Source organism: Quercus suber, unplaced genomic scaffold (assembly GCF_002906115.3).
Source record: "Quercus suber isolate HL8 unplaced genomic scaffold, Cork oak 2.0 scaffold_81, whole genome shotgun sequence".
Lineage (NCBI taxonomy): Eukaryota > Viridiplantae > Streptophyta > Magnoliopsida > Fagales > Fagaceae > Quercus > Quercus suber.
Genome location: NW_027069546.1, coordinates 78,390 through 150,478, shown reverse-complemented (window position 1 = coordinate 150,478; position 72,089 = coordinate 78,390). Strand labels below are relative to the sequence as shown.

Below are 72,089 nucleotides of genomic sequence, written 5' to 3'. Positions count from 1 at the left end.
ATGGTGCAAGCCCTGCAGTGCAGAAGCAGCAATCGCATGGATATTGATATGTAAGTGACTTTTAAACCAGTAAATTTGTCACTACAATTCTAGTAACTGATCTGATTCCACAAAAGTGAACTATAGGACGATCTGGATTGATCCTTAAATTTATCATAGTACAATCCTACAATCTGGAATATGATTAGTTCGAGACCCAGCTTTAAGTAATGGAGCATTAGAATCTTTTCAACTAAAAGGGGAAAACATTTGAAGATACCAAAGCATTGGTAAATCGTTTGTTGTACTGAGGATCCCTAAGCAAAGAATACCCACTGCACCAGCACCATAACCTTTAAAAAAAGGCAGGAAACTCACAAATAAATTTTTTATTTGTTTTTTGAAGGTTAATAACGATTCCTGTAGCATAAGATCAATAGGATGCAAAAGAAAAAAAGAAGTGTAATAATCATGTGATCACAAAAACAAACCCCTCATTTTAAGTATTCAGTAACTTTCAGGTTCTAGAAAGCCAAGAAACTACACTACAAATCATATTAAAAACAAAACGAAAACTCTCCCTTTTACATCAAATCNTGGGTAATTTGTTAATTTTTAAACCACAGGTAGGCAAAATGTTTTTGGAGCAAATCAGAGATGGGCAAAGTGTAAATTCGCCTTAAAATTTTTGAGATCACGGTGGGCCCTTGTTTGAGCTGGCCATGTAATTTCAGAAAGTTATGAAATTATTGTAGTTTTTTGTTATGTCCATATCAATAATAAAAACGAAAAGACATTTGAACTTCTTTCCAAACTATGATAATTTAATTAGATTAGATATAATTAGACATTTATGGGATGAAATTAGGTGTAATTATTATTGTAATTTTTGATTTCTTTCCTTATTGTATTGCATTTAATTATAGGAAGCAAATTACACAAATAAATTCTGAAAGCTATTTTTATGATAAACAACTCAAAATCTATGAGGACAGCGTCATATAATTTTCTTGCTATATATGTATAATTTTAAAATCGTGCAGATAATTTTTTAAATTTATCTATTTAAAAACAAAAGACTTTTTGGGCTTTTTTTCAAATTGTTTTGAGTAATGCTAAGGACACAACAAAAAGAATGTCATAGCATTGCTCAACAATTATAATATATTTAATTAGATTAAGTAATAAATGTCTTTAAAAAAAGATTAGATGTAATAAATTAGATAAGATTAAACAGATAAAATATATTCTTTTCCTTATCCCAAATGAATTATGATTTTTTGTTTTCCTATTTCTTGTAGAACTAAGTCTTTGTTATGTCTTTTTGGGAAAGGAGTAGGTGAAAATCTCTTTAGGAGGAGATGACGATCATTAAGTTTTTATCAAGTTAGTTTCTATTAAGAGGTTTTGTCATATTCTTTTGCCTACTAGTCTATAGTTCTTGTAGAATTTAGCTTTTGTGGAATAGTTATAGTTATTGTGTGTTACATATTTTGCTTCTACACTCCTACGCTACATCAAATGGCCAAGCTTTCCTTTTTTTTCATTTATTCCTATATGTTTTCCTTGTTTTTACTGGTAAAGGTTAAAAAAGAAAAAAAAAGAAAAAAAAAGAGGAAACAGAACATCATGAACTTTATTAACACTAGTCGTACACCCGTGTGTCGCGTATGATAATTTTTTAGAGTTATCTCATAAATAAATATATACATACACACACACACACACATATATATATATATATATATATGTATTTATTATTGTTGTTTTTGTTGTTGTTGTTGTTTTGCTTTTGTCTATATAACTTATGTAAAATTCTTATATGGTAAAATTATCCAAATCATGCTATGTAATAGAATAATATTATATATTTTAATAATGCAATAGGATAACATTTAACAATTAGAGAGAACAACAAAGAAAAAAAACTTAAAACACAAAACTAAATTGCATCAACTCAAAGTAGAGTTCTTAAAAATAGAAAAAATTAATAACCTAAAGCAGATATGCAAGAAAAATAAAAAATCCAACAAAAAATTTAGAAAGAGAAATAATCTTTTTTGTGAGGGAAAATTATGCATAGAAATATAGAATAGAAAAGATAATGAAAATTTTATAATAAGAGGATAAGAATAAGAAGAAACAAAATAAATAAAGATAAAGGGAAAGATGGAGAGTGATATTAATGTAGACGGTAGTAGGGAGATGAAAATGTGAAAGGAATGAGAAATGTTGAAGTAAGTGTAAATGTTAAAAAAAAAAATGAGTACAATTTTATAAGGAAATTTTTATTTATTTGTATTTAATTAAAACATTATATGTTTCATTTTTTAAAAATTTAAAAAATGAGAAAATATTAATAATTTCATGATATGGAGGATATGACTAAATTTAAATGGTCAATTGTAGTAGTGCTATTGATGTTAGCTTGAATTTATTTATTTTTTTGCAACATGAAAAATGATAAACCCTATCCATATAACTAAATTTAAGTTATTTTATGATGTTGAGTTAACAAAACAAATTGGTGGTTACCAGAAAGCTAAGCATTTTTTTAAAGAATAGACTTAAAAGCTGAACATGAATTGTCTTGTTTTATTACTTGTCATTTGGGTGAAATTGAAGCCTCGCATAAATTAATGAAGCCTCATTAGACCTCAACCATTATAGCTATAAAGAATATCAATAACAAAAACTTAGCATAAATCAGTACTTACCCTTTGCAAGTCAAGAGGCTACACATACAATCTAACGTACATCATTATCCAACAATGTTTCAACTCACCACACAACAAAGTAATCATGAAAATGAATTTTGAAATATCCATTTGGTGTTACGATCGATGATATGTAGCTTTCAAGAAAAAATATGTAGTAGTGGTAAATTAAACAACAATACTATTCAACTACTCAAATTTATCATGATATGAGGAGAACACGAATGCATTATGACCCCTTTGTTCCTTATGTTATAATTGATTTTTAATTCAAATGATTTAAATGGCCTAATTAGTAGGGTTTATGCTCCACAAACTTTCAAAAGATTAGAAACATTAGTTACATAGACATACCAAAAATTAGTTTTCTCACACTACTTTTAAGGAACAATGTATAACTTAGAGGAGTCAATCCCTGTAAAGCAAATTATTGCAGAATTTATTTTACTTTTATTTTATTTTTCATATTAATTGCACAATAGAATCCATGGCCCATAAAAAATTTAAACAATTGGAATTAAGAAGAAATAGATTTCTAAATATATAAATAGAATATTTTTGGCTAGAAGTCAATCACTGCACATGAGGAGAGAAAAAAAAAATCAATTGAAAAGATAACGTAGCAAGTCTAAAAGGAATTTCATAGAACAAATTTCATGTTGTACAAAAATAACATATATAGAACAACTAAATATGTGAATTCGAAGCAACCCAAACTAAGAATTTAAAGAAAAACACATGTAATAAAATTAACAATTAAAGAGAGAAAAAAAACTTAAATCACAAAACAAAATCGCATCAGCTCAATATAAAGTTCTAAAGAACACAACAATTTATCAACCTAAAGCAAAGATGCAAGAAAAATAAAAAATTCACCAAAAAATTGAGAGAGAGAGAGAGAGAGAGAGAACTTTTTTTGTGAGGGAAAAGTATGTAAAGAATGGAAAAGAGAATGACAAATTTATAGTAAGAGTGTGAATAAGAAAGGACAAAAAAAGGAAGATGAAAGGAATGATGAAAAGTGATATTAAGGTAGAAGGTAGTGGGGAGCTGAAATGGTAAAGGATAGAGAAAGGTTAGAAAAAATGTAAATATTTTTTTTTAAAATGAATAAATGTTAAAAAATATTATAGGAAAATTGGAAATAAAAATGATAATAACATGTACGCTGATGTGGCTCTATTGGAGCATAGCAACAATAAATGCTACGCTTTAGCTTTTAGATATAATATATATAGATGTTGGTATATGAGAAGTTACAATATTATTTATGCTTAGAGGAACAAACTCTATTTAGATGAAGAGTATATAAGAAAATCTTGTTCTTTGACAAAATGACAAGTAGCATCATTGCATACATCATCTATTGGATTATTTTTGATAAAAATATTAAATTTTATTAAATGTTATTTTAAAATAATTGTTCCATTGATGAATATAAATATTAGTGATTAAATGGAAGTTTAGTGGCTGAATGTATATGGCAATTGGGGGGGGGGTCTTTGGAATGGGGAAAGAGAAAGCCTCCTCAGCCATGGTCCGAGGAGGCTCCCCCAGTTGTAAATTGTTCTAAGTATTTTTTCAAAGAAAGAAAGGGGGTTCATGTTTCGTGAACGCCGGCCAGCGCCTAAACCTTCGATCCACTCTCTACAAATTCATTATTCTGGGTTCGTTGGGCCTTTAACCCATATCCTTTGGGATTGGGCAACAAAAACTGACCCTACATGTATAATTTTAAAATAGTGCCGATAATTTTTTAAAATTTATTTATTTAAAAACAAAAGACTTTTGGGCTTTTTTTTCAAATTGTTTTGAGTAATGCTAAGGACACAACAAAAAGAATCTCATAGCATTACTCAACAATTGTAATACATTTAATTAGATTAGATATAATATATTTCTCTAAAAAAAGATTAGATGTAATAAATTATATAAGATTAAATAGTTAAAATATATTCTTTTCCTTATCCTACATGAATTATGATTTTTTGTTTTCCTATTTCTTGTAGAACTAAGACTTTGTTATGCCTTTTTAGTAAAGGAGTAGGTGAAAATCTCTTTTTATAAATACTCTTTAGGAAGAGGTGGTGATCATTAAGTTTTTATCAAGTTAGTTTCTATTGAGAGGTTTTGTCATATTCTTTTGCCTACTAGTCTACCGTTCTTGTAGAATTTAGCTTTTGTGAAACATTTATAGTTATTGCGTTTTACATATTTTGCTTCTACACTTTTACGCTGCATTAGATGGCCAAGCTTTCCTTTTTCCATTTATTCCTATTTGTTTTCCTTGTTTTAACTAGTGAAAATTAGAAATAGAATATCATGAACTTCGTTAACATGTTGGTAAATGAGAAGTTACAATATTATTTATGCTTAGAGGAACAAACTCTATTTAGACAGAGTGTATAGGAAAAAACTCTAACAAAATGAGGGAAGGGAAATCTTTACAAAAGAGCTAGCAAAAGAAGACTATATAAGTATTTATTTTATATATTTACTAATTGTTAACAAGTGGAAGAGTCTAGTTTTTATATAGAGATATATATGAATACAAATTTAAATTAATAATGACTTCATATAAAATAATATATTTAATTTAATTAAATATATTTAGAGAATATGATTTTTTTTTTTTTGAGGAAATACAGAATATGAAGCTTAATTTAATTAGAATATGAAAATATGGGCTTTTAAAAGCATGTGTGACAAAATAATAAGAAGTCAATAAATAGTCCAAGCTCGTACTTTATCTTATACTAGTGTTAAACCCGCGCAATACGCGGGATCGTTTTACATATTAATGAATTTTGCATCTAACATAAACTTATTATACTTCTACTACATATATTCAATCTTTAATAAGGTAGTATATTTAAGCACAGTGTCTAACACCTAAAACTATATACATTAAGCTGTTATGAATATGAGGACATACAAGTATAGGTATGTGGGTCAATGGTGACAAAGGAGCAGCCCTATGCTATGTTAATACCATTTGAGTACTTCCTCATGGGATATGACTTGTACAGGCCATCTCAATTAAGTGTCAGCCCAAGGAGTCCCTTAAGTCCATCTTGCATTGCCCGAAACTTCTCACACCCGAAAGTATCGGCCTAGAGTTGGTACATCAAAGGGGGAAAAGGAAAGATGCAAGGAAAAAAAAATTAGAAAAAGAAGTATATATTGTCATTCTTTAATTTTTGTAACCATCTATGTAGGTTAGTTGAGGTTGGCTAAACTGTCTGTAAATCCTCAAATAATTATTCATCAGTGACAAACAAATTGTGATAATAAGAAGAATAATTGATGGTGACTTTGCTTTTTTCAAGTTTTAAAAAATGTCTTTTTCTTGGCACATTATTTAATTGCCCTAGGATCATTCACATCAATTAGTTGGATAATATGAAGTTATCATCAAAGAATAGCTGCAAGGCTGTCATAGCAATAGAAATTTCACAAACTTTAAACAAAAAATTAACCAAAAGATATTAAGATGATACCACTAAAAACCTGTCAACTTAATAGCAATCACATTCATTGTTTTATTATTGAAAATTCACCCACCAGCAACCATAAAATTACAACAACAAAATACATTTTCTACAATTGTCTACCATTAAAATAAAAGTTTAAAGTAGCTAACCCAGGTAATTATGCAGATAGGGTGAAATATTGACTAAAATCTATGAAATAATCAACTTTGTATAAAGAACATTACACTTTCAGATTTCAAAGTTCCACAATTTCAATCCCTCTTTAAAAATAGTAGAATAGGTAGGAGGGAAAATAAAAACTGAAAATTAAATTGAATTCTGTAGTTGCTATTTTTCCTTCTTCAATTTTTCTTCTTCTTTGATGCATTTTGTTTAGTAGCATTGTTTCATCTGCGAAGCATTTGAATAAGCATGCTATCATCTTCTCATTTTCCATCTTCAGCAGGTTTATAAGCTGCAAATAGAGAATTGCTGTGAGGATCAACATGATATTTTCTTTGATAGTAGTTAATTTTCTCAAAAGCTAAACAAACAAATTTTTTTTTTTTTTTAAATCAAGCTAAATTATATTATTTTCAAGCTTGCACAGCCCCAAATCTTGCTAACAGAAAATGGTAATTCTATGTCTTTCTAACATTTTTTTCAGCATTCAAGAAGCCCCAAAGGAAATTGGGAAAAAAAGAAAAATAAATCTGTTAACCAATTGAAAATGTAAAGACTCACAGATTGAAAAGCTTAAAAATCAATACTTGCAAAGAAAATGAAACATGCCCATCAAACCAATATGCTCAAATTCCATATCCAATTTTGAAAGGCTTCCATGTGGAACATTCTCCCCTCCCAAATCAATGATTAACTTATGACTGAATAGAAGTTTAGCAATTATATATTACAAATCAAAACCAAATCTTACACGAATACCCACAGCAAAACTGCTTCTAACCTAAATACGTACCTTGATTACAAAAAAATTCAGATTATTTAAAATAAATAAATCTAACCCAAATACCTAAAACAAAACCAATCCAATCAAAATACCCATGATATTTATCACCTAAGAGATTAGTAGTTTATAAAAGAGATGAGATGATTGCATACGGTATTACAGTTTTACCACGTACTAAACACCCAACACATATCTCCATTTATAAATCTAATTACATACACCATAGGCAGATACCAAAAACCAATTTAATCCAGATCTAATTCAAATACTCAAAACAAAATTTATTTTAAACCCAATACCATAATTAAAACCAAATCTAACTCAAATATCTAATCTAAAACAATCCAACCAAGTGCATTTGAAGATGCTGATTCAGCATTAGCTAACTTTTTTTTTTTCCTTTTGAATTCCAATGTGCCTCTAACATTTATATACTGCACAAAGTAAATGTATCTTGGAAGCTTGATAAGGAACTTAAAAAAAAAAAATCATAAATGCATATAAACCACAAAGTTTGATCATAATCTATGTTTTGTTTAAGCTACCTCAGGACATAAATTTTCTCAACCTCATTAATTTTACACACATTCTCCTAAGTCTATCCATTCAATAGATGGTTAATTCAATTTCACAACTCCTACTAAACCATACTAACTAACAAAATAAAAAAAAATTCATATTGAAGTCTAAACTTACATGCATTTTATAATGCATAACATACATGCCAACCAAAAAACTTGACTGACATTTAAATCATAATTGATCCAAATATATTGCATATAGTATTACAAACCTTTTTAATCCCTTTGAACATTTCTGTAAGCTTTCTATATGTCTACACTAAGCCAGGAAGTCTCAAATGTCTTCAATCACAGCTGCTATTTGCCAAGGCAGAGCCCCTTTCTTAGAAATATCTCCCCACCAATCTTTGTTTTTTTGGCAGAACAGATTGTATATCGTAGAGATAAACTATATGGTTGTTATTTCTACGTTACCTACCATAGAAATACAAAGAGTAGTACAACCTCAACAACCATTATGATTTTAATTAACAATATTGTGCACTAACACATCAGGCATAAACTGTCAATATGATTGGTTTGTAATAGGAAAAGAAGAAAACCTAAGAGCTCATAAATTTAGCATACATACATACATCATGATTAAAGCTTTGCATGAGATTCTGTGTGTTTTTTGAAGAACAAAATTGTTTTTGAAGGTTGGTTTATTTCACTTAATGTAATAGTAAAATATGGAAGGGGGTGGATGGTTAATTGTTCAGATAATGATGCTAATAAAGTGCAAGTGTTTTGCTAAAAGAAATATCATTGACTGGCATTGTTTTCGAGTGCAAGGACAGATTGGGGATAATGTATGTAAGAGGAAAAGCTACGAAAATAGAATTGATATTTCTAATTGAAATTACCTCTGCTTATATCTTTGCAAGTTCTTTTACAGTCTTAGATACAAATTTCTCAGTCGCTTTGTCAAACGAAATGAATGTTGTTGAATCGGTTTTACTTTCTACTTGGACATGTATCCTATACCTGTTTCAGTTGCAAAGTTGTTAGTATAATGTATATTTATATTGTGTGCGCATTTGTAAATTTACAAATAGTTTTTCTCGTTTACCTTTGATACCTTTGTCTCTAAGGGTCACATTTATATAAAAAAATCCTCTAATTTCCTTTTAAGTTGTAAACTCATAGTTATTTCTTTCTGCAGATTATGGATGTGTGATACTAACAAAAATTGGGGGTTTAGAGATTAATCCAGAGAGATCCTAAACCTTCCTACTTTTTGAAAGGTATTAGAAATAATGCATTGAAATACTGAAGAAATAAAAGGGCACAGTATTATAGTGAGTAAATAGACATTCCTCACGATGGTTAAAAAGGCATCACATGGTCCAAAATAACACTGTGGCACCCTAGCCAACAATTTTCCTTCACATTAAAGTTTTGACTATTTGCAATCCACACAACATAACCCCAAAAAAAAAAAACACACACACACACACACACACAGTTAAATAGTAATAATCAAGCTTTATCTCTCTTCAATAACTACCTAAAATCTAAAAGATAGAACAGCAAGGAAACATCTTAAAGAAACAAACTTACCTTCTTTTTTCCAAACAGTTGCATAATTTTTTAGTGGTGCATTGGTCAGATCCAAGGCAAACTTCACATATGCCACAAAATCTCTTTCTCGTGATTTGGCTTAGTTGCCCTCAATTCCTACACATAAATCAAGTGCACTCAATTTGCATAGAGTAAGAATATGTAAATATTAAGTATTCTAAATGGAACAATGGATTCTACATAGCCACTTTCCCTAATCATATCAAAATATGCCCAAAGGATCCAAAAGCCAAGACAAAGTGTTCAAATTAAAAACTTTCACCCATAACCATAACACTATTTGCCTTATAAACAACTTTTGCATGGCAATTCCCAATTATTAAGACTACAAATTTTGGAGCAAAGCAAATGAGGATGGCTATTTTTCAATTAACAATATATGTCTTAAGACAACTGTGGGTATTGTTTTATCAAATTTTATTGTTTCTCTTTCTCCTAATTTCCCATTAAGTTATGCATTAAAATATGAACTTTGATAGTTTTAGTGACATGTAATGCAGCGTCAAAATTGATTAAGAAATTTAATTGATTTTAAAAAATTCCGTGTCCTGTTTTATTCAGGTCCAATTTCTTTGTCATATTTGTTCCCTTTAAGAACAAAGAATGGTTTTGGGAAATGTTTATAGATTTTATTTATCAAAACCTATATTTGTTCTACGTATTCACTGAAAAATTTAAACAAACAGAGAAAAAACACAAAGATAACCAAGACAAAAGTTATTTAAAAACAGTGCAGAAAGTTATTCAAAACAGAACAGATTTAATGAAATAGTGCAGTGCAGTGCAGATTTTTATGAATCAGTGCAGTGTAGATTTTGTGAAACAGTAAGAAATTTAAACAAACAAATAGAGAACAAACACAAAGATAACCAAAACAAAGATAACCAAAACAGAACCTTCAAACTCACATTGCTCATTTTATAAAACTTGGCATATGAAACAAAAATCCAAAGCCAAAGCTTATTAGTAAAATCACATACCAAATAAAATGGAGGTTATAATGTGGTTTTGGAGAAGAAGATGGGTAGAGAAAAGGGAGGATAGACTAACAGAACACAACGTATTCAAGGTCTAGTGATACCCATTGAGAAGCTTCAAACAGGGCAAAAAAAATCCTTTAAAAAACCTTTCTTTTAAAGGTATAGATAATAGGTTATACAATATCAATTGATTTTTTTATATTCTAAATAAAATTTGAGTAGTTGTAAATTATGATAAAATAAGCTTCAAGACTCCTTTATTTATAAACCACTTAAGTCAGAACATAAATTCCCAAAGTCATAATCTATTCATTCTAAAGATAAACCACACACAAAGACATTTAACGTTCGTTCAAACATTACCCTAACAAAAACATGTGTGTGTGTGTGTTTGTGTGTGAGAGAGAGAGAGAGAGAGAGAGAGGGTAATTATAGAGAGACAAAGTAAGAAAACTGGTGAATCTATTGGACAAAATTCTGTTTTGATTAGTATATTAAAGCAATGAATGTTTAAGAAACCAAAGAATGTTGAAGGCTGATAACAAAGGGGTTTTGAAGAGACCATTGTTGATTTATTTAAGTTTTAATTTTGTTTAAGAATACCTTACAAATTGTCTCCTTGACTAACTCTTCTCCCTTGCTTGGTTAAGTAACTGTTCTTGCTGAAAGAAACTGATACAAAGGGAAAAATACAGAGGCGTTTACAATTTAAAGAAAACAGGTTAAACAGCCAAAATTGATGATATAAACTTTCCAACATTTTCTAATAGTGCAAAGCAATAAAAATAAAGAACCAAGCCAATTAAAACTTAGGCAAAAGAAATTTTATTTTCAAAAAAATAAACCAAAGAAAACTTAATTTTGCAAAGAACTATCCCAAATACATCAATTGGCAAAATGTAATCCAATGATACTGATATTGAGATAGAAAAGAGAAGAAGTCAATTGGAGAAACAATGGAATCAACCTAATGGAAGTCATAGGATAGAGAATGAGAAAAATGATAGTTAGAACGTCCTAACCTGCCAATTTTATCCAGCAATGTTTCTTGAAAACACCAGGTGAACGTCATAAATCTGTCTAAACAGAGGTAATTCAAACAACAAATACATAATGGATAGAATCTATTACAAAGTATATGATAAACGAAAGAGAAATTAGTCTTTCATAAACAATGCTGACCCAATCTCCAAGTATGTTTAATCATATCTAAAACAAAATAATAAAGTACCAATATACCTCATTGTCATAGTCAATCTTTCTTTAAAAGACTGATTTTCAATTGGTAATCTTATCACTTCTATGATACCATTTCTATTAAATGCTCTTCAATTGGCATATCTCATCCATATATGTTAAGAAATCACACTGGGTTAATTTGCATATTTTAGCAAGTAACAAATATTGATTTTGGAGTTTAATCAAACACATTGGAATCAAAGAGAGACTATATATCAATTAGGAATAGCTACCACATTGAAATCCCATTGATTAAATAGTACAAAAAAAATTAATATTTTTTGGTCAAAGTAATTTCTCTTTCGTGAACAGCTTTTGTTATATTTTTTTGGAACATAGCTTAGCTTTTTATTTATAACGAAAACATATAAACATTGTAAATACCAAGACAAAGAAGAATGTACAATAGAGGGAAAATGTGAAGTCACAGGCTATAGATTAAATAAGACAGATATTACAATTTTACATGTCAATTCAATCCAAATACTTGAGGAAAAAAAAAAAGAAAATATGGAAAATAATTATACAACAAAAAAGGGCATGAGTAACAATAAAGAAAACCCAATTGGATAGCAAAGCAATCTATCTCTCTCTATATCTGTTTCTCTATTTCTGTCTCTCCATTTCTCTATATCTGCCGCTCTCTATTACCGGTGCCAGTTAAGAGAAACCTAGAAAATTTGCAGCAACCACTGGTTCAATATTTCAGGATAGTTAACAAACTTTAACAATGAAAATTATTCAATAATCCTAACCAGGTAAATATCATAAAATTAGTATTTTAAAAAATTATCTCATTGGACCCATTATAATAGCTTGACATATCAATGGCCAAAAATATCATTCAGATGTAATTACTAACATATCAAACAAACATAAACACAAATAATAATAATAATAAAAAACAAACAAACAAAAACAAAATTTCTTCTTTTTTTTTTAATTTTCCAAATAGTTTTAGCCAAGAAACTAAATCATGGTTTGAGCGCTATTACAATATTTAATAAATTTATTAAAAAAAACTCTTAAAAACTGCCAATCTAAGAACCAAACACAGAGGCAATAGTTTGACAGAGCCATCCGTAAATGGGTTAGGGGAAACGATGGGGAGACTAAGAAAATAGGAGAAAGAACTGTGTGAAGAAGAAGAAGGTCATGGGAGTGCATTAGAAAGAGAGAGAGTTTGCTCGGATGGTTCTGTTATCCAAAAGTAAAACCAAATCTAACACAGATATCTGATATTAAAAACCATTCTATCCCAAATTCCTTACTCAAAACTGAATCTAAGCGAAAACCTAAATGCAATCCAATCCAATACAATCAAAATACCCAATCCTAAATCATATTTAAACCCAAATTTAAAGAACCAAAAAACAGAGACTAACCGATGGAGGATACGGATCTGATGGTCTGTCTCTCTATTTCTCTGTATCTGCCTCTCCGTATCTCATACCTCTTGGACATTTCATCGTATTTAATTTTGACCGGTGGTAGTTCTCTCTATCTCCGTATCTCCTTTTCACCAAACCGTTTCAACAAACCGCCTACCTTTATGGTCTGGGTTTTGGACGATGAAGAAGGGGTTTGGCCGTGGAGTGTGTTTTGGAATGGAGAAGTGGAACAGGAAAGGAGAAGGGGAACGGGAGAAATAGAAAATCAGAATTTAGTTTGTTGTATTCTAGGGTTTTATATGTATTATCGGGTTAGAGAAAAAAAAAATCGAAATTTCTGTTCTCTATTTCTCCGCACAGGGGCAAGCCTTTTGGAACGTATGTTCTAATTTTTAAAGAACAAACCTGGAGCCTAGATTGAAGGGATTGAATATTCTTGAAGAAAAAGATTTGGGTTCGTGAGAAGAGAGAGAGTTTTGGGTTTTGGGTTTCAGAAGAAAGAGACTGTACGACTCTTCTTCATCTTGATCTATGTCTGATGTTTTGGGTTTCAGTTTTTAATCTCTCGATCTCTCTCTCCTCCTCCGTTCTCAGTATCGCAAGTGAGTATTGTAACCGGTCAGTTTTCCTTTTATAACCAGAGGCTTTTAAACGGTACTATAGCGTTGCTAAACGATATAATGTGTCGCCTTTTAAAGTGACGTCACTTAATTGTAGGCACTGACTTTCTCTCAGCTTCGACTATTATATATATATAGATATAAATATAGATATACCATATTAATACTAATCTCCTCACTTATGCAAAACACATGTTATTGCGTGGGTGGCTTTAGTTTTTTATTTTTTGACTCGTTTGACCCTATGCGCATTTAGTGCCAGCGGGGTATGTCCTCTCCAGCAGCAGTGAGTGTTCCGCAATAATTGCTCATACTACAGTCCTCCATTTTCCTGTGTTTCTTTCACACAGCACAGGAGTAAAATAAGCAAATCCATCCAAATAAGCCTGTGCCTCCTCAACAAGAACTCAATGGCCCTAGATAACAACAGTGACAGGATCAGCAATTTACCAGACTCTCTCCTCTGTACGTCCTTTCGTTTCTCCCTACCAAAGACTCTGTGGCCTCGAGCATTTTGTCCACCAGATGGAACCCTCTCTGGACTCTCGTTCCAAATATTTACTTTGACTATGATAATTTTAAGAGGATTTCGTCATCAGATTAGTTAAATAATCAGTACCATTTTAACTTTGGGCATATTTTGTTCAGGTTCTGGGCCCTTCGCACTGAGAATTGTATTACAAAACAGAGATGAAGAAAGCCAAGAACTTATGAATGTAAGAGAGAATGTTTGAGAGAGAAGATTAGAAACTTTCTCTTAATCTTGTAATAATGAATCTATACATGATTTAGGGATATATACACCTCTATATCTAAAACCCCAAAACAGAATGTAACAAACTAATCAGAGGATAAGGAAATCAGTTATAACACGTGGGAAGGTTAGTTACAGCACGTGAGATACAATTTGAATAAAATTAATAGCTAAACTACATGCCGTTTATCAACTAATCTAAATTACACTTGCAGCTCGTTTGTGTCGTTTAGTTCTTCTTATTCTGTGTTGCTTAGTTCTTCTTTTCTTCCTTCTTGTTCTGTGATCCTTTCTTCTTCACTCCTTTCTGCTTCATTGCTAACTGATAAATTGAGTGCAAAAGTTTAAGCTCAGCCTTAGGTGGCTGTATCGTTCTCCTTGGGACCCAATCCATGTTGATTCATGCCTGTGTGCAGCGATTGCGCATGGCGTCGAACAGCTCTCTCTCGAAATTATACTTGAGCAACGTTTGGTATTGCCCCGTAGCCTCTTCAATTGTACAACACTTATGGTTCTAATACTAGGACTTGATATTCTTATTGATCCGCCTCCTGCTTCTTCTGCCATTGCGTTGCTCAGTCTCAAGACCCTGCATCTTGAACATGTCAAATATGCAAACAAGGAAGCTTTCGGGAGGCTCCTCAGTGGCTGCTCGGTCCTCCAAAATTTTTTCTTAACAGCATTTGGCTTGAAGACCACATACGAATTTAAAATCATTGTTCTGACACTGAAAGAATTACATTTGTGGATTAATTATGATGGTTTCCTACTTAAGATAAACGCCCCAGCTCTTCAGTATCTTCATTTCAGAGGTACGCTGTACTCGGATATCTTGTTGGAAAACTCAAATCAACTTAGTTGAAACGGTCATTGATATTGATGGTTATGGGGAGTGGGCATGGGACTTCATCAGAAAACTCTATAATGTTAAATCCCTGCATTTTTCCACTGGAACTGTAAACATAAGACATTTTATCTTTGGTCAATTTTTTAAATTGCTATACCCTTTCTCTTTGACAAGCAGTAATATTATTGTGATTATTATGTTGTCTTGCGGTGCCTCTTCCCTTCTTCTAATTATGATTCCATGAAGTTTTTGAAAGGTTTTGCAGAAGCAATATAGAACAAAAAAATTTATATTTTGATTTTAAGGATCATTGTACCACGCAACCATGGATTCTAAATAGAACAAAATTGCATATCTCTCTTAGCAACCCAAGTGTGTTGCCTCCCAAGGTATTCACGTCTCTCTCTCTATTTCTTTTAAGTTTTCAAAAGACTGTAGTATCACTCAATAGTTCTGATGGCCAACCACTAAATATGATATTATAAAATCTTATTTTATAGTAGACTTCTAAAACCCTAGAGAGAGATTGGACGTGGGATCCTTAAGGATCCTAATCTTCAGCCGTAGGATTTTATCAATAACTTTTTTGAACGTTATTGACTTTTCTTGAAACTCCTTCCAAAAATATTCCTTAATTTTCTCAATCATATCAAGAAAATATTTGAACTTCTACAAATTGCAATAATGTCCATCAACACATTGCAATTGACTCCTGAAGATTAGAGAATTACAAATGAGGTCCCATTACTTACAATTTTATATCTATGTCCTTCCACCATACTATATTCCCACAAGCCACTAGGACTAGATTAATATCACCGTCATGTCCCTAGCTTATGTAACCCTTAATTTCTTGATTTCGTAATTTCTATTGGACTCCAAAATATCTTTAGAAACTCTTTAAATGTATATATACAATATTATATGTATGAAAAACATTTTTGAAAAAATGTCACCTGCCGGTTTTGTTTTGAGTCCAACTTCAATATGAAAATCAACTGAATATACTATCTTCTTTAGAGACTGGTGGATTCATTGTTGAGCATTTATATATTTTACTCATTACACACATAACCCAACGTGTCTGTATATAGCCTTTAAAAATCGGCATTACCAGTTGACATTGTCAAAGTTATGTGCATAATAAATAAATATACACAAACCCCTCATGTTTAAGGACAATAGAAAAATTGTGATAGGACAACCTTTTAATTAACAGTGATCGCTCCATAAGGTGTCCTTGATTGGATCCAATTCAATGTATGTACTTGTTACATTACACCCACTTGTCTGCTTAAAGTCACTACCTCTGTGATGGAGTAAATCATCCTATCATATAGCAGCACAACAAGTGTAGGCTTTAGTGATAATATTCAATCAATATCCACAGCCTAGAACAATTTAATAATTTATGAAAAATCATTACTCCCTGTCTTTGGTTCCTTAACCATTAACATGATTTTTCTACAGATGTGACATCACATGCCACATTTAAACAGTGAAATATACCTATAAAATAATGAATGTGAAAATAAATTTTTATTATCAAATAAAAAATGCATGATATTGTTTTTGAGGGCAAATAATTCTAACAGTTTCATAATTTGGCTTTGATGAACTTGACTGTTAGTTCTTGTAATAAGCATGATATAATAGGACTGCTTGAATGCGCTCCTAATCTAGAAGAGCTTGTCCTTGCACAGCCTTGTCCACCTTAATTTTCTAATGAACAAAGAAACGTTAGATGGCTACTGGATGTTCCTAAATGTCTGTCATCATGCCTTATAACGTTTCATTTTGAAGGATTTCAATGGTCCAAGGATGAGCTGGAACTTAAAAGATATTTACTAAAGAGTTCAAGATTCTTGAAGCAAATGACAATCACTTCTAAACTTCAGATTCAGAGGAAAAGTTTAATCTTCTTAAGGAGTTGTTGATGTTTCCCAGACACTCAAGAACTTGTAAAATTGCTTTTGTATATGATTAAGAGATTAGTAGCAGGATGGGTTAATATATCATTGAAAGGTCATTTCTTGTGTTTGTGCGAATCTATGTACCAACCATTTAGATGTGTTGATTATCATATCAATTCAACTTTTGCAGTTCGAATTATGCTCATTTGGATGTTGTATTGCTTCTGGGACAAACGACTGCCACAAATGTTGCTTCTGTTTATAATTCCTGTATTCCCAATTCTGCCATAAACTTTTGTTATGGTTTCAAATCTATACTTGTGTTTTACCTTTTCTGATTTTCACATGAACCATCCCAACTCATTGACTTGTACTAATATGGGGGTGTTGTGAAGTTGTTGATCTTGTTATTCCAATACCCTATGCGCATTTAGTGCCAGCGGGGTCTGTCCTCTCCAGCAGCAGTGAGTGTACCGTAATAATTGCTCATACTACGGTCCTCCCTTTTCTGGTGTTTCTTTCACACAGCACAGCAGTATAATAAGCAAATCCATCCAAATAAGCTTGTGCCTCCTCAACAAGAACTCAATGGCCCCATATAACAACAGAGACAGGATCAGCAATTTACCAGACTCCTCTGTCATGTCCTTTCGTTTCTCCCTACCAAAGACTCTGTGGCCTCAACAAGAACTCAATGGCCCCAAATAACAACAGAGACAGGATCAGCAATTTACCAGACTCCTCTGTCATGTCCTTTCGTTTCTCCCTACCAAAGACTCTGTGGCCTCAAGCATTTTGTCCACCAGATGGAAGCCTCTCTAGACTCTCGTTCCAAATATTTACTTTGACTATGATAATTTTAAGAGGATTTCATCATCAGATCAGTTAAATAATCAGTACCATTTTAACTTTGGGCGTATTTTGTTCAGGTTCTGGGCCCTTTGCACTGAGAATCGAGTGCAAAAGTTTAAGCTCAGCCTCAGGTGGCTGTATCGTTCCTCATTGGGACCCAATCCATGTAGATTCATGCCTGTGTCAGTGTGTGCAGCGATTGCGCGTGGCGTCGAACAGCTCTCTCTTGAAATTAGACTTGAGCAACGTTTGGTATTGCCCCGTAGCCTCTTCAGCTGTACAACACTTGTGGTTCTAATACTAGGACTTGATATTCTTATTGATCCACCTCCTGCTTCTTCTGCCATTGCGTTGCTCAGTCTCAAGACCCTGCATCTTGAACATGTCAAATATGCAAACGAGGAAGCTTTTGGGTGGCTCCTCAGTGGCTGCCCGGTCCTCCAAAATTTTTTCTTAACAGCATTTGGCTTGAAGAGCACATACAAATTTAAAATCATTGTTCCGACACTGAAAGAATTACATTTGTGGATTAATTATGATGGTTTCCTACTTAAGATAAACGCCCCAGCTCTTGAGTATCTTCATTTCAGAGGTACGCTGTACTTGGATATCTTGTTGGAAAACCCATTCAACTTAGTTGAAACGGTCATTGATATTGATGGTTATGGAAAGTGGGCATGGGACTTCATCAGAAAACTCTATAATGTTAAATCCCTGCATTTTCCCACTGAACTGTAAACATAAGACATTTTTTCTTTGGTCAATTTTTTAAATTGCTATACCCTTTCTCTTTGACAAGCAGTAATATTATTGTGATTATTATGTTGTCCTGCAGTGCTTCTTCCCTATTTCTAATTATGATTCTATGAAGTTTCATAATTTGGCTTTGATGAACTTGAGTGTTAGTTCTTGTAATAAGCATGATATACTAGGACTACTTGAATGCGCTCCTAATCTCGAAGAGCTTGTCCTTGCACAGCCTTGTCCACCTTAATTTTCTAATGAACAAAGAAACGTTAGATGGCTACTGGATGTTCCTAAATGTCTGTCATCATGCCTTACAACGTTTCATTTTGAAGGATTTCAATGGTCCAAGGATGAGTTGGAACTTAAAAGATATTTACTAAAGAGTTCAAGATTCTTGAAGCAAATGACAATCACTTCTAAACTTCAGATTCAGAGGAAAAGTTTAATCTTCTTAAGGAGTTGTTGATGTTTCCCAGACACTCAAGAACTTGTAAAATTGCTTTTGTATATAATTAAGAGATTAGTAGCAGGATGGGTTAATATATCATTGAAAGGTCATTTCTTGTGTTTGTGCGAATCTATGTACCAACCATTTAGATGTGTTGATTATCATATCAATTCAACTTTTGCAGTTCGAATTATGCTCATTTGGATGTTGTATTGCTTCTGGGACAAACGACTGCCACAAATGTTGCTTCTGTTTATAATTCCTGTATTCCCAATTCTGCCATAAACTTTTGTTATGGTTTCAAATCTATACTTGTGTTTTACCTTTTCTGATTTTCACATGAACCATCCCAACTCATTGACTTGTACTAATATTTCTGATGTAAAATGGTTTGACTGACAAATTCTTCCATTGCTGTCAAAAATTGGGTTTGCCAATGATCATTACATCAAATGTTGTTTTCTAATCCCACATATAATGGGAGGTGGGTGCGATCCTTCAATCTTGTTCAGAAATAAATAATGAAAATGAAACTCGAAAATACATCTGAACAATCTTACTTGCTTTTGTCACTTATTTTCATTTGCTTCCCAACATTCTCCTTACTTGTTCATGAATTCCTCCTCTTGTAACTGATGCTAACTTTTTGAGCCAGATTACCACGAAGTTTAAGTAATGTTGAGTTCTATATCGCATGTATTTTGGACTTGTTTCTCCCTGTTATCAGTATTTTTCTTTCCTCCTGTTTCTCAGAAACCAGAGGGTAAGACAATGAAGACTTTTTGTGATATTCTTGGATCTTTTCTTAGCAACCAAATGAACCATCATGTTCCATCAGAAAAGAAAACAGAAAAAAGGAATTTAAAGCAAAATCCTCAATCATTTAGGCCAAATTTATTATGTTCAATTATTTTTTTCATCTTTATGGCATGATCTCAAACAATATTGAGAACCACTGTTATTTTATAAAGGGTTCAAACCAATCATAATTAAAAAGCTTTATAAAGCTTTCACTGTGTTTCGATTTAAACCAATTAAATTATGTAGGTCTAAATCTCAATTGGTTTCAACTGCAGAAGTTGAATTGAAAAGGGCAGGTAACTTAACTAAGAGGAGAGGGGGAAAGAAGAAAGTTTTTAAAATTGTCAGGCATTATTTATTTTTATTTTTGATTGGTAAGTAATACAAGGTTTATAAATTAGGAAACACCCCATTGTGCTTCATTTCCTCATACAGCTCAAACCCATCCTTCTTTAGCCCTTTCTTGAAAAACCCATTGATCAACACCGTTTAAGTGTATTGATTAGCAACCAAACCAAGCTCTCCCATTTTACAAAACAACTCCTTGGCCCGCTCAATATCTCCATTCTTACAACACCCATCAATCAAAGTAGTGTATATGACAACATTTGAAGACCAACCCATCTCCTCCAAAAAAAAAAAAAAAGTGTTGCGAAAGTTTCAAAATTGTGAAGTGGAGGGTGTGTGTTGTGGTTCAAATTAAGCGGAATGGGAATGGCTGAATCAACCTCAAAACAGCAGGAACCCTCTGAACCAGAACAGACAACAGTTTTCGAAGACAGGATTAGCAATCTCCCGGTGCCTCTCCTCTGTTATATCCTTTCGTTTCTCACAACCAAAGAGGCCTTGGCGACAAGCATTTTGTCGAGCCGGTGGAAGACTCTCTGGACTCTCGTCCCAATTCTCGACTTGGACGACGGTGAATTGACATTGCCATATTCTTCGATTGGGTCTTGGATTTTACGCTCAGAAAATCATCATCAAAATGGGTACCGTTTTAGCTTTGCCGATATCGTGTCCAAGGTGTGGGTTCTTCGCAATGCGAATCCCTTTCCCCTACAAAAGTTTCGCCTCCGCTGGCATTGTCATTGCAACTCAATCGATGTGGATTCATGGGTTCACACTGCAATTTCAGGTGGCTTCTTGCAAGAGCTCGATCTCGAAGTTTTTATTCACCAACCATTCAACTTAACCTCTACCCTATTCAATTATGCTAAACCACTAGTGGTTCTGAAATTGGGTGGCAGTATTGTTATCAATCCTCCATCTTCTTCTTCTTCTTCATCCCTGGGCTTCTGCATCTTCATTCAGTCGATTATGCAAACCACGACTCTTTCTGGAGATTCCTCACTTGCTGCCCTGTCCTTCAAGACTTGTCTGTAGAATCATTTTCTGGGAACTGCCCCTGTAACTTTAAAATCATTGCCCCTACCCTGAAAATATTACGTTTACATTTCTTACATTTAAGCTACGAACTTGAGATCAACACCCCAGCTCTCGAGCACATTCATTTCAAAGGTCAGCTGAGTAAAGACGTTTTGTTGAAAGATCTGTCCAACGTAGTTGACGCGGTTGTTATCGAATCACTTTACTTCAGTCTTGATCTTGAAGAATATGGAAATAGAGTAGGGGACTTCATTAGAGCACTCTCTAATATTAAATCCCTGCATTTGGACTCATTTACCACACACGTAAATCAAACACGTTTTTCATGGTCTATTATTAAATGGCTAAATACTTCTTGGACAAGAAGTGATTAATATTGTTGTAATTATTCAACTTTTCAGTGCCTCTACAATGCTTCTGAATTTGATCCTCCCATGTTTCATAATTTGGCACTCTTAAAGTTTGATGATGGTACTTCCTTTCGGCGTGGGCTACTACCCTTGCTTCGACAGTCTCCTAATCTTGAAGCGCTTCTTCTCCAAAAAGTATGTTCACATGATGATATGTTTGATTAGGTATGTTGTGTTATGTTCATAGGATGATATGTTTGTTCACATTGAATTAATATACTACTGAATCTTCTATTGACAGATTCCAGCAGATCATGAGGAAAAAACATCCATCTTTGAAGGATTTGATGGCTCAATGGATAAGCTGAAATTTGTTAGACATGTCCTAAAGGAGGCAAGCTTCTTAGAGACAACGAAACTCTCTTCTTCTTGTCTGAATTCAGAGGAGAAGCTTCATGTTCCACAGGAATTATTGATGTTCCCAAGAAAATCTAGGACTTGTCAAATTGCAATTATCTGAATTCTATTTCTTTAAAGAAAGATGAACTAGAGCAAATTTTGTCTCCGGTCACAATTTGCTTGAACAAACTTTACTCAACACTTATGCAACTTGTGTCACCTTCGACGACCCTTAAAATAATCATTCTATATGTCTAAGGTTGTGACAAAAGCAATCCCAAACATACAATCACGGATTAGAGTCAAAACAGATAACTATCTGTCGAGCTGCTGTTGAGCCATGAGGCTGGAACAGCTCTTCAAGCTTGATAGATGCTAGCTGTCGAGCTTTAATGATAGACACTTTCAAACTTGAATCTTGGACAAACTTGCATGGCTTTAACACTTGAGCTTGAAACAAGGTTTCTTGAAATATTAAACACATCTTAAATCTACCCAAATACAAGTAAAGTGCGTTTTGTCAAATGATTAGCCAATTACATAAAATAGTGACATATGTTCTTAACAAGTGAATCACATATGTCCTAACACCAAGAATTTTATAAAAGTTGCTTATCTTTTCCATGCCACCAAATCATGCATATACATCACCAAATATGATGCCCTTTTCACAAATAATCACATACATTAAAAATTACAATATAAAGCTTTCTAGGAAAATATAGTCATCTTCATTCTGTCGATTATGCAAACCAAGACTCTTTCTGGAGATTCCTCACTTGCTGCCCTGTCCTTCAAGACTTGTCTGTAGAATCATTTTCTGGGAACTGCCCCTGTAACTTTAAAATCATTGTCCCTACCCTGAAAATATTACATTTACATTTCTTACATTTAAGCTATGAACTTGAGATCAACACCCCAGCTCTCGAGCACATTCATTTCAAAGGTCAGCAGTCAGCTGAGTAAAGACGTTTTGTTGAAAGATCTGTCCAACGTAGTTGACGCGGTCGTCATCGAATCACTTTACTTCAGTCTTGATCTTGAAGAATGTGGAAATAGAGTAGGGGACTTCATTAGAGCACTCTCTAATGTTAAATCCCTACATTTGGACTCATTTACCACACATGTAAATAAAACACGTTTTTCATGGTCTATTATTAAATGGCTAAATACTTCTTCTTGGACAAGCAGTGATTAATATTGTTGTGATTATTCAACTTTTGCCTCTACAATGCTTCTGAATTTGATCCCCCCATGTTTCATAATTTGGCGCTCTTAAAGTTTGATGATGGTACTTCCTTTTGGCGTGGGCCACTACCCTTGCTTCGACAGTCTCCTAATCTTGAAGCGCTTCTTCTCCAGAAAGTATGTAACACCCCAAAATTTTAACACCTATTTAATTATTATATGTAAACTAGTTGTAGATCCGTGTATTGCGCGAGATAATTTTTTTTTAGGGTGATCTTATTAAATATATTTGAGGTAATAAGTAATAACACTCTCCCATTTTGTTTATATTAATAACAAAATATTTTAAATTTATTTAAGAATCTGTTTATAAATGTTTGACCATGGTTAGTAAAGACATTACTCATAACTTTAGAATTAAAATACAAATTTATAAAATACCAAAAGATTAGAAATGACAAATCTCTCCATTACTCATTGGGAAAAGAAAAGGGAAAAAAAAGAAGCAAAAGACATTACTTAATATTTTGAAATACACCTTAATTTAAAATTTTAAAATAAGAGAATTTAATTTTAAAATTAAGGATAATTTTGGAACCTACCTTAAGCACAGGCAGTTTAGTACACAATATTTTAATATTAATTTAACAAAATTTGGTTAAACAAATGTAAAGGGTGAAAATATTTTTTCCTTTCAAGTTTGGGGTAGAGTGTTATTTCTTCAAAACTCAAGGAAGGAGAATGTAATTATCCCTATATTATTATTATTAATATTAATATTATTATTATTATTATTCTTGTTGCTGTTGTTAATAATTGATTTTTCATTTTCTTTTAAGTTAATAAAAACCTTACATCTCCTTTTAGTTATGAACTAGAGTTTAATTGCTATGATTGTGTATAATTATTGATTATTGATTCAATTTTTTAAGTGAATGTAACAGTTGATTTTATTGCACTGTAAAGTTTTTAATGTTCTCCATATTGGTCATATTTATTTTTTATTTTTACTTCTCCTTACAACCTCTTTGTTTTCCAATTAATAGTTACTAATTGACATTGATTTTTTTTTCTTTACCATCTCGCTCTTTCTCTCCAAAGGCAACCTACTGTTTTCCGAAATTTGATGATGATTTTATTGCATCAAATATGCATTGTAGTTTTTTTTTTTTTTTTTTAAATTTAATTTTGCTACCCTTAAGTTAGTATATCCATAACTATTAGTTTCTTTATATTAAATTTGGTTTGATATCCTCATTATTCTTTTTTTAATTTAGTGTTTCCCAATTGGCATTTGTTTTGTATTATATTTTTTCTTTGATGTATTGGGTTTGAGAATGAGTGTGTCCCTAGTATTACTCCACTTTATGATGACACTTTTATTTATTGAAATTAAGTATTGTGGGGTCAGAAAATCGGGTAGTCTCGGCCCACTCAAAGCCATGCCCAAACGGCCCACGCCGAAGACGCATGATGGGTCTGAGGATGAAGGCACAAAGACCAACCCCCAAGGAGCATGTCCGAGGATGGCCCTGTCCTCGGTCGTCCGAGACCTCGAGGGGACACAAGGACCACCCCACCAAAGGAGATTCCTTTGCCGTTCGAGGAGAGGAGGGCCCAGTGCCACGCGTTGGCAACAGAAGTGTGGAGAAGGGGCAAACCCTGGGCGAACTGTCACCTCGGCATTGAATGCGCCCACTTAACCCTCCTGGCCGCATTAATGGGGATGTAACCCCTCGACAGGGCAACATCGATCAGGGTGAGCCATTTGAGCACGGATAAAACCCCTGATGGGACGGACTGTCAGAAGGGAAGCTAATAGATGATCAACAGGAGGAGGAAGAGAGGGATATATAAGAAACGTGGGCAAAGTGTAATGGGAGGAGGAAAAAAAAAAGAGAGAAGGAAAAACCTCCTCGGCCATGGGCCGAGGAGCATCCCTCAATTGTAAATTAGTCTTAGTATCTTCCAATAAAAAGAAAGTAGTTTATACTCCGTTGAGCGCGGCGAGCGCCTAAACCTTCGATCCACTCTCTACAAATTCATTGTTCTGGGTTCGTTGGGCCTTAAGCCTATATCTTTTGGGCTACAAAATCGGACCCTACAAGTATAATTTTTAATATTTTAAATAAAAAGGAGAGAAAAATATAAATAATTTAATGAAATGGAAGATGTGGGGAGATGAATAGTGATATTAAGGTAGTGGGGAGATGAAAAGATAAAGGTAAGGAAAAAGCTTGGACAAAGTGTAAATGTTAAAAAAAAAAAAAGTACAACTTTTTAAGGATAAATTTATTATTTAAATAAAATATTCCATATTTAATTATTAAAAATAAAAAAAGAGAGAAAATAAATAATTTAATGGTGTAGAAGATGTGACTGAATTTAAATGTTGAACAACATAAGATGAGAAGAAAAAAAAATTAAAAAAAAAAAATATAACAATAAATACCAATAAAGAGAACAATTGCACATAAAAGATTTTGTTCTTTCTTGTAACTCAAATTAAGATTGATGGTTTTTTTTTTTTAATTATGTGTTTTAGGATTTTGTTCTTTCCCTTTTATAATTTTGATTGAATTTTGGTTTGGATTAATACTTAGTTGTTTTTGGAAATAGAAATTTGAATATGCCTGCCAATTTTTTGACTTATAAATTATTATAAAATCTATTTTTTTTTATTTCTTTAGTTTTATTTTAATTTTGGTAAGTTAACATTGTAATTTTGTGATTATTTTTTATTATTATGACAATTTCCTTATTCCTTAAGAGATGAGTTGTATATTAAGCAAATGTAACACACTACAACAAAGTTAGAAGAATATGGTTCACCTTAAAAATTATTAATGAAATACACAAAAAATATTAAAATGATATATTTGTAGAGATAAAAAGATTAAAAAAAAAAATGTAAAAATCTTCTTCTTCTTCTTTTTTTTTTTTTTTTTTTGAAAAAAAGACAATGCTTGAAGTAATTGTTACTTTTTGTATATTACACTTCACTGCATAATATTTATATTCCCATGCATCGTGTGAGCCTGCGGCTAGTTTCCTATAAAAACTGAATGATTCTACAAGTTTTCTATTGGGAATAAATTCTAATCTTAGGTTGCTAAATGCAAACGTAGTAGAAACATGGTGAGAGAGAATAATGGGTTGTGCTCATGGTTTGTGTAATAAGCATATGGTATGATTGTGGGCTTCCTTTATAATAGGATCTTTTGTTACTCTTAGAGCAAAAAAAATGATGCCATTATCCCCACCCAAAATGTTTTCCTATAATGACAAGCTTTATCTTTTAACCTCTAAGAAGTGCAATGCAATGGCCAAAGGATATGCCCCTTTAATATATTGTCTCTAATCAAATAAACAAAGGATCCTGTCCCCTTTAGGTACAAGTTTATACAGAATTCAATTGTTTACAATTTTTTCTTTTCTCTGTAAGAAAGAACCATCAACCTTAACTAACCAAAAAAAAAAAAAAGAACCATCAAAATTAATTAGAGTTATAAGAAAGAGCAAAAAAAGGGTAACATTTAACAATTAAAGAGAAAAAAAAAAAATTAAGAAACAAATCTAAATGGCATTAACCAATGTGGAGTTTTAAAGAACTCTTGGTTTACCTAGAATATGATAGAGAAAATAAAAATGAGACTAATACTAATTCTAGGAAACATATATAGAGAAATAGAAATAAGGATGCTAATTAAAGAACATTGGCAATACCATCAATCCCGTTTGAAGCTTAATCATAGCTCCACTAATTTGCTGACTTTCAACTTTTGGCTGGTATATATTTAGGCGTTCTCCAATGCCGTAAAATCCCTTATTGTCTAGCTTTAATTGAATTCCTACAAACTACCCGATTAAATTAAGTGAGAAAATGAGCATAATGATTCTAGTATAGAGAAAACATAATAATAATTCCCAAAGATTAGTAATTTGGCATAAATAGAAGAATGTATAAAAAATTCATCAAAAATTGAGAGAGAAAGAGAGAGAGAACCTTTTTTTGAATTTCTGCAAACTACTCGATTAAATTAAGTGAGAAATGAGCATAATGATTCTAGTGTAGAAAAACAAAGAAGAAAAAAAGAAAAGAAAGGATTCCCAAAGATTAGTAATTTGGCATAAATAGAAGAATATAAAAAATTCATAGAAAAATTGAGAGAGAGAGAGAGAGAGAGAGAGAGAGAGAGAGAGAACCTTTTTTATGAGAGAAAACCTAGAATGGAATAGATAGTGACCAATTTATAGTAAGACAATGCGAATAAGAAGAGACAAAATAAAGGAAGATGAAGAGAAAGAAAAAGAATAATAGTTACGTAGAGGGTAGTAGGGAGATGAAAAGAAGAAGAATAATATTTATGTAGAGGGTAGTGGGGAGATGAAAAGATAAGGATGGAGAAAGGTTGGAAAAAGTGTAAATATTAAAATAAAATAAAAATTAAATGTTAAAAACAATTATAAGAAAATTGGAAAGAAAATGATAATGAGATGGACGTTTATGTGGCTCAACTGGAGCGTAGCAACAATATATGCTACGCTTCAGCTTTTAGTAATATATAGACTATAAAGGAGGCATGCAATTAAATAGATTAAATTGGTTTGGGCCTAAAATATTAAAAAATAAGATAAATACAATTGGAATATGAAGCCCAAGTAAGGTGGCATAAGTAAATATATGGGCCTTGAACTAGCCTTTTTCCTCTTTAGTCACACGTGTATTTTGCTGATGGAGGCTTCCTTTTTGCTTCAGCCGACTATTGAGCTTTGTCTTTCTTCACTGTGGCGTTGAGTTGGAGTCTTCAGGTATGATTTTCTCATGCTCAAGATTTAAGAAGTTTGAATAGTCAATAGCTAGCAATTGATATGAACCTAGACTATCATTATACTATAGAAAAGGGCTCCTCCGATTGTATTGTATTAGATAAAGATTTGCTCAATATGTCAGGAAGGAACTCAAACTTTGAAATTGAACCAAATAGAGTATTAGGCTTGGACTTTGTCACCATGTTAAAGTGAAAAGAGTGCTTATGGTTATTGCATTCACACATAGCCTCAATGGTTGACCAATCAACCATCACACTTCTATTAATGTCTAAATCCTTGTCCAGCGGCATTAAAGGGACAATAGGCAACTAGATTGATATAAGGCTTGTACGTGGCTTTCCATGTTAGATTGATACACACACACACACACATATATAATATTAAGGTCAGTAGATGTCCAGCGGCATCAAGAGAGCATTCTAGCACTAGATTGATAGATTAGAGCAATCTCACGTGGCCTTCAATGTTAAGTTGAATCTATATATATATATATATATCTATATATATATATATATATATTTATATATATATAATGTTAGTTGAATCTATATATATATATATATATCTATATATATATATATATATATTTATATATATATAATGTTAGAGTCAATGGACATCCAGTGCATCAAGAGGGAATGCTAAGCAACAAATTAAGGCAATACGTGGCTTTCAATAGTAAATTGGATAGTTAGGTGAATAAAGGGAGAATTTTAGATATATCTATATTGTCTAGGATAAAACCATTTTAAGTGTGAAAATAGATTTTTAAGTGGGAAATTGTGTATTGATGAACCTATTTTTGGTATTGCTAGGTTCTAATTCTACTGAATTGTTGTGATTTAAGGGAGATTGATTTTCATTATTTTGCAACTAAGAGGTAAGTGGTGTTTACTAATTTTGGGGGTTTTTCCGAAACAGCGTTGGTTATTAAACTATTATATATATAAGAAATATATTGTTATTCTATACATATAAATGGATATTTTATAATTTCTTGATGTGTACATTAATTATTCGTTTTATGAAAAACTTGTGGGACAACCTAAATTTATTTAAATTTGTATGTGCGATATATCCTTATATTTTTGAGAATTATGATTGGATTATTTTGTAAGCATCTTGAATGGATTGTTTATGTGAGCATCTTGTATATGTTTTGAAAACCTATGGCAAGTCGTGATTAGAAGATCAGTATGGTATTTAGTCCTTAGCAAGGGACAATCATACTGCAGCTAATCCTTAGCAAGGGATGGTCCCAAAAGGGGACAGTGTACATTTGATAGCTTCTTAGCAAGAGAGTAAATTATTGAGGATCCAAAAGGGAAGCTCCTTAGCAAGGGAGTGCACCTTTAGGTTCCAAAGGAGCCATCCTTAAGAAATGGGATGAAAAGGAGGTTCCAGTCCCAAAAAGGGGACAACACAATCCTCTCAACGGGGCGTAAACGTTGACCACGAGAAAAGCCTAGGAAATTGTTTATGTGATGGTATTAATATATATATATTATGATAGCTCACGATATAAAGATATTTTTCTTTTACATGAAATATTTGATGATAAATATTGTTGAGCTACAAGTTATGAAATTCCTGTAAGAATTATTTATTGAAGGTTTGTTCCCACACCCCAATGTTAGTGAATTCCACTTATTGAGCTATCTCACCCCCCCTTTTATTTTTCATTACAGATACATTAAAGGGATTACTGGAGTGGAGATTCTTGGAAGACAATAGTTACAAACTATTTTTGTAGAACTGAGGATTTTATTATTATTTTATGGCATTAAACATTGTATTGGAGAATTATTTTGAGGATGTTTTGTATTTGATGAATTAGAGCTCTGACTTTTGTGATGAGATTCAAGGTTGCTAGTTTCTTTTATTTAACATATTTTATGGATTATTCAAATTAAATAGACATTTATTGCTTATGATTTTGGGGCATTACATACCACACATGTAAATAAAACACGTTTTTCATGGTCTATTATTAAATGGCTAAATACTTCTTCTTGGACAAGCAGTGATTAATATTGTTGAGATTATTCAACTTTTGCCTCTACAATGCTTCTGAATTTGATCGTCCCATGTTTCATAATTTGGCGCTCTTAAAGTTTGATGATGGTACTTCCTTTTGGCGTGGGCTACTACCCTTGCTTCGACAGTCTCCTAATCTTGAAGCGCTTCTTCTCCAGAAAGTATGTTCACATGATGATATGTTTGATTAGGTATGTTGTGTTATGTTCACAGGATGATATGTTTGTTCACATTGAATTAATATACTACTGAATCTTCTATTGAGAGATTCCAGCAGATCATGAGGAAAAAACATCCATCTTTGAATGGATTGTTACGTCATCTCGCCTCAAAACAATCTATTTTGAAGGATTTGATGGCTCAATGGATGAGCTGAAATTTGTTAGACATGTCCTAAAGGAGGCAAGCTTCTTAGGGACAATGAAACTCTCTTCTTCTTGTCTGAATTCAGAGGAGAAGCTTCATTTTCTGCAGGAATTATTGATGTTCCCAAGAAAATCTAGGACTTGTCAAATTGCATTTATCTGAATTCTATTTCTTTAATCAAACACTCTCTCTCAGTTAGCCCTCACCTTGTTGGGATTTGATTCTAGGTTTCCTTTCCAATTAGAAGAGACTTACCAGTTGAATCAACTAACACTTTCTACAACGAACATGAGTAAAGCACTTTATCTGGTTGCCTATGCATCGTGTATGTTAGAAGGAGGAAAGATAAATCCAGTAAGTTTGATTTCTTGTTCTTTTAGTTAGGGGATGTTGCCATGTTTTCTTAATTCATTCCCGAGTATTAGAAATGTTGTTAATCTTCTGTGTGGTGGAAAGGGTGTGACAGTGAAAATCTAAATATATTGTGAGTGGAACTATTGTTACAACTTTTCTTTTGATTTTCAAGGATGGCCTATGTCTATTCTCTCTCTGTTCGTTCTGTGATTTTTTTTTATCCTTAGAGTTTCCTATTATTGAATTTGTATGAGACATCAACTCTCCTTTCAGCTGCATACTTGGTCCCCCTATCAAATAACTGCATGTACACATTTAGGGGCTTGCATATGGAACTTTTGTATAGAATCCTCAGGAGTTGCCCTCTCATGTTGTTACACAAGAGGTAAAGGAATTTTGAAATGTTCATCGTCTAATCAATACAGGGCTATGGAATCTATAATGAACTTTTTTATGCTGTTATGTTTTAAGTGCTCTAGAATGTAAAATAATTTTGCTTTGCAAGAGTAGCATCAACTTCATTCTATATACGACATTCCTTGTCACTAAACAATTTTTGTTGCTAATGTGCATGTTTTGGATGCCTTTTGGATTTGCTGGTACATTATACCCTTCTTCAACTGGATGCCACAAGTGTTGAAAGATGTTAGATTCCACAAGAGTTAAAAGATGAAACATATCTTTGTTTGCATGTTAAAAAAATAAACGAAACCAAAGAAAAAAAAAGGAAACGAAAAGGCTCAGCTTTAAATATGAGAATTAGATTCTGAGCATTGCTGAACCTGGACTTTCTGGTCAGCCAGCATTGTTTTATATGAAGAAAGGGTTTGAAAATCTCATTCCTATTCTTAATTGTTAGAGCTATGAACTTTGGGGCGTGCAAATGAAGACACTTTTCATCTCATTCCTATCCTGTTGTTTGCATGCATAAAAATATATGCTCCAAACACCGAAAAGGGAAAGTTACCAGCTTTTTAAAATTTTGGGTTTGCTCCTTTTGTTTTCATACCATATGTTGGTTGGTGAATCATATGTGACTGATTTTTTTTTTTTTTCCTCTTTTAATTTCCTTTGCTAAACGAATTGCTCTTTTGAAATCATGATTTTTTTTTTTGAAATATAATTATGAATTTATGCATGAAAGCTATTAAGGTGCATTTGATCACCGAAAGAAAAAAATGTCTTTTTGAGTTGTGTAGATCTAAAATCTCAATTGGTTTGAATTGCAAAAGTTGAGTTGAAAGGGCTGGTAACTTAAATAAGAAGAGAAACAGGAAAAGAAGGGAAAGAAGAAGGTTTTTAAAATTGGCTGGTTTCTTTTTTAATAAAACAAGTTTTATAAGACAAATAAATTTGTCAGGCTTGTATTGGTAGCTGACATAAGATTTTTCTAAGCCAAGAAGTAGTATAGGAAGATTACTGATAAGCTGCAGCTTTGGAAATAAAATCCTATTGTAAAGCGTCCTATCCAGTTTATAAAGTGAAGTGAGTGAGTGTGAGACTTCCTTTGTTATAGATCTACCTATTTAAAAACACATTTGCAGGATCAAGGTCATGCTATTAGTTGTAATGCATGATTAATATGATAAATCCACCTGATTGAATCCACTTTTGCTGGTTCAATATGACTACTATTTCTTGTAACAATCTTAAATCATGTACAACCAAAGACATGTAATTACCTTATGGTCTATATACTTAACGCAGAAAGTAAAAAATGAGGATGTTCTTCTATCTTTTAAGGTTTTATTGAATGTGTGTGTGTACTATAAATTCATTAAAATAAACCTTGGAAGAGCAAGTGGAAGACTCTGGACTCTCGTCTCAATTCTCGACTTTGACGAGGATGAAATTGATACGATATCGTCAGATGGGGAGGAAAATCCTACCGATTATCAACATCAGTGTAATGGGTACCCTTTTACATTTCCACATATTGTATCTAAGGTCTGGACTCTTCGCAATGCGAATCCCTGTCCCCTGAAAAAGTTTTGCCTCCGCTGGGATTGAAATAGCATATACTAGAATGTACAAAACTCAAAAATTAATCAATCAATTTTTAAATCAAGTTAAGTACCCAATTTAGCAAAGTGTATGCATGTTATGTGTGAAAACAATGAGAGATATGAATTTTTGCCTCATAATATACACACCAATTTTAATTATGTGATTTGGTATCAAGCCTAATAGTACACACCAATTTTAAGCATTAAGCAATTAATCGAGGCTACACCTTATGTTCTTTTTGTGCATGTGCTACACTTTCTCGAGCACAAAATCTTATGATATGCACTAAGGTATTCATGATTGGCTAGTGAACAGTGATGAGATGGTATATTATGCCTTTCTCAAAAGGATCAAGTCCGATAGTCAAATAACATGTGACTTCAAGATTAAGACAAAGTGATAAACGCTATAAACATCTTTCCCACACAACATGCACTACAAAACTCAAACTAGTAAAGTGCAATAAAGTAAGCTCATCCAAGCTAAACAAGGTACATAAGCATTTTATGTAAAGATAAGGTGGCCAACCTTGATTTCAAATCCATGATATGAAATACAAAACACAAAAAATCTTTTGGTTTCAAAAAAATTTATGACCAAGAACAAAAAACATACATTATGCTCAATGATTAAAAATGCAAATGCAATGCATGACAGTACTTAACTAAACTATAGAGGGTACACAAACAAGAAATATCAATTTCTTAATTAACTCATGAGTACATGTACAAACTAGTACATACTCACACAAAATCAAAAATAGCTTAACACTTATATAACACATACTATTCAAGTTTCTCCACAATGTTAAGCATGTTCTAAATCAAGAGAGAGATATCATAACTCATGTAATCCTCAAAAAGAAAAACTAGACACAAAATAAAATATTTTTATCTTTTTGAAATTTTTCAATGTTTTTGGATTTTTTTTTAAAACAATCTAAAAAAAAAAAAACAACAAAAAACAAAACAAAAACAAGACATGTCCACAATCAATTGAAAGAATTAAATCAAGGACAAGTCAGCAACACTCACCTTAGAGAATCTTTTCTCACCCATATAGCATGAGTCTTTGGCTTTGTAGGTGAAAATCCATGAGAAGCAGAGTGTATTGGAGGAATTACAACAATCTTCTGAGAGAAACTGAAATCCTGCAAATTCCTTTCACAAGCCAACAAGCTCAAATTTTTCAAAAGAATATGAAACAATTTATATGGACTTATGGCAGGAGACATATCATCACATATCCTAGATTGACATACAGAATGCTTAAATTTCAACTTATGACAATTAGGACGAATGTGACCGGAGACACCACAAAAGTGACAAACGAGAACAAATTTAAGAACATCAGTTTTCCTAACAGCAAATCTAATCTCAAATTTAGGTTTTTGCCTGAACAAAGAACAATTTGGTCTAATATGACCAACAACACCACAAATGTGATAGGTAGGCACAAAAACATATTTATTATGCTCTTTAACAGTAGGTTTAGACTTAGGTTTAAAAACTTCAACGTCTACATCAGAACTTTTACCTTTGTCTAATCCAGCAAAATAAGCCTTCTCTTTATTAATCCTCTTAAAAGGAGGATATAAACTTTCTCAGTTTTAGGCTTAAGAGAAACAGAAACACTTCTGTTATCAACAGCAAGCTTAGTACTAGTCAAATTTTCAATTTTAGCTTTAGATTCAACTAACTCTTGTTCCAAGCTTTTCATCTTCTCATCTTGAGAGGAAATTTGATTTCTCAAAAATTCATTCTTTTTATTAGATTCATCCAATCTCACAATCAATTCCTCTTTTTCAAGATTAGCTAATTTTAAATCTTCTTTAAATTTCTTAACAATTTTCAAAGATTTAGATAATTCCTTACGAAGAGTTTCAAAAGCATCAAAAAAATCAATAGAAACAATAGTGTCCTTTTTATTCAAAACATCACAGGCATCAATGAAATCAGCAGAAGTATGAGTAGAAACATGATCAGAAAGACACTTCAAATTATCCATGACAACAGGGGTCAAAGATCAGCTCTTAGATCAAAAAATATAAAACAGAAGAGCTACCCAATCTGATGCCACTTGTTAGAAATTTAGACCCCTTAAAACAACAATTGGATTAACCTAGTTAATTAGTCAAGTTGTTACTTCGTCAAATTATGCAATTCTAGGTTAAAACAATCAAACAATCATATCAAAAATATAAAGTAAGGAATAATAAATAACACAATGATATGATCACCCAGGAAACTACACGGTAAAAACTTGGGAGGATTTGACCCACCTATCCTCAAGGCAAACCTGAATCTACTATGAAAGAATCGAAGTTCATACAAAAGACTTACAAGCTCCCTACTTGACTTCNTATGTGTGAAAACAATGAGAGATATGACTGCAAAACTGCAAAATGAATACAAAAACAATGCAATGCATGTGAATCCTAAACACAAATGATGCATGAAAAAAAATTTTGGTCAAAAACATAGAAATTGAAAATTTTTCAGTTTCGATCGATCGAGAATTGATCGAACATCAATCGAGTTAGGCAGACTTAAACCAAAAATTTTAATTGCAATTTCGATTGATCGAAAAATAGGTTTGATCGATCGAAAGTTTGAAAAAAATTAGATTTTTTAAAAACAGAGCATTTTAATGCAGAAACTCATCAAAGCACATTGTTGTAAAAAAATGCATGAGTATGAGACGAAAAGTTTTTCAAAAACACTTGAATCTAACCCAGATCTTCCAAAATCAAGATTTTCAATCAATTTGTCCTCAAAGCGCAAACATTATACACATTTTGCATTAAAATCAAGGAACTTTTAATCTTGGATGGCCACAACAAAATCACACAATAATATACCAAGTTTAGCAAACAGCAACTTGTGTAGTGCGTGCAACTAGCAAAAGTTTGAGATACATGTGAGGTGATATGTGAATAGCAATCAATCACAAAGTCTACAAAATCCATCACATAGAATTCAAAAGAGACTATCACCTAAAGAGTTACATCATATAACTCCCACATCTCCTAGAACAAAAGCTTGTAATTATGTACGTTTCTTGATTTTTGCCTCATAATATACACACCAATTTTAATTATGTGATTTGGTATCAAGCCTAATAGTACACACCAATTTTAAGCATTAAGCAATTAATCGAGGCTACACCTTATGTTCTTTTTGTGCATGTGCTACACTTTCTCGAGCACAAAATCTTATGATATGCACTAAGGTATTCATGATTGGCTAGTGAACAGTGATGAGATGGTTATTTATGCCTTTCTCAAAAGGATCAAGTCCGATAGTCAAATAACATGTGACTTCAAGATTAAGACAAAGTGATAAACGCTATAAACATCTTTCCCACACAACATGCACTACAAAACTCAAACTAGTAAAGTGCAATAAAGTAAGCTCATCCAAGCTAAACAAGGTACATAAGCATTTTATGTAAAGATAAGGTGGCCAACCTTGATTTCAAATCCATGATATGAAATACAAAACACAAAAAATCTTTTGGTTTCAAAAAAATTTATGACCAAGAACAAAAAACATACATTATGCTCAATGATTAAAAATGCAAATGCAATGCATGACAGTACTTAACTAAACTATAGAGGGTACACAAACAAGAAATATCAATTTCTTAATTAACTCATGAGTACATGTACAAACTAGTACATACTCACACAAAATCAAAAATAGCTTAACACTTATATAACACATACTATTCAAGTTTCTCCACAATGTTTAGCATGTTCTAAATCAAGAGAGAGATATCATAACTCATGTAATCCTCAAAAAGAAAAACTAGACACAAAATAAAATATTTTTATCTTTTTGAAATTTTTCAATGTTTTTGGATTTTTTTTTAAAACAATCTAAAAAAAAAAAAACAACAAAAAACAAAACAAAAACAAGACATGTCCACAATCAATTGAAAGAATTAAATCAAGGACAAGTCAGCAACACTCACCTTAGAGAATCTTTTCTCACCCATATAGCATGAGTCTTTGGCTTTGTAGGTGAAAATCCATGAGAAGCAGAGTGTATTGGAGGAATTACAACAATCTTCTGAGAGAAACTGAAATCCTGCAAATTCCTTTCACAAGCCAACAAGCTCAAATTTTTCAAAAGAATATGAAACAATTTATATGGACTTATGGCAGGAGACATATCATCACATATCCTAGATTGACATACAGAATGCTTAAATTTCAACTTATGACAATTAGGACGAATGTGACCGGAGACACCACAAAAGTGACAAACGAGAACAAATTTAAGAACATCAGTTTTCCTAACAGCAAATCTAATCTCAAATTTAGGTTTTTGCCTGAACAAAGAACAATTTGGTCTAATATGACCAACAACACCACAAATGTGATAGGTAGGCACAAAAACATATTTATTATGCTCTTTAACAGTAGGTTTAGACTTAGGTTTAAAAACTTCAACGTCTACATCAGAACTTTTACCTTTGTCTAATCCAGCAAAATAAGCCTTCTCTTTATTAATCCTCTTAAAAGGAGGATATAAACTTTCTCAGTTTTAGGCTTAAGAGAAACAGAAACACTTCTGTTATCAACAGCAAGCTTAGTACTAGTCAAATTTTCAATTTTAGCTTTAGATTCAACTAACTCTTGTTCCAAGCTTTTCATCTTCTCATCTTGAGAGGAAATTTGATTTCTCAAAAATTCATTCTTTTTATTAGATTCATCCAATCTCACAATCAATTCCTCTTTTTCAAGATTAGCTAATTTTAAATCTTCTTTAAATTTCTTAACAATTTTCAAAGATTTAGATAATTCCTTACGAAGAGTTTCAAAAGCATCAAAAAAATCAATAGAAACAATAGTGTCCTTTTTATTCAAAACATCACAGGCATCAATGAAATCAGCAGAAGTATGAGTAGAAACATGATCAGAAAGACACTTCAAATTATCCATGACAACAGGGGTCAAAGATCAGCTCTTAGATCAAAAAATATAAAACAGAAGAGCTACCCAATCTGATGCCACTTGTTAGAAATTTAGACCCCTTAAAACAACAATTGGATTAACCTAGTTAATTAGTCAAGTTGTTACTTCGTCAAATTATGCAATTCTAGGTTAAAACAATCAAACAATCACTAATGCTACCCACCAGTAGAACTTACTGACACGACCATGTGCAAGCTCCGAATCCACGGACTCCTTCTTTCTTGGATTCTCCAATCAACTACAAGCACCCACGCTTGTTTTTCTTTAAACTCCAATAGCAGCAACCTTGTTGATCATCAAGATGTAGATAATATCTCTACCTTGAAAACCCTAAGTTTATGTGAAGGAAAACTTCTCAAGGATCTCACAAGAGATTCACATAAACCGCAAATATGAGGAACAAAGACTTAGAGAGGTTTGGATACAAAACCCTAGATAAAAAAGAGGCACTCTCTTCTCTCTCTCTAAAGCCCTTAAAAACGTGGCTTAGAGTTTCCTTTATATAGTGGGAGAATTAGATCTGAAACCCTAATCTTTAATGGGCTTGGGCTAAGTTGAAAATTCTGCAGAAAAAACTTTCGGCCCGAGATTTGATCAATCGAGTCTTTCTTTCGATCGATCGAGTCAGGCCGAAATGTACCAATGCATCTACAGCCTCTCGATTCCAACTTTACATGAAAGACCCAACTTTGAGCAAGCCTAAACAAGACTAAAACATATTATTTTGATCATAGTTTGCCAACATTACACATTAAAGTTCTAAATACATAAATTCCTAAATCTTTAGAACCTAATAGATTAATATGTTGAGAAACTTTGGAAGTGAAATATATTATTATTAATGAGGTTAAATACTAGGCTTGCCTAATTAAGTGCTTATTTGGTAATTCCTAAATTGTAGCTAGATAAAATTTCAAGCCTTATGCTTATTGTGATAGGTTTGCTTGATATTGTTTAGGTTCTAGCTAATCTGCTTAGAGCTTGGAGAATTAGGTTTTGCAGGTTGTGAGGTAAGTGGCTTTTTAATGGGATTTTTGAAAAATCACCATGTTGCATAAATGTTGTTTTGGGGTTAGACACGCTTTTGGTTTGACTCTGGTTCAACCTCAGTTCGATCTTAAAAACCTTAAACCTCTCCCTTTTACGGTTTAATAAACGGTCTGGGTCTGAAAATCATGATATTAACCTGTATGGCAACTAACTTGCATTTGGTTGTCTTGTGGATTTGGATTTAATGTTTGTAGGTAGCACCATGACTATCCATGTCTTCACCCATATCCATATTCCACTTCTATTTGACACTTTCTTGTCTAATTTCATTTTCTAGGTAATAATTTATAGTTTTTATCAAACCAATTTTCAAAACATTGAGCAGTGGAGTGAATAAGGTTATCCATTGCTCATGGTTTACAAAATTAATTTTGAGCACATACTAAACCACGAGCAAGTGACATGTTTCAACATATTACTTAAATTCCATTGATTCAGTTGCGGCTCTAGGAAATTTCTTGTGGGGTTGTTAAGAAACTTAAATTAAACAAATTTTAATAAAAAGAGAACTTGAATATAGTGTATTCTTGACACAATAAATAAATAAATAAATAAATACATGAAATTTTACAATCTCTTTTTATGAGTTTTCATATTTTATAATAATCTCATAACAATTTATTATTAATTGTTATTATCTATTGTTAACGTAGATGCAACCATCTTATTTTATTAAGTTTGTATAGCATTTTCATTTTTATGTAACTGTCAGTATTTAATTGTTATTGTTTTTTTATAAATTATTGACATTATATTAATTATTGACTCACATAACCATACTCATCCATACATAAATAATACATTTAACAATCACTAATTTTTCTATTTTTTTCTTCAAATCTATAGTTTTATAATAAAAAATTATTATAACATGATAACAATATACGCATGTAACAAATCCTCTATATTTCTTGGTTGTTAAATGATATAAAGTTATATTATATTTATAACATGTACACATTCACACTCTTTACAATTCACACAAATAACATTATATCCAAAAATTAAAAAATAATGCACACAATTAGTATCAAACACACACACACACACGCCCTCTCTCTCTCTCTCTCTCTCTCATATATACAATATAAATTTATAATAAAGAGAGACATTCAGAACTCACAAACACTCACATTTTACTTTTAGAGTCAGAGATACATAGAAAGGCAAATAGAGAATAGAGATGAGATAAGATTGATGAGAGAAAGGGAGACTGATTTGTGTTGTTAATTAGTTTTGATATGAGTTGATCTATGTTGTTTGAATTTGGGCATTGATTTGTGATCAAGTTGTGCAAAAATATTTTTAAGGGTAATTAAATTAATAAAATAATATTTTATATATAAATTTTTTATTTTCAAGGCCAAATGGACTACAAAAGTAAGGCAAAATAAGAATTAGTTGAGAGTTAAATGTGATGAGTAATAGACATATGGTAACAATAGTAGTAACGGTTGAGGCAATTAATTAAAGGTAAAAATAATATGAATAGTGGCAATTTTATTTATGATATGAAAAAAATCGCCTGAAAAAATTATTTTGTAGTGCAGATCTGGTTCTTTAAAAATTCCCCATGAAGAAATTGAGAGAAGAAAGGTGAAAATATGCATTTGTGTCTTAACCTTGACTTTTTGAATTTTGTTTTTAGGAAAATGATTTTTTGAATCTGAAGTTTGTATTAGAAAAAAAAAAAAAAATTGATGAAAAGTGGTGGCTATTCTTTTAAGTTGTAATTTGGATTTAAAAACAAAAAAAAAAAAAAAAAAAGCTCAAGCTAAGAATAATGGTTTTTTTTTTTTTTTTTAATTACTCTTAACTCAATGAGACAAATTGGGTTTATTTTTGATAGAATTGAACGTGCATAAAAAAATGAGAGAGAGAGAGAAGGATTTTATAAGTAGCCTAAAATTTAGGATTTTAAAACTTAATAAAATTACTTAGATAAGTGGAAAAGTGAATGGATAACTGGATATTCTTTTAACTACATGGGATCCGATAATCTCATGAAAATAAATAAATAAATAAAAACTACACAGGATGATATATAGGATGAGGATAAAAGCTTTTTTTTTTTTTTAATAAAACTCTAAGTTAGCTTTAAGCCTTTAACTTGACGTGGTATTTAATTTTTAATATAATCTATAATAAATTCTTTTTATATAGGAAAGAAAAAAAATGAAAGAGATTTTAAACATGCAAAATATGTTAGAAGGAAAAAAAGAAAAAGAAAAATAGGTTACCGGGTTATTTTGTAGCACTGGGCTGTTTATCTTGTGCTTTATTTATTTATTTATTTTTTTAAGGAAAAAAAAGTAGAATTGTTTTAAAGACATGGGCTACTAGGAGATTGGTCAAATTTTGTAGGTAGTGATTTAGGTGTGAGTTACAAATATGTTTTTATTGAATTGCCCTTAAATTTTGTCTTTACTTAAACTTAGGGCTGTTGGGTTACTTTTGAACCAACAAAATGTCTAATCCAAATATGAGACACCCTTTGAATAGTAGTATAGATTATGATGTATTAATTTTTATTATTTAACTAGTTGCGGACCTTGCGTGTAGTGCGTGATAATATTTTTAGAGTAGTCTCATTATTATATATATATATATATATATATATTTTTTTTCAATTTGGAATAATTTAATAAATAGTAATATAATTCATAATCATATTTTCATTTGTTATAATGACAATTACAAATNTTTATATATAAATTTTTTATTTTCAAGTCAGTGGGTTCTTTTGAACCCCTGAATTGCAAGTGCAGCCGCCCCTGCATTGGTCCCACACGAATTTGAGTTGGTTTCTAGTTTCCTTAGAACTCTCATGAGTTAATTAATATAAAAGCGCCACCAAAAGATTTTGTGCCAGATTATTGACTCTACACTCCAGCACGTTCAAAGTCTGAGTGCGATTTTGTACGGAGATTATAATCAAAAGGATTTGGACTGAGATGAGGTTGCCACCAAGAATAAAGTCAGCATTTTCTACTCCAAACTGGGCCAAAACTTGACTAGTCTCGTCTATATATAGAGTTCTTGTAGATAATATTACACACTCACAAAACCAACCTTCAATTTCATTCAACATGCTGTGCTCAAAATATATTTCCTTCAGCTTTCTATTATTCAGCCTCTTCCTCCATGCAGTCAATTGCACTGACCCATTATACCATTTTTGTTTTAGCCAGGAAAACTACACTGCCAATAGCCCTTATGGTACAAACTTGAATGGCTTGCTAAAAATTTTGTCCACCAAAGTTTCTTCAAAAGGGTTTGGGCTCAGCTCGACTGGGCAAGGCCAAGCTCAAGCAAATGGTTTAGCCCTATGCCGAGGTGATGTCTCAAAAACAAACTGTAAGACCTGTGTCATTGATGCAGGCAAAGAGCTTGGTGATCGTTGTCCTTATAAAAAAGGAGCGATAATTTGGTATGATAACTGTCTTTTAAAGTACTCGAACATAGATTTCTTTGGAGAAATCGATAACAAAAACAAGTTTTACACTATGTTGCACAGACACGGACACGGACACGGACACGACACGGACACGGATACGGGATACGGTAATTTTTGAAAAATAAGGACACGATACGGCGGGACACGGCGGTTAAATAATTAATTATATTTTATATTTAGGCATATTTATATATATAATATATATATATTTTTTTTTTTTTTGGTAAACATTTATAATATTACCTTTTGTGTATATATATATATATATATTTTTGGTAAACATTTTTTTATATAATTAATTATATTTTATATTAAGCATATTTTATATATATATATTGATAAACATTTTATATATTACCTTGTGTGTATATATATATATATACTTTTTTATATTAAAAAAAAAAACTCAAATAAAGTAAGCATATGATTTTCTCATAAAATAAAGTAAATAGATTATTCTAATTATTATTAAAATATAATTAATAATGATCTTTTGTAAATAAAAAAAACAAATTGGACAAAAGTTTGCTTCCACTAACTTTTTCCATTCCCAACCCACTCACATGGCCTCCACTATTTACTTCTCCTCTCACCTGACCATCTTTTCTTCTTTTCTCATTTCCAACGTTCCCACTTCCCACGTCTCTTCAATCTTCAGTGGCTCAGGTTCTTCAGTCTCTTTTCTCATCTTTTTTTCTCTTCTTCTTCTTCTGTATTTTCTCTCTCACACCGGCTCTGCTTCATGCCTTCATCTCGTTCTTTTTTTCTTTGTTTTTTTCCTTTCTTTTCATCTCCTCTATAGAAGATCCAGTGATAGTGATTTTTCTTTTTATTTTTTAAGAGGGAAAGAAGCCCCAAATGCGTGATTTCGGCCGAATTTTTCTCTTCAATCTGTGATTTTCTATTTTTTTTTCTTCACTGCTGGCGTGTCGGACGCGTCGGAACCGCATCAGAGCCGTGTCGGCGCCGTGTCGGCGCCGCGTCGGCGCGTGTCGGAGAAACGAAAAAAAAAAAAAAAAAAAAAGGACACTCGCCGGACACCGGAATCCGGCGAGTCGTACCCGTTCCGGTGTCCGACACGTGTCCGACACCGACACGACGCGAAAAATGGCGTGTCCGTGCAACCTAGTTTTACATGTTGGAACGTCGAAGATGTAGAAAATCCCACTTCATTCAATCCAAAAGTTAAGGATTTGTTAAGCAGGTTATCTAATAAAGCTTATGCCAATCCAAAATTCTATGCTACCGGGGACCTAAAGCTTGATTCATCGAGCAAACTATATGGTTTGGCTCAATGCACCAGGGACCTTTCAGGTCTTGATTGTAAGAAGTGTCTTGATACTGCGATTAGTGAACTTCCCAACTGTTGCGATGGAAAACGAGGTGGGCGAGTTGTGGTGGCAGTTGTAACGTTAGATATGAACTTTACCCCTTTGTTGATGCTATGTTACTTTATGGTTTCTACTGTTTATGTATGAAACTGTGTAATGTTAATACGTTTAAAAATAAATAAATTTGTCCAATGAGACAACTTATCTTTGCTTCGTTACTTGTATAATTTTGGCCAATCGTAATCATTTGGTTAGGTTTTTGGTACTTAGATGATGAAATTTTGCATGGGGGCCGGGGTTTGCTAAATATTGTTATAAAAAAAAAAAAAGGGGGGGGGAGAACTTTACTGTTTAAAAGTAATATATATATATATATAATTTCTGTAGTACCAACATCAAAACAATACAAATTTTCTTAGGAATTCAAAAAGTAAGTTAGTGAAAATATTAATGTTTTAATAACAGTTATTTGTAATATTTTGTGTATTGTCAAAATGTATATAAATTTTGGAAATTATTCTTTTAGTTTTAAACAAACTTTCTCAAACCCAATTTTTTCTATCGTACAATCAAAAACACCGAGAAATGTAACTAAAAAAATTAATAAAACTCATCAAACTATAGTTTAAAATGAAAAATAAAAAATAAAAAGAAAGGGAGAAATAAAAGATTGTAACCATTTTCCTTTAAAAAAAAAAAAAAGTGTACAAATCCAAAGGAAGAAAAAAGTAGAGAAATGCTTTTTTGAGAAAAGAATTATTGTGTAAATGCTATCATAATCTAATATAACTTCTAATCCTATGTGAAAAATAAATAAATAAATAAATAATCCACTAGAAAATGAAGTTAGGATACATGAATAGTAGAAGACCCTTCAGGCCTAATCTACCCAGTTCACCTAAGTTCTCCAAGCTTCTTGCTCCAACAAGGTTACGTCGAACCTTGTCTTCTCTAGCTTACCAAATCCCGCAATAAGCCCATTACATCAACCAAATAAATTGGTCCTTTCTGAACTGCTTCCCAAGCACCAAAACACCTTTTCACTGATATGAGTACGATAAGATAAGGATTTGGCAAATGTACCTCTCAAGAATATTTCAATAGAGAGGGTGAGAGTAGAGGAATTTGGAGAATCAAGTGATGAAGATTGTTAATGAATCAATCTTGTTTTTCTCTAGGATTTCTCTTTCAAAATTCTCTCTGGAATCTCTCTACAATTTGTGGATATAAGGGTATTTATAGTAGGGTGTATGAGGAATGCGAAAAGTTATGTTTCAACCAAACAGGGCATTCTGGTGACTCAACCTCATGACTGGAATGAGTTGAGAGTTTGAGTCACGAGCTAACTGCCTGGCCAAATTGAAAGTTTTGCCATGTAGTGCTCTAGCTGTTGTGACCCTTCGGCTTTCTTGTATGCTTCACATGTGTGCCACCTTTGGCGACTTACTAGTTAAGAGATCGAGTCGCGAGGCTTTTCTTGAGTGTACACATCTTGAGCTTTCTTCACACTCGCTCACACACAACCCTTACATAAATCCCACCTAAATACAAGATATCTAATTGCTAAATTATAAGCAAATTTGGCACTAAATAAAGCCAACACATTATTGAATAAATTCAACCTTACAAATTTACTATTAATTTGTTCAAAAACGTATTTTTAAATAGTGAAAAAAAAAATTTGCACAAAGCCCATTGTCTTCAATTGAACTAATTGTTCTTCATCAGTTTGTTCAAACAATTATGTAGTTTTCCAAATAAGCTAAAACCTGGCAACAACACAAAATATAACATATTACAATATGATTTTTTTTGTTTCTAAGTTAGATCAACAACAAACACCATTCATTAAAAGATTTTAGTGTTGTAATTAAAAAGATAAAAAAATATATATATATTTGTTTCAAGTAACACATATGAATTACTCAATAATAAGATAATGAGGGTACAAACCTCTAGTTGGAGATCCTCCTATAGGTAGCTATCAGGTTGTATCTTTTCTACTATTAATAATTAAGCAAGACCTGTGAATATGCATAGAATGGAAGAGAGTTGCAAATTTATAGTAATAGAAAGAAAATAAGAAGATCCAAAATAAAGGAAGATAAATGGGCAAACTAATATTTAAATTTAAAACTGCCCAAGAGGAATATAAGTAGCCAACACTTTTGTTTTGAATTTCCATTGATTTATTATTTAGTTATAACATCAAAACTAAATTAGATGAATATGTAAAATTTAAATCGCCTCAAATGAATTTGAAAAGCTAAAACTGCCTAAAATAAATTTGTAAAGCTAAAATTGCCTAAAATGAATTTGTAAACTCAAATTTATATTGTCAATATGGTAAAAAACTAAATTCATAAAACAAATATGAAAGAGGCTAATGATGTGGAGAATGAGGTGGCTCAACATGAGTGTAGTAACAATAAATGTTACAGTTTAGCTTTTAAATATAAATATTGAAAAACTTGATATGGTTCACTTATATCAAGTTTCTCTTTGTCCTTTTATTTTCAGGTCAATGGTTTAACGTGGTGATTCTATATGAACCTATGATGCAGGTGTGCCTCAAGATAGATCTCTGAATTTGCAGTATTTTCTAGTCTTTGGTAATTTGACAGTCATCGTATACCCTTTTGGGATGAATAAATAAAGTCAATCATGTTGGCTAATTCATTTGTTTCTTGCTGCCTAGCTTTCATAAAGCTTACTTCCTCGTTTTATTTATTTTATTTGTCATAGTTTAGGTTGCTTACCATATATTTTTATTATATATTTATTTATTTTCATTATAAAATTCACTTTCTTTGTAGTCGTCAAAAGTGGTCAAATAGCAATCTTGTTAAGCATTTTCATGTACAGCTTTATCTTGGTGGTAACTGTCACAAGTTCTACATTATTACATTTCCCTAATACCTTGAACAATTGAGTTCAATTTTAAAAGATTACACTACAAAAAAAAGGGGCTATCCTAGCATTTTCAAAACCGCTGGGATAGCTCCAAAAAGCGTTGGGATAGGGTCAAAATTCCTATTCCGGCATTTTTTTTTTTTTTTTTTTTTTTGGCGCTTCAAACCGCTTGTTGGGATAGGGTCAAAATTCCTATTCCGGCATTTTTTTTTTTTTTTTTTTTTTTGGCGCTTCAAACCGCTAGTTTTTGAATTTGGGATAGGGCCGCCAGACCTATACCAGTGCTTTTCAAAAGTGCTAGGATAGGTCCTGGCGCTTATAGACCCTGTTCCAGCGTTTTTACTTGTGTCGGGACAGCCTTTATGAAAATGTGAATATAACTTATACCAGCGCTTTTGAATGCGCTGGCATAGGCAGTACCTATTTTAGCGCTTTTGAGAGCTCTGGTATAGGGCATATGCCCATGCCCTATGCCAAACCCTATTCCAACAGTTTTCAAAGCGTCGGGATAGGTCATTTTTAAATTAAAAAAAAGAAAATTTTTTAGCACATATAATATTACAGGTACTAAAAAAGTGAACGGTACAAAGACATTGAATTTAAATTTTCTATTTTTTTTAACACAAAAATCAAGAAAAATAGAATGCAATATTTAGAAGCATTCAACTCCTATATTGTAAGTGGTTGCTCTACTGTCAGTTCCACTCCTATAACATAAATCTTTATTTTCTGTAGATTTGGTTGTGCATTATTGACTTGCAGAAAATTGTTTGGTCATGTCCTTAAGCCAAAGTGAAGCTGGTACATAATTTTCCAACTTTCCATAAGAGTCTACCATAAAATTTCTTGTTGAATACCTGAGTGGGAATTTGATTCTTTGTCATGAGATTTGGTGGATCTGTTTGTTTGAGAACTCAAAAAAGGGTTACAAAGTATCAAATGCTTTCGATGTATGTGGAAACCAATTCCTGTCTTATATATGTCCTCTAATTCCATTGCGGGAGAGCAATTTATCATGCTAACCTTTGCTAGATCACACGGTTGAACACATGACTATCTACGGTAGCTTTTTTTGTTAGTTTCTCTATGGTAACAATTAATACTATGTATCATTGTCTATGTATTTTTCTGAACCCGCATAAGTTTTTTATAAACCTTCACTTTTTTGTCACAATCATGTATTAATACAGGCTGCTAATGCAGGTCTCTAAACCTGGTTTTGTTAAGGTTGAAAAGCCCATGAATGTTGAGCAGTATTCCCATGTTATGCACAACAACTCCATCGTAAATTTTTTTTCTTTATTAGTTCATAAATGCAGTTTATGACAAAGAAGGTTTACATAATCTGTTATTTTTTAAGCAATGATCCTCGTGCAGGTGCAAAAGTAAACTTTAAATGTTGGTCATGAAAATGATATCTAAAATTGTAGATGTCTTGTTTCTTCCCCCCGTTTTTTTTTTTCTTTAATTTCCTTTCCGGTTGAATTCTTATAGTAGGCTTTGTGATGCAGTTTTCTTGGTTTGGAAAAGGAATATGCATAGAAACTAGAGGAAAAAGAATAGAACAAACCCTAGGCTCACCACCTAGAGTACTGGTCTAAACAATAGGCTTCACTCTAGAGTTTTCCAAGAATCACCACAAAGTTATGAAACAAATTTCAATTAATTTTATTCACCAATTTTAAAGGTACTTCACAATGTATTCTGGAGCCTTGAAGTATATCATCATTCAAGCGTTACATCACATAAAGAAAGCAAATAATCCATAATCAATTACTGAAATAATTAATCTTCTAATCAATTGCATCAAATATTAAAAACTCAAAGGTCTAATAAATTAATCGGGCTTGGGCTCAATGGATAGTGGCCTCTATTAGTAAACCATGTGACTTTTTGGTATATGCCCCCACTTTGAGAACAAAATCTTTACAACATTTATTGATAGGCCACAAACTTAATGACCCCTTGTGATTAAACCAATTAATTAATTAGCCAAGTTATTAATTAATCAATTTAACATGCAAATATATGGAAGCACCAACAAATCACCAAAAACTAAATATGCAGCAAAAATTGAAATACACGGTGATTTGTTTACGAATGGGGAAAACCCTTGCGGCAAAAACCCCACCAGGTGATTTTTATGTTACCACTCTCGAAATTCACTATTATCAAATCAAACGGTTACAAGTAAAGGAATCCCAAGTACCTTACCAACCTACAGTTGAACCCTTACCCCAATACCCAATTGGACTTGATCTGTAGTGACAGTTCCCCCTTTTGATGCACGGCTCCCAAGTACGTGACTAACCAATGCGCGGATCCCAGTACGCGACTTCAAACACCAACTTAGAAGGAGAGGTTGGCTGCAAAGTTCTTCAGTTCATCCTACACGATGAAAATCAGGAAGATGCTTGGTCACAAAACCCTTTGGTGCAAATACACAGCAACTTTTTCAGAGAAGATGAACTAGGTCAAGAACTTCGTCTTTGATCACAAATTGCTTGAACAAAGTTTGCTCAATGTTTGTGCAACTTGTGTATCTTTTGATGGCTCTTAAAACAATCCTTTTATATGTTTAGGGTTTGGAGAAAAGAAGGCCCAAAAACATATTCATAGATCCCAAGAAATCAAATCAGAAAATCTGATTTTATAAATCTCGACAGATAGTAGGTGTCGAGGAGCTATTGAGCAGGTGTTAAGCTTTAATGAAATTGCACTTCAGCTTGTTTTTCTTGGACAGACTTGATGACTTCAACACTTGATCTTGAAACCTTGTTTCTTGAAATATTAAAAACACCTAGAACTACCCAATTACAAATAGAGTGCATTTTATCAAAGGATTAGCCAGTTTACATAAATAAGTGACATATGTTCTTAACAAGTGAAAACACATATGTCCTAACAATCTCCCCCTTTGGCAATCCGTAACAAAACCACAACAAACAAATGAACATATGAGAGAAGTCATAAATCACTCAACTCATATTCACTTGTTGAATACAATAAAATCTATCCTAACACAAACTCTTGAAAAACTTTGAAAGAAGAGAGTTTACAGCAAGTAGACTTTGACAACCTGTATTTCTAAAACACTTTAAACAAAACACATCAAGGCATCTTGTATGAAATAAAAATAATAGATTGCATACAAGTATAATGAACATGTGTATAAAGATAGAGAAGAAACAACACATGAAGAGAGAGGTGAAAGAAACATACATCCACATATAGAGAGAAAATAAGTATAATGTATGTAAAACAAGTCACAAGACCTCATATACAAGATCAATTTATCTATAAAGAATAGAAAAGAAAAGATACATCAAAACCTCATTACATCCCTCAAATATCAACACTACCCCTATAAAAAATGTCCTATACTAACTTTTCCCCTAAGATGACTACTCTCATAACCCAAAACTACTCCCCCTTTTTGTCATGAGTGACAAAGGGTAGAGTGTCATGTAGACACCTCATCAGTAGAGCTAGCATCTCCATCATCATCATCCGAAGCATCATCGTCATCACCATCATCATCATCATCCTCAAAGTCAAAAGCTACTGGAGGAGGTGGTGAAGGAGTAGCCTCAGGAGCAAAAACACCCATGGTCGCCTACCGTCATGTAATACGACCAACACAAACATTCACTTGATACAATTCAGAGGAGAGTGTATCGAGGCGAGCATCCATGCGTTGTAGCTGCGCCATGATGTCTTCGAGAGATACATCGTCCATAAAGGAAGAAAGAATAGATGTAGATGGAGCAGATCTGGATGGAGCTGAATGAGATGGAGGAGTGGAATCCGTCTGTCTCGACCTAAACTGAGCCTCACTACGTTTTACGGTAGCGGCATCTATGACACAGATGTGTGTGAAGTGGTTGGACACAGGAAAAAGGGATAGAAAAATGGCGTAAGATCCTCGTGGTAGCGGAAGGAAAATTGAGCTTATCATGGGACGTCGAATCTAAATGAACATCTATAATAGACAGGATGAAATGAGAAGGAAAATTTATAGTAAGATGCTCAAGAAGAGATAACAAAAATCAAGCACGAGGCTCTGTGATGGAGTTGTAATGACAGAGTGGATGGAGTACAAAAGTCATCACCATGTTTAGGAATCTAGGCCTTTAGCAAAAGGTTTACATGATGTATACTGATGCTCACCCCAATTAGTGGGGCGCTGACAAAAAGCAGAAATGAGCTCATATTTGGACACAGTCCTCAGATGCTCATAAGAAGGATATTAAGGAAACTCTATCCTAGGAATCCTAAGCACATCCACAACTAGCTGCAGTGTGATAGGAATGCATGTACCTCGAACGTGAGTGAAAAAGAGAGGTACTGAACGATCAATCCTCTGCATGTTGGAGTAAAGCTCCTAAATAAGCATGAGAGGACAAGTGATCGGAACGGCACACAGTGACTCCCATCCCCTACTATGAATGACAGAGGGAAGGTCAATGTCGGCGAAGTCCGCCAAAATGACTTGGCGTTCCGAATGAACACCTCGTCTAGAAAAGTTTTCCAAAAATGCCTTGTGGGCATCACCATCATGGAACTAAAGATTTAAAGGAGCAGAATCAGAAGATGAAGAAGCTTCAGAACGCAGAGGGTTTCGAGCCGAAGTAGATTTACGCTTAGGTGCGATAGACACGACTAACGTAGACAGAATGAGAAGGAGATAAAGAAGGAGACAATTAGAAAAGTCCCAAAACAGTTCACATATAACAAATATATTGAACAATGAGTACATATGCATGGGGAATGCATGAACATGTGACATGCAAATTAAAAAACATCATAGGCTCGGCCCAATCCAAGCCTACCATTACACAAGCAGAAAACACACATCTAAATGCATGAAAATATCATTCTAATGCACATGAAATGCAATGTATGACATTTTGAACACATTTAATTGAAAACCTAACCCAAAATTTCAAGAAAAACTCAAAAATTTTGAAAAACCCCAAAATTTTTGGAAAACCCCAAAACTTAAGATTCAAAACATGAAATGCATAAAAAAGGAAGGAAAAAGAGATCTTACCAAGTGATTTGAAGCAAGGAATGGCCAAAAATCATGTGGGTTGGAGATTTTGAGTAAGAAAAAGAGGTTGGGGAGATGAACAGCCGCGGACAGATCAAGAGAGATCGAGAAAATGAAGTATAGATCACGGCAGATCCTTAAATAGAAGCTTCAGTAATTCTCGATAGTTGAGGTGTCGAGAGGTATCGAGAAAGCTGTCGAGGTAGGTGTCGAGGAAATGGCCTTCGATTGCTGAAGGTGTCGAGAGGTATCGAGGAACAACACTCATTTTCAAAGAACAGAAGCTCGATCAATTGACAAGGTATCGAGATGGTATCGAGGAGACAGGAACTTTCTTGATCGATCCATCAGGTGTCGAAGAGGTGTCGAGATTGCGATAAGAAAAAGGCTTGAGAAGCTCGATAGATAACAAGGTATCGAGGAGGTGTCGAGGAGGTGTTGAGCCAGCTTTTAAAAACAATTTTTTGAGAAGAGAAAAACACAGATATAAATGCAATCCAACATGTACCTCAACCAATGATCCACTCAACATATTAAGTTTCAAAATCAGCTCTCAACAAAATTTTCAAGCACATGGATCCTCAAAAACACACACACACACACTAAACAAGTCTAACCAATTTTATTTTTCAAAACCAAGTCAAGACAGTTTAGTGAGCATACATTAGCACATGTAAACACTTGTGATGGCCAAATCACATTGTACCTGCACATGTATCAAAAGTAGCAAAGAATATTGCATATTGTGTGTGAAAAACATCACAAGATTACATATGTGTATACATGTTATGACAATCTGAGATATGAGAAAATAACTTTAACTTACACATAATCATAACTGTTTGATGAGGACTATCACCTTCGAGGTACATCCTATAACTCCCACATCTCCTAGAATACATGCTTGCAACCATATTTAAAACATTTTTAATCTTTTTGCTTTGTATTTTCTTTGCATATTTTCTTTTATTTTAGAATACCATACATGGGCATATAAAAGAGAGAAAAGAAATACCCAAGATGTTAAGCATTTGACATCACACTTTTGTTATGCCGAAGCATACGAATGTCTTTGACATTGCACTTATGCTATGCCGAAGTATACAGGGATCATATTATGATTGGCAGGCAACAGTGGTGAGATGGTTATTTATGCCTTTCTCTTAGGATTTTCTAGTCCTACCCGTCAAAAAGAGTGATACGAGTGTTAAGTTTAAGAGATAACTTAATCTTACTCATCACAAACAAGAGCCATAAAGCTCACTTGCTTAGTTATGCATAGAGATGCTCATCTAAGTTACAAAAGATACAAAGTTTAGAAAACTCTGTTTCATTGACCATCCAAGGTACATAAGTACCAAAGTACACAAAACACACACTGTTTTTGTATTTTTCTGATTTTTTCAATTTTTTATTTATTTTTTATATCAAAAATAAAATAAACAAAACTGAAAGTAAACACACAAAAACATGTTAAACAAAGAAAAGCATAAAATCAATTAGAGTCCTTTTTCTTCCACATCTTGGAAGATCCTTTCCGTTGATTAAACCCTTAAACCGGCGATGAGGGGGAAGAATTGAAACCGTTTAAGCTCTGACTTGAAACAGCTCCGCTTTAAGCTTCTTAATCTTTTCAGCCAAGAAATTGTTCTCAAACCTCAGTACTCCAATAGTTTGATTTGCCTCATCAAACTTTGTGGACAACTCTTCACGATCAAGTTCCACATCACTGAGCTTCTTGGTGGCCAACCTATACAATTTCTCATGCTTCTTAAAGAGTTTGTAAAGCTTCTCATAGGCTGAATGGATATCATCTTGATCATCCATCTTCTCGAATTTGGACTCCACCAGTTCTTCTTCTTCGTCCACTTTTTCAACAATCCTTTCAGTAGGATTGACTGTGACAGTGAAGGCATTTAAGATTCTGTCATCCTCATTGTCGGAATTATCTTCGGGCTCAGTGTCACTCAAGGTTGCAAAAAGTGCCTTACTCTTCCCAATACTCTTAAGATATGTAGGGCATTCATGCTTCATGTGACCAAAACCATGACATCCAAAACATTTTGGTCCTGCCGGAACAGTGTACTGATCGCCATCTTTAGCATCCTTCTTCCCTATCGAGCAGGTGTCGAGCTTTAATGAAATTGCACTTCAGCTTGTTTTTCTTGGACAGACTTGATGACTTCAACACTTGATCTTGAAACCTTGTTTCTTGAAGTATTAAAAACACCTAGAACTATCCAATTACAAGTAGAGTGCGTTTTGTCAAAGGATTAGCTAATTTACATAAATAAGTGACATATGTTCTTAACAAGTGAAAACACATATGTCCTAACAAGTTTCAACTTACTTTACTCATGCAAACTTTCTAGTTTCATGTGAATTGTGCGTAGAACTTGTACTTCGATGCAAACCTAAGGAGAATATTTTTAGTGTACTTCCATTCTTAATCTCCCCCCCCCCCCACTTTTTTTTTTCTCCTCGGCGGTCCTGTAAAATTGCTAACAACCATTTTTACCTAGCTGTTATTGTACAACTTAGGAGGTACAGATTTTTTTGTATTTCTTCTTGTTCTTGAATTTCTGAAAAATATTTGCCACTGCAATCCATTTCAAATAAACAATTAATCTAGAAGAGTTCTAGCCTTCAGAGACATGTTGAAGTTGGGAAAAAGGGTGACAAGATCTTGGTCTAGAGGAAGTGTTCATGACTAACACAGAATCGAAGGTAGAAGAAGAAGATGATGTTCTTCGACCATCTGAGTAACTGAGGGTGTGGGAGCATTTTCCTTTTGAACTGGAGCATTTTGGGGAAAGAGGACATGTCCATATGAAGCAGGAGATCCAGAAGTCGACCTCCAGTGTTCTGGTGTGAATAATACAGAGGATCCAGATTTGCAGATCAAGTGCTATGACAAAGATTGACGTAATCTTTCACCCGTTACTGTTCACTATCTACTTGTCAGAAACATATCTCTGAAGAAATCCAATCCTACCCTTTTTGAGGAACTTAATGGCAAAAGAAACCTGACAATATGAATGAGATTAATCGAATTATGTCTTACCTCTTGTAAGGTTCATTCTTAGTTTTTTCATTTTGCTCTGCTGCAAAGCAATTGAAAGCAACGGAGTTAATAGATCAACTGGAAGTCACAAGGCGTGGGCCATTCAAGTGGTGGATTTGGAGGCATTTCATTTTCTGGTGATATGGACATTTCCCTTGCTCTGAAAACCTGTGTTCCCAATTAATGCACATTTCGACACAATCTTCTCATACAAAGATGTGAACAAGTGCCGAGAATGGGTCGCTCATTTCTAGGCTGGGGCTAGAATTGTGGCTGACAGTGATCCTGCTAATGAGCAAAGAGAGTGTGAGAATAAAGTTGTTGCACTTGCTCATGCCATTGATCTTGCAGAGTCTTCATTTGTAGAGAAATGATTTAGATTTTATCCACCAGTAGAATTTTTTATTTATTATTGTTATTATTATTTTTCCTTGATAGCCCAATTTTAAGTAAAAGGGTTGAGTGGAGCTCTTTGTGTGGATGATTCTAGTTTTTGTGAAGGGGAAAGGAAATACTGGTATTTGTTAGAAGATGAGGTTTAATTGCGAGGTCGTGGATAAAAGCTAAAATTCACACATCTTCAAGATATTCCTTCCAAGTTCAAAGAGGTACGTGAAATGCTGGCCTTAAAGTATGCAAAATACCTTCTGTTTTGGAATTTTGTCATTAATGAATGAGAAAACTTGGAAGGCATATTAATGCCAGTGCTATTGGATAACAATGAGTCTAAGGATACAAAATTTCAAAATTCTTGATATGGTATGTTGTAATTGGTATTAAAAAGTAACAAAACTAGTGTCAATGATATGGTCATGTGAAAGTGCTATACTGATTACAACTTGTCATGTCAATATATAATTGAGAAAAAAATTGTGAATTTTTTTGTATTAATATGAGAGAAAGGAGTACCATATCATTGTAATCTAGGATTATGTAATACAAGAAAAAGAAGAAGGAAGAAGAAGATTGAATCCCAAAGTTTTGGCATTGACTATGGATCCCAAATAAATAAGTTAGGATTGGCCACATGTATTCTTTTCTTCCATTTTGTTATATTTGAAGTCATATTCTTTGTTATTTCTTAATTTATAAGACCATTTATATTACTTATACTAATGTTATTTTGGGTCTTACTCTACTTTTTTAATTCCCCTAACTTGGACCATTTCACTCTTCTTAGCAAGTTGTTCAAGAGTAACTAATAATTTTTCAAAAAGAAAACAGATGTTGGTTTTGTCCATTATGAAGATATTAGTGTGTAATCACGTGTATATGCATGGGTACAATTAAAAACAATCAAAATCATGAGATTAAAATTAAACATTTTTTTAGAATAGATTTAACTTATACATAGTATTAGTTTGCACATTTTTTAAACATGCATTTCTAAAGTATGTAATAGTTTCTCCTATCATATATACTAGCATATCTTCTGTATCCCTTATCTCTGCTGCTAATTTATGTTCTCACTACTATTTTCGGATGGCCCTAAGTTAGTACTTGATATATTGCTCCAGAAAATGCAGAAGAAAATACAATATATCAAATGTCACAACATTTTTATAACGTTTGAGATGATAAACTATAATTGGTAAACAATAAAAATAGTGTTTGTGGTACAAGTGAAAGTAATGTGATATTGTATTTATCACAATCAGCCACCTCAATGAGACGTTGTTGAGGGTCATTTTTGTAAAACAGGCCCAACTCAGCAACATAGGCAGCAAATAGAAGTGGCAAGCATAGAATAAAACCATTAAGCCCAAGCGGTAGGAATAATGGATCACAGGCCCATAACATAAACAAATGGGTCTTGAGGAAGTAAATGGGCCCAAAGGGCCCGAAAAGAGAGAAATGGCACCCAGGGGTAGTATATGATATGGGAAAGTGAGAATGGGTCGCGGCAGGCCCAAGGCAATGTAAATAAAAAAAGTAGGGGTTGATGGCAAGCCCATTAACCCCAAGGATGAGAATAAGGAAATTGGGCCGGGGAAGCCCAATCAAGTTAGTAAAAGCTCATGGGAATGCAGAGTTAGTGAGTGGGCCGAGGAAGTCCAATGGAAGTAAATGGGCCGCAGGCCTAACGGAAAATGAAAGGGACACTGAAGCCTATAAGTAAGAACACGAGTGGCCATATTAAGCCACTAGGGGAAAGAATGGAACAGCAGGCCTGAAAAGAGGCCCAGTAGGAGCAAATCGTCGCGGCAGGAAATGCTAAGTAATGTAGTAGGAAGCCAGGATAATTAAGAAGTGATCTGAAAGAAATAAGAAGCCCAGGACCAAGTAAAGCTCAGTCCCTAAAGGGAATAGTGAATTATGCAAACAGCTCATGTAAAAGAACAAAGAAACGTGGCAGACTGTGCAAACAAAGCTCCAGATCGCAGCAAACGCATGAGTAGTAGGCAGATTTTGAACATACATAATAGGAAGGCACGCGTAAGGTCCAAGCACCACCAGCCTGTACCCAACCGATATAAGACGTGGTAGGGCCATGGGTCAGAGGTAAGAGGTAAGGGGGGTGTGGTTGGGTGGTGGGGAGAGGGGAAAATATCTATTTGGCGGTTCCTACTCAAGCTCTTTTGGGAGATACGTTCTACAGGGATGGCAGACCGCCTAAAAGAGGCAACGTTGAGGTGGGAACCGTTGGGTGCATGCCATGGAGAGAGAGAAAAAGCATTTACGCCATGGCAGGAGAGGATGCCATGGTGGACTAATAAACAACACAAACCTGCCTTTGTCTAGCGAGGGTAAGTGGTACACAGATGAGCCTCTAGGTGGTCGGCAAGTACACCCAGAATAGACAAAGGCAGTTAAGGGGGTAAAGTGGTAAAATCTGGTCATGGCAGGCCCTATAAAAGGACACTTGTCATGCCCTGTAAATGGGATCAAAAAACAGGGGTATCACGAAGTAAAAAGGAAAACAAAAGAAAAAGAAAAGAAAGAAGAAAAGATAAGAGAGAAAACAGAAAACAAAGAGAAAAAGTGTAATGGGCATGCACTCGTAGGTCGATTCCCGTCTCTCCCCCTCAAAATCCCACTCTCTTGAAGACGATTAAAACAATAGTGATTCCTTTGGGCACTAATCATTTAGGTCCAATTCCCTCAAAGTCATTAATCCCCACGGCAGGACGTTTTCCTAAGAGATTAGTTTCATTGAGAGGAAGCGTTCTTCCTCTTTGGTCTTTGCCATTAAGGACTCAAACTTAACTTGATATTATTCCTTTGATTAATTCATATTGTCATTTAATCTTTCACTTCTTTTGTAAAGTCGTTGTCATTACTATGATTGTCATAAAAAAATAGAGATTACTTGGTTATTTTCCGTCAGGGAAAGATCATTATATCCTCTTTTCCTTTGTTATTATATCTGCCTGCCATGACTTATTAAAAAAACAGCTCTGCCTGCCATAAGTACTCTCCTAGCAAATGAGGTCAAGTTTGTGCACAAGCCAGCTTAAAGTGAGTTGCAGTTGGGCCGGTCTCAACTTTCTTACTCAAAATACCCAGGCCCATCACCACAGGAGGCAGCCCAGCCCAAAGAATAATACAAAAAAAGGCCCCTATATTAAATTGGCGACTTCACTAGGGAGTTGAGAAATAGTTTAGGGATTAGAGCCCTCGCAAACAAGTGCCTCTGAAGTCCTGGATAACACGAAACATGAGTGCCGTGCCCTCACAAGCAGAGTCTAGGCCAACGACGCCTTACCAACAGCAGCCTAACCCGACAGAAGGGGCCAACGGGATGGGGGCTGGACCTCAACCTCCTTCAACGATCCCTGCAGACAATGCCAATACCTTTGTTGAGGTGTTACAGGCATTACAGCACTCATAACAGCAAATGATGGAAGAAATTTGTCAACTAAAGATGAACAGAACAAAGGAAAAAGGAAGCGAGCATGATCGAGAGCATGCGGCAAAAGAGACATTAGTAGGAGGTGTCCTGCAGAATGTGGATCAACGTTTCATTACCATGGCTGAAGTAGCAGCTCTCTTGGAGCAAGAGAGAGCCAGAGGACCAAAGGAGAGATTCTACGCATGTAGGCCTCCATACCCACTAAGGGTGCTCAGTAAACCATACCCCGAGAGGTATGAACCACAAGTTTTCGCACAATATGATGGCAGGAAAGGAAGTGTTGTTGAGCACGTAAGCAAGTTCATTGATATGCTCGATCCTTATGCCGCAAACGAAGACTTATGTCTTTAAGAATTTTCTAAATCACTATGCGACCGGGCTTACACCTGGTACATTGGCTTAAAGCCAAGATCGATCCCAACATGGGATGATATGGTGGATGTATTTTGTACCAAATACTTTCATGGAAAGGAAACGGTGACACTTGCAACTATGCAAGTGACTAAACAGAGGAATGGTGAAGACTTGATGGAGTACATTAAGAGATTTAAGGACATAGCACTCGACTGCTATGACTATTGCGAAGAAAGGACGCTGGCGGAGATGTGTATGACGAATATGATCAGGGAGTACATGGCAGTTCTAGAAAACCTTGAAATCTCCCAGTTCACGCAGTTCACGCAGTTATTGCAAAAGGCGAGAAAAACTTCCCAGTTCATAAAGCCAAGCATAGACAAAAGAAGTGCCCCGCAAGCCATGACGGTGTCCACTGGTAAGCGGAGGAGAAAGACCAACGGGAGAGAGTACGATACTCCCTCGCAAATACCATGCACCACAAAGGAGTTAGACGTACTGCTAGACAAATGGATAGAGATGGAATTTTCAAACCTAACCAGGTCGCTAGGGAGCCCACAGAGGAGGAACGGCGGGACCCACATTTTTGTCGTTTACACAATTATGTCCAACATTCTACCGCAGAATGTTGGGCACTCTACAGATTAGTGCATTGCAGGATAAAGGAAGGGATTCTAGAATTTTCCCAGCAAGAAGTCTAAAGAAATCCACTCCCAAACCATAAAAGGAAGGGAGTAGCAACAGTGGTAATTTGCGCAAACCCAGGAGAAGACGAAGAAGAAAACATGGCTTTGCCTGCAGTGGCCATTACCACTTCATAATAGAGTTCCAAGTTCAAAAAATTGTTCGATGAGCTGGGACTCTAGCAAAGAAAAGAAAGGTAGATACAGAGGCTTTGGTGAGCATTGCCTCTAGTGCAGGAGTAAAATGTCTATCGGCAAAAATACCAAATGATAGTGCTCTCTTACAGGAGTTAACTGAAATTACTTTTAACGAAGAAGATATGGAGGTGGGGCACCCAGATCACAAAAGGCCCTTACACTTGGCGGCGTCCATAAATCAAATCCTCATAAAGAGAGATTTGGTAGATACAGGTGCTTCTGTGAACCTCATTCCATTGGGCACTCTGCAAGCAGCAGGAATTTCAGAAAGGAAGATTCAGGGGTGCCCATTGGAAGTGACAGGGTTCGACAGAAGGGGCAAATACACAGCAGGCCACATTCAGCTATGGTTGAAAGTAGGCCCTATAGCCTCTTTACCACGGTTTCATGTGGTGAAGACAGAAGTATCCTATCACATGCTTTTGGGGAGGCCATGGTTACACAAATACCGATTGGTCCCATCTACCTATCACCAATGTGTGAAAGGAAGATTGAATGGCAGGATGATACACATAGCCACGAACCCCTCACCATTCGAGTAGGCAGAAGCCCACCTAGTAGAAACTATGTTCTACGACCAATGGGCTCCATCTAGAGAAAGTTCAATATTAAAGCCACGAGGTACCTTCGTGCCTAGGTGGAAAGATGTCCAGAATGACCCAAAACTCGATCTAAGGAAATTGTTGGCAAGAAAGAGGAAAAGGAAAGAAGCGCCCACTGCAAGATCTAATGACACACCCCAATGTGTCATGATTCAAGGACCTGATGGCAGAATCGTATACAAATTATGAAAGAGTGTGGGGCCCGCGATTGAAACACAGATGAGTCCCACCCATGAAGGGCAGCATAAGAGTTTGATGTGTTGTAGAGTCCAAGAGAGTTCAAAGGAAGAAAGAGATAAGGAGGAAAGTGAAAGAGTTGCAGCAAAAAAGGAGTTACAGGTTATGGCAGAAGAAGAAATGGAGAAAGTTGACCTGGGGCCTACTTCGCAAGGGCCAAGGCCTATATCAATTAGTGCAAGTTTGACAAAAAAGGAAAAAACAGAGCTGGTACGGTTGTTGGAAGAATTAAAAGACGTATTCGCATGGGACTATAATGAAATGCTAGGGCTAGACCCTGGGTTAGTTGCACATACGTTAAATGTGGACTCGCAGGCCAAGCCAGTAGCTCAGCCTGCCAAGAAAATTCACACAGAAATAGAAAGGCAGATAGTCAAAGAAATGCAGAAGTTGCTGGCCGCAGGATTCATTAAGCTTATTCAACATCCCCGCTGGCCATCCAACATAGTACCAATAAAGAAGAGGAATGGCCAGATAAGGTGTTGCGTAGATTTCAGGGATCTCAACAAAGCATGCCTGAAAGATGAATTCCCATTGCAAAATATGGATTTATTGATAGATTCTGCGGCAGGAAGTGCCATGTTCTCATTCATGGATGGTTTCAATGGGTACAATCAGATCAGAATGGCACCAAAGGATGCAGAGAAAACTACTTTCAGAACACCCATGAAAAATTTCTACTATATTGTGATGCCTTTCGGGTTGAAAAACGCAGGCGCAACTTATCAACAAGCAATGACAGCCATATTTCACGATATGATGCATCAAGAGTCAGAAGACTATGTGGATGACATAGTGGTTAAGTCAAAGAGGAAAAAGGAACACTTCCATATGTTAAAAAGGGTGTTCGAAAGATGCAGAGTCTTTAAATTAAGAATGAACCCTCTCAAGTGTGCATTTCGAATGTCCTCTGAGAAATTCTTGGGGTTTCCTAGTACATAGTATAGGAATAGACGTAGACCCAGCCAAAGTCATAGCCATTGCAACTATGAGACCTCCAGCCACGGCGAAGGAATTGAAGAGCTTCTTAGGAAAAGTCTCATATATCCAGAGATTTATCCCTGGGTTGGCATCAATCATTGCGGCTTTCACTAAGTTGCTCAGTAAAGGAAAAAGTTTTGAATTGGGAGAAGCGCAGTAAACAGCCTTCAGGAGGCTGCAGTAGATCATGATGAACCTCCCCACAGTACTGGCCCATATCCACAAGAATCTATTGCTACTTTATATGGCCACCAATTCATATGCCATTGATGCCTTAATCGCCCAAGAAGATGAAGGCAGCATCGAGCAACCAGTATACTACATTAGCCATGCCCTAAAAGATATAGAAACTTGTTACCCAAGGGCAGAAAGGGCATGTTTGGCTATTGTGTATGCCTCACAAAGATTACACCATTATTTCTTGGCCTACAAAGTATGGCTGATGACCAAGTCCCATGCCATCAAAGCTTTGCTACAGCAGCCAATCCTCTCTGGCAGGATATCATAGTGGCTGTTACAATTGTTGTAGTATGACTTGAGAATGGGGGCGCCTAGAGTAATAAAAAGCCATGCTATAGCAGACTTATTGGCACAGTTTCTAGGGGAGAAAGAATTTTCGCTGGATGACGAATTTCCAGGGGAAGTAGCCACGGCGGAGGAGCTCAGAGAACAGTAGGTAATGAAATTTGATGGGTCTTCTTCCACCCAATCTGAAAGGGTTGGAGTAGTTTTGTATCATGAAGAAGATAAAGTAGCAGCACTATCATTCAAGTTGGAGTTTCCTAGTTCAAACAATACAGCAGAATATGAAGCCTACTTAACTGGGCTAGCCACAGCTCTTGAAATAGGAGTTAAGCATTTGAGAGTACTGGGTGATTCAAACTTGGTAGTCTGCCAGACCAAAGGGAGTTTCTCCCTAAAAGAACCCAGCCTAACCCCGTACAGAGCAATGGCCCAAAAAATGGAAGAAAAGTTCTTAACTTTTGAAATAGAACATACTCCGAGGAACGAGAATTGGTTTGCCAATGAGTTGGCCGCACTAGGTTTGCAAATAATGTTTGAAGGGGGGAGCACTAGAGTAGAGGTCAGCAAGAGAAAAGAATCCATGATTGAAATGTTGAAAGAAAGGTTTCAAGAGGAACATTGCGAAGAAGATTGGAAGATACCCATGAGGGAAGCTTTGACGGGAGAAGAAGAAGCCATGGAACTAAAAATACTCAAAGACTACGCCCTGGTGAAGGGAGAACTGTACCGCTGGATGCCAAGTGGAGTCTTATCCAGATGTGTGGGGTAAAAAGAGGCCCAGAGAAATTTGAAAGAAGTACATGAGAAGACTTGCAGATCCTGCGGAGAGGTTAGCCTTTACCGCAGACTTCAAAGGGCAGGCTTTTATTTACCAACCATGGGTAAAGATGCGGACCAAGTCCAACCCTAGTGTGGGAACTACCAACTTGCAACAGACAGAGAAGAAAGTTACGCTGCATTCGTAAGCAAAGACTGGAGAAGCCCATTTATACAGTACCTGACAGAAGGCATCCTACCGCAAAAGCACAGTGAAAAATATAGGCTCAGGAGGTTAGCAACGCGCTATTTTTTGCATAATATGGTCCTTTTCAAAAAAGGGTATGATGGAGACCCCTTGAGGTGTTTGGGTCCTGAAGAGGCGAGAGAAATGGTAAAAGAAGCACACTCAGGAGTGTGGGGAACACCAGGGAAAGAAAAGGCTTTATAGATGCCTGCTATAAATGAGCTACTACTGGCCTACCATGAAAAAGGATACGGCAGAATTTGTGAAAATTTGCCACAGTTGCCAAGTACATGCCAATTTGATTCACACTCATCCGCAGAATTTGCAAAAAATTGTCACACCATGGCCCTTCCACACTTGGGGGCTTGATTTGGTCAGACTGGTGAATTCGCTGTCGCGAGAATGCATATGGATACTAGTGACTACAGAATATTTTACTAAGTGGGCAGAGGTAGTACCACTTCGTAAAGCCATAGGAGAAGCAGTGGCAAACTTTATCAAGGAAAACATAATTATAAGGTTTGGAGTTCCCCACAGGATCATCAGTGACAATGGCACACCTTTTGTCAATAGTGATGTGAGGAAAATGCTAGAGTTCTACCAAGTCAAGCATCACCGGTCATCACCGTATTACCCTCAAGGAAACGTACAGGCAAAGGTAACGAACAAAACTCTCATAAAAATTATTAGTAAAATGAGCCAAGAGTATACGGGAGGATGGACAATGCACTTGCTAGACGCTCTTTGAGCTTATAGAAATTCACCTAAGTCAGCCACAGGTTTTTCACCTTTTGCCTTGGTTTACAGAACTAAAGTAGTGATCCTTGCAAAGAAAATGACCCTATCCCTGAGAGTCATGCAGATGCAAGAAAAGGAGAATGAAGAAGAAGTCTTTGTGGCAGAAAGGTACGAAGACCTGGAAGGACTTGATGAAAAAAGAGAAAAAGCCTAAAAGCACAGCCACAGATACAGGCAAAAAATGACTAAGGCCTACGATAAGATGACTAAAGAGAGAGTGTTTGCGGAAGGACAACTGGTCCTAAAAGTGGCAGATTATGTTAGGAGAGGCCTGGCAGGACCATCGAAGTTTGCACCGAAGTAGGAAGGACCCCTTGTGATAAGAGAGGCACATCCAAGTGGATATTACTGCTTGACTCAGATGGATGGCAAGGACTTAATGGATCCCTTCAATGGGAAATGGTTGAAATGCTACTATGTCTGAGAAGAAAAGTCATGTGATTATCCATTTCTTTTGTTTCGTTGAAAAAGCTGTTATGTTTCCTTTTACTTTGTTTTTTTTTTTTTTCATCTTTCAAATGACTATTTCACAGGACAAAATTTTGTAACTTGCTTTCATGAGGATGCAATGAAAAGCACGAAGTATTTATTATCATATGTCATAGCAAAAGCAAAAATAGTAGCAAAGTGTACCATCATAAGTGTAGCATCATAAGTTACAAACTCAAACTGTGGTAAACTAGCCCAAATAGGTACTATAGGAAATATAATGTACTAAACAGAGTAATAAGGTGAAGGAAACAACAAGACAAAGGAAAAAAAAAAACTGCATCATCATCAATCAAGTCCAAAACTAAATGGCTGATCTCCAAAACGACTGGACCCACCTATGCTCAAAAGAAGGTGCTCACGACGGCCCTCCAAGTCTGCCACTTCCTTTCTTAGAATCTCGAGGCATGAGTCAATGGCATCAATAGTAGGCTAGACTCTCCTCATAAAAACAGCCTGGGCAATCTCTCGAAGGTGGTCTAAGATAAACTCCACAGCAAAGCCAACACTGACAAGCTCCTACACCGCAGCCCTCCACTGCAGGATCATCTCAGTGGAGACTATGTCAACAAAATTGTGTTCAATATCATTTAGTACACTCCCCAACATCTTCAAAAAATGCTCTCTAGCGGAGCGACCAAGTCAAAATCCCTACATGAAATCCCCGCGGTTGCTATAGAGTGTCACCAATCAAGAATCGCAGCCCTTAGGGATTTTGAAGCCATGGAAATCTATGTAAGGAGGTTCGGAGCCCCAGAAGTCTGCAGGTCCAAGATCATTGACTTCAGGTTGGTCAAAGCGTGCAAAAAAGGTTGCAGTCTCGCGCACAAGATCTGGAATAGTGCTGGAACCATCGCCCACTTCAAACTGAAAAGGCACCGTAGGAGGTGGACTTGTCAAAAAGGCACAAGGTTTAAACTGAGACACCTTAGAAAATAAATAAATAAATAAATAAATAAAAGAGATAAACCCACGGGGAAGAAGTGAAGGAAGAAGAAAATTTACCAGAGCCAGCGGTAATAGGGGCTGTGGGAAAGACAGAGACAGGCACAAAAGGATAGGCAGAAACAGACGCTGTAAATACGGCAAAAACTAGTATAAAAGATGTGGCAGGAATAGGTGTTGTGGGCTTGGCAGGAGTAGCTACTGCAGACACCTCTACGCCTGCTGCAATTCCTAGCCCCTTAAAGGTCTATGCAAATAGAGAGATAGACATGCAAATAAAGAGGAAGAGTAAACTTAGCAAAAAAGAGGAGAAGAGTGAACTTAACGAAGAAAGAAGAGAAAGGAAGGAAGAAAGCACATAGCCATTGTCTCGGGTGAAACACTCTCCTCTTCCTCAGATTCAAAAATCCTCCTCCCTAGGACGGGCTCATCCTTAGGATCCTCAAAGATCTCCTCAGACTCCTTTGAGGACAAGTCAGCATCAGGCCCATGTGTGGTAGAAACAGGAATAGAAGAAGGAGTAACTACCAGAGAAGAACCGTCCTTTACAGCCTGAGAAAGAGCAGCAAAAGGGTCACCGATGGAAATGACAAGAGGTGTAACAGGAGTAGCCTTGATCTGAGTAACAGCAGGAGGGGTGGCTCCCCTTTGAACAGATAGTGTCATGGCAGGAGTAGGGGTGACCTTACTAACCTCCCCAGTATGAGTACCCTCATCCATAGGTACCGGTCCAGTGGGAGAAATAGTAGCCTCAGTAGGAACTCCACGATTAGCTGCAGAAGAGGCAGGTGTTGCAAACTCAGTGCCACCAAGAAAGCCCTCCGTAGATGTGCCCATGGGGGCAGAAAGCTCCTTGGCAAAAGGGAAATATATGGAAAGAGGCTCAGACTCATCCTAGAAGACAAGAAAAAGAAGATGTGAAGATAAAAAAATAAAAATAAAATAAAAAAATAATATAACCTTTTGGGTGAATGAGGTAACCAAAAGCATATGGCAGACTGGACACGTGCGAATGGAAAAAGAAAAAAAAAAAGGAGAGAGAAGGAGCAAGAAGGAATATACCTCCGATTCAGGCTCCTCGAGCAAAATGGGACAGACAGCTGACGTATCATCTTTGTGCTTAGACTGCAAAAAGAAAAAAGGATAAGAGAAAGAGTCAAAGAAAGGAGTCAGCAAGCATGTCAGGATTTAGGAAAAGTTAAAAAAGAATGTATATGCAAGTGTACTTGAAAGACAAAGCAAAGGAAATTTTTTTTTTAGTGACGTACTCTTCGCTGAATGGCAGGCGCAAGATGGGGAGTTGTCTTCCTCTTACTGCCTCATGTTCTGCTAGCAGGAGTAGCGCCTATGGGAGGTTGAGAAGTGGCAAACTTGGGCTTGCTAGCAGACTTAAGCTTGGCAGGAACTTTCTTAGCTGGTGCAAGAATGTTTACTACTTTATCTTTCTTTTCCCAACCTGAGGGGTAGTCACCTATATCCCAATACCATCCTTCCTTCTCCTCATCCTATTCAAAGATGGTGGATCGGCTCTGTTTCCTGGCATAGGCCAACACGAACCTAGAAGGAAGAAGCAACCGAGGATTGGGAGAGACAACCATGCTAAGTCCCTCCGGGAGGAATAAGAGAGAAACCACGATTGCCAGCCAACTCTTGCTCAAAGGAGGTCATTATACCCTGCCAATAGTCATGCATAGCAGGAGTGCAAAGGCCCTTCCTCAGAGAAACAGGAACCGTAACCGCATTGAAGTGTTGTCTCCAAAAATCGAAAGCAGTGTGCTGCAGAAAAGGCCTAACTGAAGTAGGAGACTCTGCAAGGAAGGAAAGGTCATCAAGAATATCCTGATCCAACCCAAATTGTCTCCTTACTCGGTTGGCAGGATAATGGACGAACTTGACACCTTCATCTGCTAAATAGGGCAACCATTTGGTGTTGGTGGCTGCCAGGTAAGTGATACCAGTCTCATCAAAACTGACTAAGGGGGTGGTAGCACCAACAGAATCAATAAACGAACCCATTGCAGAATCAACACAGGTATAACCAGAACTCAAATGTCTATAAGCTCTCTAAGAAAAACCAGTACCTTCATCGAAGGACTCAACAACAGAATAATCGATGGGCTTCAAATCGGACCAATGAAAAGCCAAAGGAAAATCAGACTCGAATCTGCTGCAGAATTCAGTAATTACTTGTGGACGGGATTAGTACTTCTCTTTAGTGAATCTGACAGGCCTACACTTCCCCAAATACTGGGCACAACGCTTGAATAATAACTGCTGCAAGATGGTGTTGTGTATAGAGGAAGTGACTATGTGGCAGGAGCTAGCTTGGCTCTCGTCACTCTGTAGCATATCTAGTTGAACATATAGATGCCCCATAAACATGGGGGCCAGTGGCAAACTTACTCCGGCAAATATTTTTATGGCCAAACAAAAATACAGAGACTTTATGGCGTAATGAGGATGGGACCCAAAGACAAAATTACAAAGCCAAAAAGCAATAAAAGCAGCACAGCGGGCAACGGCAAAAAACTTGGAAGAAGAACTAACCCAATACGATAACTTAGCATTTCTAGCCATCCTTTTCTTCAACTCCACTTCGATGGCTTCTTCTTCTGGGGAAAGCTTAATGGTGGCAGGATCAACATCACCAAGAATCGAGCGAGCCACAAGCGGCTCGTCGGCGGCGACACATAATCTCTAGGAGCCTTGGGGAAGTAGGGACTAATATTATACCAAAGATCGATCAGAGGGGCGCACTCACTATCTAGGTCATGCTATGCCTCCTCCTCATCGAAATAGTCCGAATCGGAGTGCACAGGCTTTTCTTCTACTTCTTGTTCTACCGGAGGATCCAAAACGACTCATTTCCCTTTACGGCGAGAAAAGGCTTGAGTTTTCACTAGTGCCATGGCGTGAGGACTTGATCAGAGTAAAAGTGGAATGGGTGTTCAAAAAGAAGAAAATGGTGAAGGAGGGAAAATAGGTAGGATATTTTGGAATAGAAGGAGTTTGTGCCTGCATTGGGAAGGGACTCTCTTCTTAAATACCTGAGTTATTAATGCTGGTGTGAGGGGAGGCGACTGGTTAGCCATTAAGAAAAGAATGAAATTAATGAGGTAGCAGTTATGTTTTAAAGCAACTGCCATTTTGGGAAATTCGAAGAGTCACCATTGTTCACGGCAAGAAAAGAAATATATATGCAGGAAGAAGTCTATAGTTTTTTTTTTTTTTTTTTTTTTTTAAAAAAAAAAAAGCCCGCAAAGGAAAAGAAAGAAGGAGAGTGAAAAAGACAAGAAAGTCCTTCATTCACATATGAACCACAAGAACGCTCCATATGTTCAGGAGGCTAAATGTTGAGGGTTATTTTTGTAAAACAGGCCTAACTCAGCAACGCAAGCAACAAATAGAAGTGGCAAGCATAGAATAAAACCATTAAGCCCAAATGGCATGAATAATGGATCACAAGCGCATAACATAAACAAATGGGTCTTGAGGAAGCAAATAGGCCTAAAGGGCCCGGAAAGAGAGAAATGGCACCTATGGGTAGTATATGGTATGGAAAAGTGAGAATGGGCCGCGGTAGGCCCAAGGCAATGTAAACAAAGAAAGTAGGGGTTGATGGCAAGCCCATCAACCCGAAGGATGAGAATAAGGAAGTTGGGTTGGGGAAGCCTAATCAAGTTAGTAAAAGCCCATGGGAATACAGCGTTAGTGAGTGGGCCGAGAAAGTCCAAAGGAAGTAAATAGGCCGCAGGTCCAATGGAAAACGAAAGGGATACTAGAGCCCATAAGTAAGAACACCAGTGGCCATATTAAGCCACTGGGGGAAAGAATGGAACGGTAGGCCTGAAAAGAGGCCCAACAGGAGCAAATCGCCGTGGCAGGAAATGCCAAGTAATGTGGTAGGAAGCCAGGATAATTAAAAAGTGAGTTGAAAGAAATAAGAAGCCCAGTACCAAGTAAAGCTCAGTCTGTAGAGGGAACAGCAAATTATGCAAACGGCCCACGTAAAAGAACAAAGAAGCGTGGCAGACTGTGCAAACAAAGCTCCAAATCACGACAAACGCATGAGCAGTAGGCAGATTTTGAACATATATAACAAGAAGACACGCGCAAGGCCTAGGCACCACCAGCCTATACCCAACCAATATAGGATGTGGTGGGGCCATGGGTCAGAGGTAAAAGGTAAGGGGGGTGTGGTTTGGTGGTGGGGAGAGGGGAAAAGATCTATTTGGAGGTTCCTACCCAAGCCTTTTTAGGAGGTATGTTCTGCTGGGATGGCAGACCGCCCAAAAAAGGCAACGTTGAGGGGGGAACCGTTGGGCGTATGCCATGGAGAGAGAGAAAAAGCATTTATGCCATAGTAAGAGAGGATGTCACGGCGGACTAACAAACAACACAAACCTGCCTTTGTCTGGCGAGGGTAAGTAGTACAGACGAGCCTCTAGGTAGTTGGCAAGTACACCCAAACCAGACAAAGGCAATTAAGGGGGTAAAGTGGTAAAATCCAGTCATGGCAGGCCCTATAAAAGGACCCTTGCCATGCCCTGTAAATGGGATCAAAAAACAGAGGTATCACGAAGTAATGAAAAGGAAAACAAAAGAAAAAGAAAAGAAAGAAGAAAAGATAAGAGAGAAAGTAGAAAACAAAAAGAAAAAGTGTAATGGGCATGCACCCGTAGGTCGATTCCCTTCTCTCCCCCTCAAATCCCACTCTCTTGAAGACGATTAAAACAATAGTGATTCCTTTAGGCACTAATCATTTAGGTCTGATTCCCTCAAAGTCATTAATCCCTACGGCAGGATGTTTTCCTGGGAGATTAGTTTCATTGAGAGGAAGAATTCTTCCTCTTTGGTCTTTGCCATTACGGACTCAAACTTAACTTGATATTATTCCTTTGATTAATTCATATTGTCATTTAATCTTTCACTTCTTTTGTAAAGCCATTGTCATTACTATGATTGTCATAAAAAAAATAGAGATTACTTGGTTATTTTCCGTCAAGGAAAGATCATTATATCCTGTTTTCTTTTGTTATTATATTTACCTGTCGTGACTTATTGAAAAATAGCTCTGCCTGCCATAAGTACTCTCCTGGTAGACGAGGCCATGTTTGTGCACAAGCCGGCTCAAAGTGAGTTGTAGTTGGGCCGGTCTCAACTCTTCTACTCAGAATAATCGAGCCCATTGCAAGATTAATTTTTATGAGTTGAGAATGTCTTCTCCCATGTTTTCTCTATTTAGTGGTGTTGCCTAATGCACTTATTGTTAGAAAAACACATGTTTGTATCTCATACAAAATATACGCAACGGAAAATTAACAAATATATTTTGATAACATGTACTATGTAAATTTCAGAATTTAAGAACAAGAGAGCGTACCTTGGTATGGTGAAATTCAAAACTAAAGATTAGAAGTACTTGGGAATACTTTTAATCTTCACTCCAATTTCACTAATACCCAAGAAATGTGGTCTCTTAATCAGTTTATATGTATGTGTTCAATGGGAGAATAAGAGAGTGGCTTACACTCACAAACACCCCATTTCATACATTACAATGTATTATTAAAATTCTGTATGTTTCTCTCCTTATACATAACTGATTATCTAATTGAATTAGCCTTTTGGGCCATTCCATTTGGGCTTTAGTATATGGCTTGGAGTGTAATGAAAAGTGACAAATAAAACACTCGCTCCAATGGGTTTTTGGCCTTTCTGTCAACTCTTGACAAGCCTAAAATTACCATTAATTATATTTAATACCACTATATAAATATAATTGCACTCTAAGCCTTATTAATAAATTATATCCTAAGACTTTATTATACATTCAACCCCTTCATTAAGATATTCATAATAATATAAAGTCGTAAATGTTGGCTGCTACTTTGAAGATTATTACATTTTAATTGTTGAGTACTTAATTTAATCCTTTAAGTTATTCATCATATATTCATATAATCCAATTTCATAAATATACTTTAGTAACTTCTCACTAAAGTAGTTAGGCCTAACATTCTGAATAACCAAACCCATTAAACTTATCTCAAGGGAATATTTTATATCTCCGTTAAGAAATTATGAATGTTATCTTAAGAATATACATTCCTTCAACATTAAATGTGGCTGCCCAACATACTGAGGTTTTGATCGTGACTTTAGATCACACTCCTAATATATCAAAGCAACTTACACTTCATGATCAAGTTCATTATTCTCTCAGGATTGAGAGTTAATATAAACAGAAGTCGTGAGATTTATTATTCTTTTGATAGTCATTAATAGAATAATAAATCTCACAGTGGTCTATTTCAATATGTCTTAACACTTAAAATATATCAACTAGAAGTCTTTACTTCAATGATCATGACAAATCTTCTTAGTTGGTATGTTATAATCTTTGCAGATGAAATGCTCAATTTCATCACTGACTACGAATTAAAATTCTGAGTTTACAAAGAACTTATGATTTAAATTTTTAGTGACGAAATCACATAAACCACATACTATACATCTCATGGACTATATGATAATGCAGCTCATGTTACCATTATTTTAAATAATAATAAAACAACTTTATTAATCACAATATAATATCATACATAGTATCATACAATAGGATTTAAAAGGCACATGTCCTAACACTTATGTGGTGATGTGGGTTTGCAAGGAAGTTCTAGGTGGTGAAGCCTAGGGTTTGTTCTGTTGTTACTTTTATTTCTCTTTTTTCTCCTATTTCCAAACGACCATAGCACATAGCATAATAGGCAGTAGGTT

The 72,089-nt window shown here is 34.8% G+C and overlaps 1 protein-coding gene, 2 long non-coding RNA genes and 1 pseudogene across 6 annotated transcripts in view; 2 read left to right on the top strand and 2 right to left on the bottom strand.

The window, feature by feature from the left end:
- Positions 1-559, bottom strand: part of LOC136067655 (uncharacterized) — a 1,708-nt gene extending 1,149 nt beyond the window's left edge. The window contains exon 1 of the long non-coding RNA XR_010629078.1: positions 1-559. This exon is cut by the window's left edge and continues 711 nt beyond it. This is a non-coding gene — a long non-coding RNA (uncharacterized LOC136067655).
- A 5,655-nt stretch (positions 560-6,214) lies between these two features.
- On the bottom strand, positions 6,215-13,511 carry LOC111995198 (uncharacterized). Of its 4 annotated transcripts, none has more exons than XR_010629076.1 (7): positions 12,885-13,511; positions 11,283-12,191; positions 10,864-10,932; positions 9,260-9,376; positions 8,563-8,683; positions 7,930-8,131; positions 6,215-6,644 (listed from the first exon to the last, which is right to left on the bottom strand). It is a non-coding gene; the product is annotated as an uncharacterized LOC111995198 (long non-coding RNA). The 4 variants fall into 4 exon arrangements; XR_010629074.1 differs by having other exon boundaries at positions 11,283-12,170; positions 12,885-13,510; XR_010629077.1 differs by lacking the exon at positions 8,563-8,683 and having other exon boundaries at positions 11,283-12,170.
- Positions 13,512-13,920: 409 nt separating this feature from the next.
- LOC112017346 (F-box/LRR-repeat protein At3g26922) lies at positions 13,921-18,699 on the top strand. Its single transcript, XM_065773849.1, is given in 4 exon segments — positions 13,921-13,969; positions 13,972-14,113; positions 17,215-17,281; positions 17,847-18,699. Coding segments are annotated over 4 exon segments (1,026 nt in total). The 3' UTR covers positions 18,615-18,699.
- A 23,185-nt stretch (positions 18,700-41,884) lies between these two features.
- Positions 41,885-46,199, top strand: LOC136067670 (antimicrobial ginkbilobin-2-like protein; annotated as a pseudogene).
- Positions 46,200-72,089: the final 25,890 nt, after the last annotated feature.